The sequence below is a fragment of the Gossypium hirsutum genome, chromosome D12 (genome assembly GCF_007990345.1).
Source record: "Gossypium hirsutum isolate 1008001.06 chromosome D12, Gossypium_hirsutum_v2.1, whole genome shotgun sequence".
NCBI classification, from domain to species: Eukaryota; Viridiplantae; Streptophyta; class Magnoliopsida; order Malvales; family Malvaceae; genus Gossypium; species Gossypium hirsutum.
In genome coordinates, this window is record NC_053448.1 from 7,032,860 (window position 1) to 7,104,948 (window position 72,089).

At 30.5% G+C, this 72,089-nt stretch overlaps 2 protein-coding genes, 1 long non-coding RNA gene and 1 pseudogene across 3 annotated transcripts in view; 3 read left to right on the forward strand and 1 right to left on the reverse strand.

The window, feature by feature from the left end:
- Positions 1–14,988: 14,988 nt before the first annotated feature.
- LOC107945214 (eukaryotic translation initiation factor 3 subunit B) lies at positions 14,989–18,789 on the forward strand. Its single transcript, XM_016879105.2, has 11 exons — positions 14,989–15,249; positions 15,315–15,552; positions 15,644–15,790; positions 16,273–16,401; positions 16,512–16,640; positions 16,730–16,813; positions 16,897–17,021; positions 17,125–17,323; positions 17,411–17,943; positions 18,077–18,185; positions 18,299–18,789. Exons 1-11 carry the CDS (start codon positions 15,128–15,130, stop codon positions 18,629–18,631), a joined length of 2,148 nt encoding a protein of 715 aa, XP_016734594.1. The 5' UTR covers positions 14,989–15,127; the 3' UTR covers positions 18,632–18,789.
- Positions 18,790–27,467: 8,678 nt separating this feature from the next.
- LOC107928613 (protein kinase PINOID) lies at positions 27,468–30,482 on the reverse strand. The gene is made up of 2 exons (XM_041108346.1): positions 29,122–30,482; positions 27,468–28,450 (listed from the first exon to the last, which is right to left on the reverse strand). The coding sequence occupies exons 1-2, from the start codon at positions 29,652–29,654 to the stop codon at positions 27,670–27,672; spliced, it is 1,314 nt and encodes a 437-aa protein (XP_040964280.1). The 5' UTR covers positions 29,655–30,482; the 3' UTR covers positions 27,468–27,669.
- A 16,636-nt stretch (positions 30,483–47,118) lies between these two features.
- On the forward strand, positions 47,119–48,488 carry LOC107947427 (glucan endo-1,3-beta-glucosidase 13-like; annotated as a pseudogene).
- A 23,184-nt stretch (positions 48,489–71,672) lies between these two features.
- Positions 71,673–72,089, forward strand: part of LOC107945216 (uncharacterized) — a 2,976-nt gene continuing 2,559 nt past the window's right edge. Inside the window, exons 1-2 of the long non-coding RNA XR_001696456.2 lie at positions 71,673–71,851; positions 71,985–72,046. This is a non-coding gene — a long non-coding RNA (uncharacterized lncRNA). The remainder of the gene's footprint in view (positions 71,852–71,984; positions 72,047–72,089) is intronic.

A 72,089-nucleotide genomic window follows, 5' to 3' on the forward strand; every position in this document is an offset into this window, starting at 1 on the left:
AACCTTTTTCAAATTCAATCATACAACTCCTTAACATATCTTTAAGTACCATTATTATTCTTTTCGACTATCCATCGATCTAATGATGGAATGCTGTGCTAAAATTAGGTCGTGTACCTAAGACTACTTGTAAACTACCCCAATATCTTGAGTTCCACCTTAGATCTCGATCATATATGAGAGAAAGTGGCACACCATGTAATCAAACTATCTCACTAATACAAGTTTATCAAGTGAGTAGTTTGATGTAACAGGTAGAAATGTGTTTACTTAGTGAGTTGATCAAGAATCACCCAAATGACATCATGTTTCCTTTGTGTTCTTAGAAGACGATTCACAAAATCCATCATGATTCAATCTCATTTCCACTCAGGTATTGAAATAGATTATAATAGTCCTGATAGGACTTGGTGTTCTACTTACACTTGCTAACATGTCAAACACTTTGAAACATATTTAGCGATGTCGCTTTTCATTTTAAGTCTTGGTACATTATATTAGCCCATCGAGTTCATGGTATAAGATGCATTATGTGCTTCCTTTAAAATATCTCTCCTCAAATCATCAACGTTAGGAACATAAATTCTACCTTTATAGTATAAACTACCATATTCCTATACGTGATATTCAAGTTCCTTCCCTTTTCAATTTTACTTAATAATCGACATCAAATTCTCATTTAGCTCATGTGCATCTTGCATTTGTTTTAGTAAGTTCAATTAAGCTCAAATTTCTCTATAATAACACATTAAGTTAAACTCAAGTGAACATTTATTGTCTTAAAAGCTACTACGGTCTTCCGACTTAATGCATTTGCTATCATATATACTTTTCATGGATGGTAGTCAATGGAAGAATCATGATCTTTCAACAACTCCATTAATATGTTTTGTCTAAACTTCAGTTTATTCTGAGTAGGTGAGTATTTCAAACTTTTATGATTTGTCGATATGTAACACTTCTCCCCATATAAGTAGTGTTGCCAAAATTTTAAGGTAAACACTATCGTTGTTGTTAGAGTTGTGTGACCCGAATTCCATCACTTGTTAAAGAAATAAAATAAGGGGACCTGTGGCGAGCTACGGCCTCGGGCTCGCGGTAAGGACCATGCCGCACAAGTAGAATCCGTATAGAACTACACATTTTCTATTTGACATTGATTAGAATAGAATTTTTCAACATTTAAATAGATGTAGTTGAAACTACTCTTGTCTAATTCGGGTTTCAACATTAGTAAATTTCTCCTCATTTGCTCATAATTTTTCCCTAAAGGATTTTCCACGTAAAATCTGTGTGTTTTCTTTTTCTTTTTCTTATTGCTTCATGATCTGCCATTATCGACATATATTATAATAGTTGCAAGCTTGAAATCTTGTGTAGGATAATTCAACTAATGTGATTTCAATTGTTGGGATGTATAAGAAAAAACTTTTTCCTTTTTAATGGATCTAAGAGGCCAATGAACTCCATAGTGCAATTAGTAGCGAAGGCTACATGGAGGAAGAAATGGTGTATGGCTTTAAAGTTTGCTAACACAATAAGAAACAAGGCATAAAAGAAACCATCAAAGCAGGGATGCGATGATTCCTAATTCTAAAGTCAATGAAAAAGCTTAAAGAAAAAGGCATAAAGTTACACATTATCCCATTTAAGCATATTTCCAAAACTCATGACTACTTAAAGTTTTTATCAAACACCCATTTGACACATGTTAATCTTATATAAAAAACATAATGACTTATTTAGCCTCCAATTTAAAAAAAACTCATTTTAGCTCTCCATTTAATTTTTTCTCTTTTTAATCCTTAAACTTGTGTTGTTTGTTAAATTACCTCGAAATAAATGAAAAAGTTAATACATGTTAACTCTGCCAATGTGACGTACTGTGAATTGATATTTGAATGCCACATCAATAATTAATTAAAAATTAACAAATTAAAAAATTTTAAAGATAATAAAAATTATTAAAAAGATATATAAATATATATTTTTTAAATGTTTTTAATTTTTAAAAAGTGAGATCCAAAGCTTCATTAATATCTGAGCACTGAGCAGAGAGATTCTGTTTGTTTTTAATATATTTTATATATTAAAAAAGAAAAAGTATCTGTATAGGCAGACTGCAATACTTCTCCAATTGAAAACATGGGTTCAACTTAAGAGAGAAATTTATGAAATATTTAAAATAATATAAAATAATTAAAAACGGATGAATTGTAAATCATAGAAATAAAAAAAATTGATTATTATTAAAATCTTTAATAATATATATATATAATTTTTCAACTGCTTTAATATAAATTTCAATAAACTTGCGATGTGACATGTATATCAATTATTTGAATAGCATTTAAAAATAAAATAATAAAATTGAATATAAAAATTAAAAAATTATTCTAAGTTCAGTAAAATTATTCATAAAAAAAAACATAATATAAAAACTTTCCTTCTAGTGGATATCAATCCTAAATCAACTTGTAAATTATAAATTACCAAAAATAAAACAATATTATAAACTAAAATGCTACTAATAAAAATACTAATAATTAATTCTTTGTTTGTAAAATTACAAATACAATTTCTAAGTCATTACTGGTTTTAAACGGTTTAATCAATATCATTCATTCACTTTTTATTACTGTTATCAAATATATTTTTCTTACAATTTTGTTTTATATACATAAAAATAAAAAAAAATTACATTTAGTAATATCATCATAACGTGGAGTATGTCTCGCATTTCGATCAAATTTAGACACAATTAGAAAGCGACGTTGTGACAAGGAAAACAATTAGGGAGAAGTAGAAACAATGTTGCGATGACACAAAAGGAGATGTCACGACGTGTCATGCAATTTTCTCGGTTTTCTTCCCCTAGTTAAACTCCGAATATTTGTTTCAGTCGAGCTCTGATTAGTGTAGATTGTTTTAAATTATTTTACCTACGAATTTAGCCTATAAATAGGCACTTTTCTACCCTAGAAAGATTTAACCCATTACAGATTTAGGTATTAGCTTTTACAAGCTTTCAGATAATTTTGTGTTTACGTTTTGAGGGTTATTATTTCAAGCTTCAGGGTTTAGGTTTATCTCCATCTTTGTACTCTTCGTTTTTTTTCCGTTATAGTGAAATTATCTTTACATGTGGTTTTTTATCCTCTTCGAAGGGGTTTTTTCACGTAAAATATTTGTATTCGATCTTTTCAATTTCTTTATTTTTTGCCTAATCTTTGTACTTCATCAATTAATGTCTTGAAAATATTATAATTTTCAAAATATTTTTTGAAAATAAAAATTCAAGTTAAACAATAACTTTACATATATAAAATAGATTCCTTGAATATCAATTATCATTATGATTAATTAAAATTTTAAGTATAAATTTAAATATCTAAAAACATTTGAAATAAAGTCAAAATGAATTTCAGTAATTCGTATGCACTATATATCAAAACCCAACAATAAACAAATAAACAATTATTCAAATATGTAATATATATCGTCAAAATAATAAATTGAATAGTGTCGAATATGTAACTTTAAAAAAATTATTAATTCATTCCATGAACGGGATCATACAATTTGAGAAAAAAATTAACAAACATCTGTCATAAGCTGTGAAGGACAAACTCTATCAACACAACAAAAGTTTCGGCCTCAACATCAATAGAACATTATGACATGATGATAATTGACTCTATCACAACTCAAGCGTGACATATCAAGTCAATAATTAATATGATAAGGAAATCAACCCTAGATGATCTAAAGCGGTGGACAAAAATCAACAAAAGAACCAAGCATCCACCAAACAGGAGAAGACAACGACAAAACTATTCTTAAAATCACTTGCAAAAGCAAGATTATGTGCATAAGTAAGACTAAAAACGTGCTACAAGAGCAGACAAAAACTTTTAAAAGTGAAGACTTATTAAACAATGAAAAAAAAACAAAAAATATAAAAATATAAAAGGTAAGACAATACATGTCCAAACTGACTTATGAAATAATTTATTATTCTAAAATACTCTCAAAATAGAAATAGATTAATAGCTAAAGAGGAGCTACCCACTTTCCAAGAGAAATTGTTAGTGGTCAGTAGAGTTTTAGGGCCAGTTTTTCATTGCTTAAAAAAACACTTCTGAAATTTTTAGCTGAAATTTTTAGCTTTTCAGAAATGCTTTTGAAAAGCACTTCTGAAAAGAAGCTGAAAAGGAGAAGCTAAAAATTTTAGCTTTTCCTCTCCCAAAAGCACTTTTGGTGCTTAATTACTTTTTCATCCCTCTAATGATATGATATTTTTAATTTTTTTCTTGGTGCTTAATTACAATTGTGTTAAAATCATTAATTAAAAATAAAAAATATTTTTTAAAATACTAATTACAAATATTTAATGGTTATATTTAAATATTTAAAATATAGTTTATATATTCTAATTAAATTTTATAAATAATTAATGTTTATTGCTTAAAAATATTTAAAATTTATATTTCATATATTAAAATATTAACAACAAGTTATAATAATTTTTTTTATATTCTTACTAAAATATAATAATATTAACTAAATTAAATATTATTTAAATGCATATTTGTTACTTGATAATAACATGTCTAAAATGGAAATTTTATTTCTCAAAAGCACTTTTTGACAGCAATGCTAAACACTCAAATTTTAAACCAAACTTTTTAAAAGCACTTCTCAAAAGTATTTTTCCACAGCACTTTTCAAAAGCAAAGAAGAACTGGCCCTTAGTGATGATAGACACCATTATCTGTCTATCATAACTTGTGAAGACAACATATATATCAATAAAATATATCTACAAACGAAAATAGAGTGTTGACGGGAGGGAGAAAAAGGTAGGCGATAACCAGCTTAAAGGCTAGTAGCCTGGCACCGCTGTTGAGCAAAACAAAAAAGAAAAATCAAATTGCTTAGAGAAAAAAGAGGAGAAAAATTGATAGAGCTTCAAATGCTTTATAACTTTTAATTATCCACTTAATGACTGTATATATTTATATAATAAAAGCATATGTTGTCTTGGGGTTGTCTTATGTGCAAATTATTTTAGATAAAATTATAGTTATAGGTTTTTTATTGTGATAAATTTGGAATTTAACTCTAAAATTTTAATTTTATATAATTTAATCTCTTTATTTTTATAATATTATTGGTTAGTACACACATTTAATTATTTCAATTAAAATGTTTATATGAATTTTTCTTAAAACCACAAATTTTAACTCATCGGGTTGAATTTTTTTTTGTATTAAAATAATGTTTTAAGAGAAATTCATGTTAATTTTTAATTAAAATAGTTATTGATATTAATTATTTAGAAGAATAAATACTATTATAAAAAATTACAATAAAAATATTAAAACCATACCTTAAAATAATAAAATAAAGGACAGGTGTCGCTATCTCCTACCATGGGGATTGTTGTAGAATAAGACAAGAAGTTGGAAATTGAGTACGGTATAAGATTATGTCAGCCTCATATGAACCAAAAGTGTTGCGGATTGAGCACTGTGGATACAATAATTTATAGTCGAAAATGGTCAAAACGGTGGAAAAGATTAGCATGATGGCAAACTATGGTCCCAGGCTGTGGAGTGCGAGTCCAAAGATTCTGCCTACATTAACTTCATTTTATGTGCCTATCAAAAGTGGGGTGTTTTGACTTTCACTTATTGCTTTTCTAAATTATTGTATTGAATGCGTGTATTCCAAACTTACTTTCTGAACCTAATTCAACACCTATCCCTTGGACCATCTAATCACCACCAAATTTTGTTACATTTATTAGGAGAAAAGTATTATTTCTTTCTTCGCTTATGGTTAGTTTAATAATAGTTTTAAGAAATGCTTTTAAAAAGTATTTTGAAAAAGTGATTTTAATAAATATTTTTGAAAAGTTTAGATTAAGCGTTTAGTATTTTTGTCAAAAAGTATTTTTTAAAAATAAAATGTTTATTTTAGATATGGTGTTATAAAGTAATAAATAAATATTTAAATAATATTCAATTTAGTTAATATTATGTTATTTTAATAAGAATATAAAAAATAATTTATTATAATTTGTTGTTAATATTTTAATATATGAAAAATAAATTTTAAATATTTTTTAAGCAATTAATCAGAGAAGGGAAAGTATCATGAGTTAGAGGGGTAAAAATATAATTAAGCTGTCAAAAGTGCTTTTGGAATAGAAAAGTTAAAAAATTTAACTTTTCCATTTGGGAAAACTACTTTTAAAAAGCCAAAAATTTCCTTCAAAAGTTATTTATTTAGCATTCATTTTGTTTTAAATGTGTTTCTCATGTCAAAAGTGCTTCTAAAAAGCACTACTAAACCCAACCTAAAAAAATAAAGAAATTACTTCTTTTATGTTAGAAAAAAATACAAGAACACCTTTGTATTAAAATTTCATCTAATATGTACTATTATTAAGTAGTGATTTGATCTTTTTTATTTTGCTTTTATATAAGTCACATGGAAACAAATGATGAGTAAGATTGGGTAAAAATATCACGTTGGCCCTTATATCCTCTGATTGTTGCATGTAAATATTTTTTTCAAGTTCTTCATGCAAAAATGCAGTTTTTACATCTAACTGCTCAAGCTCCAAATCATGTATGGCCACAATAGCAAGCAAAGATCGAATCGAACTATGCTTCACAACTGGGGAGAACACATCTGTGAAATCCACTCCTAGAATTTGACTGTAACGCTTTGCAACAAGCATTACTTTACATCTGGGTTCTTCAACTTCTGGAGTCCCTTCTTTATTTTTAAACACCCATTTACAACGAACAACCTTTTTACGTTTAGGAAGTTTCACAAGATCTCATGTATTGTTTATGTTGAGTGATTACATCTCTTCTTACATAGCAAACATCCACTTTTCTGAGTCTTCACAGCTAACCGCATCAGAATAATTAGATGGCTCTTGGTTTGTATCTATATCTTCAGCTACATTTAAAGCATAAGCAACTAGATCAGCCTCGACATACTTATTTGGAGGTTTAATTTCTCTCCTAGTTCTGTTTTTAGCAATAGAGTATTGTGGTGAAGAAGCAACTCTATTTTGAATTTTTGTACTGGCTTAAGGAGTCGACTCTGTTGTAGATTCTGGATTAATCTGATGTTTTACCTACTTTTGATTTTCTTTATAGGAAAAGTCTTTAAAAGATAAGTTAGGTAGTATAGCAATTTCATCAAAAACAACATCTCTACTAATCACAACTTTTCTATTTTCAAGACACCATAACTTATACCCTTCTACACTGGCTTTATAACCAAGAAAAACACATTTAATAGATCTCATTCCAATTTTCCATTATCAACATGAGCATACGCAGGACACCCAAAGATCTTTAAATCAGAATAGTCAACAGAATTACTAGACTATACCTTTTGTGGAGTCTTTTTCTCAATGGTAACGAATGGAGATCGGTTGATTAAAAAATATGCAGTAGGGGCTGCTTCGGCCCAAAATGACTTTGGTAAGTTGGCATTTGACAACACATATCAAACCTTCTTCATGATCGTTCTGTTCATTCGTTCTGCAACGCCGTTTTATTGTAGAGTATGACGAACTGTCAAGTGTCTCACGATCCCTTCTGACTTACACAGTTTATTAAACTCATCAGAATATAACTCTAAACCATTGTCTATGCGGAGGTATTTTATTTATTATTTATTTATTTTTCAATCATAGTTTTCCAAGACTTAAATACGGAAAACATATCGCTTTTCTGCTTTAGGAAGAACGTCCAAACTTTTCTATTTTCAAGACACCATAACTTATACCCTTCTACACCGGCTTTATAACCAAGAAAAACACATTTAATAGATCTCGGTTCCAATTTTCCATTATCAACATGAGCATACGCAGGACACCCAAAGATCTTTAAATCAGAATAGTCAACAGAATTACTAGACTATACCTTTTGTGGAGTCTTTTTCTCAATGGCAACGGATGGAGATCGGTTGATTAAAAAATATGCAGTAGAGGCTGCTTCGGCCCAAAATGACTTTGGTAAGTTGGCATTTGACAACACACATCGAACCTTCTCCATGATCGTTCTGTTCATTCATTCTACAACGCCGTTTTATTGTAGAGTATGACGAACTGTCAAGTGTCTCACGATCCCTTCTGACTTACACAGATTATTAAACTCATCAGAATATAACTCTAAACCATTGTCTATGCGGAGGTATTTTATTTATTTTTTCGTTTATTTTTCAATCATAGTTTTCCAAGACTTAAATACGGAAAACACATCGCTTTTCTGCTTTAGGAAGAACGCCCAAAATTTTCTGGAAAAATCATCAATAAAAGTTATCATATAACTAGCTCCACCTCTGGAAGGCACTCTAGATGGCCCCCACATATCAGAATGAATATACTCCAATATTCCCTTCGTGTTATGCATTCCTTTGGTGAATTGATCTCTCTTTTGCTTCCAAAAAAACGCAGTGCTCATAGAACTTCAGTTTGCAAATTTCTTGCCCATCAAGAAGTCCTCTTTTGCTCAATTTTGCCATGTCATTCTCACTCATATGCCCTAGGCGCATATGCCAAAGTTTAGTAATATCATCATCTGACAAGGAAGAGAATGCGACAGTTGCATCACTAGTAACAGTAGAACTCTGCAAAACATATAACTTGGTAGTATTTCTTTACCCTTTCATCATAACGAGAGAACCTTTAGAAATTAAATTTCTCTTCAATTCTGGAACATGTCGTATGTCACTAAGTGTTCTAACAACTCCATTAAACATCTTAACTTTAATTGTTCCAACACCTGTAATTCTACGTGAAGCATTATTTCCCATCAAAACAACGTCTTCAGACATTGTTTTGTAAGTTGTAAACCAATTCCGATTGAGACTCATATGGAAGGTGTAGCCCGAATCAATGATCCACTCTTCGCTCACTTTAGAATTATTGACAGAAGCGGCTAGAAGTTCACCATCGTTGTAGTCTTCTACAACATAAACTTTATCAGAATTTTCTAGTTATTTTTTATTTTGATTCGTAGCCTCCCTTTTGATCTTATTCTATAGCTTATAACACTCAAATTTAATATGTCATTTCTTCTTACAGAAGTTATAAGTTTTACCTTTATTTGAAGACTTCGATCTACCCTTAGATTTACAGCAAAGATTCTGTTACTGTGTCCTTCCATGATCATCATCAGCATTTCGATCTTATCTTTCACGAACAAAGAGACCCTCTTCCTGAGAGTCAGTTTTAACCATAAGATGATTCATCTTATCATACAAGGTTAAAGAATCATAAACCTCATCAACTGTGAGAGACTCGCAGCTATATAAAATTGTATATCTAAAGATTGAATAAGAAGGGGGAAATGAACAAAGTAGAATCAAACATTGATCTTCCCTATCATATTGAACCTTCATGACTTTCAAGTTTGAGAGAGCTTCTTTAAACACTGTTAAGTGTTCGTGCACAGACATACCTTCCTCCAAACGATGAGCATAAAGACGTTGCTTCATATACAACTTGCTAGTTAGAGTTTTCGACATACATATTTGTTCCAACCTCTTCCATAATCCAACGATGGTCTTCTCCTTCATCACATCCTGTAAAATTTTGTTAGACAAATGTAGATGTAACTGTGTTAACGCCTTTTGATCCTTGCGCTTCTTCTCTTCCTCCGTCAATGTTGAAGGCATCTCATCTACCCCTAGCAGGGCTTCCTCTAAGTCCATCTATGCAAGAACTGTCTGTATCTTTATCTATCACAACGTGAATCTAGTGTTGCGATCCAACAACAGAATTTCATACTTCAAAGACGCTATTACCGTGATTGATATGAACAACCTGGAAGCTCAAATACCAAATAAATAGAACGTTGGTAATGACAATGTATCGCAAAGAAAAGAATAGAGAAAAATAAAGAACACACAGATTTTACGTGGAAACCCTTTCGGGGAAAAAACCACGGGCAGAGGAGAAGATAATTCACTATATCAAATTCGAATAATTACAAGAAGAGTAGACTATGTCTATTTATAGGCTTGTAAAACCATATTCTAATAGGAGTGTAGTAAGATTGAAACACCTTATTCTAATCAATATCAAATAGATGAAGTTTAATAAGGTTTAAAAACCCATATTTTAAAAAAAGTATAGTTCTATAGGGATTTTACTTTTATTTTATTTTTACCACTGTATTTTATATAAATAAGAATTTGGGCCACTTAATTTTAACACTCTGCATAGATGGATTACTAGAAATAATCCACACTGCGAACATTATGGTGTAATGATCCATTAAAGATCTTTGATGGAATAAAATAGTGTTTGATCTAGAGTTGTGGCAAGAGAAGTTGGGATACATTCACTATCAATGCCTGTAAAGACTATTTTGATATGATACAGTTCAAGGCTTGCCAAAGCTAGAATGAACGATCCCTAACGTATGTGGGAATTACTTTAAAGGGGAGTAGCATAGAGAGCCACATAAACTGTGAGCACAACTTATAATCACAACTCTTCACACATATCTTTTTGACCCAATGCAAACTGAAAGTATTAGAGGTAACATGTATATGTTGGTATGTATGAATGACTTCTCTCGTTACACTTAGGTGAGATTCTTAAAGGAGAAATAAGATGCCTTTAAAGTTTTTAATAAACTTTGTAAAAGGCTCATGATCAAGAAAGAGAAAACCATTGGAGGTATTGTTGGGATTAGGATTGATCATTGCAAGGATTTTGAAAATCAAAAGTTTGCTGAGTTTTGTGATGATGAAGACATTGATCATAAATCCTTTGTTGCCAAAACTCCTCAGCAAAATAGAGTGGTAGAAAGGAAAAACAAATTCATAATTGATTACTCAAGTAATATTGAAAAGTAAGGGAATAACTTACATGTTTTGGGTAGAAGGAGTTCATACCATTGCCTATGTCATCAACAAAGTCCACTTGAGGCCAAAGACCTGCTCAACTCCATATGAACTATAGTGTGGTAAGAAACCTAATGTTAATTATTTCCATCTATTTGGCAATGTGTACTATATTCTTAGAGACAGGGAATGCCAATGGAAGTTCGATGAAAAGAGCAATGAAGGGGTCTTCCTTGGGTTCTCAAGCAAAAGCAAGGCTTATAGGGTCTAGAATAAGCATATCAATATCTCACAAAAGCAAACAAAATTAAACGAAACCAAAGAAAAATGACAACGAAACTTACATAGAAACCCTTCAATTGAAAAACCATTTTAAAAATAATTTAGTTTTAATATTATTGATAAAGTGATATTTCAATTTTATTTTTTTAAATTATTTTTCAACGTTTTAGATTTAAAAAATATTATATGTTTGAAACAGTAAGCAATCATTCATGTAAAATTTTGGAAAAACTTCAAAATTGTTTTAAAATAATGAAATAATAGAAAAAAAGAAGAAGATCAATTTCAAAGTTTATAATAAATGTGGAGACAAAGTGACTTAGTAGGCAAATAATCAAGTTATGATTTCAAATTTCTAAAGCATTTAAAACAGGACTAAACTTATGAATTTAAAAACAAAAACCCTTGAAAGTTATCTTAAGAAACATGTAGGGTCAAATGTTGAAATTAATTATGCTGAAATTTCGAATTTCAAATAAATATAAAATAGGAAGGACCTAGGTTGTAATTAAATAAGTTAGAAGGCCTTACGAAAATAATAAGAAAACACGAAGGGACTTATCTTGCAATTTCTCCATTAACTCCAACTACAAAAGCCAATCGGAAGAGATTTTTTTTATTTTTTATTTAAAAAAAAGATCATTTTACCTCTGTTTCTCTTTATTTTAGTGGAAAATTTTATGTCGGAAAAATCATATATTTTCTTTTATCGATTTCCAAGATCAAATAGCTCAAATTTCGCCAGAATATCAAAAAGAATTTTCAAATTTTATTTTATTTTATAAAAATATTAAAAACTTTATTTTTAAATCTAAGCTTGATATGGTGGAATAAAGTTGTTTCCTAGTGATTAGGGCCAATATGGTTGATCATTGAAAATTTTACCCATAACTAATCTCTGCTTTAAAAGGGTGTAGAAGAAATTTTTTATTAAAAGGAAATGAAACGATTTCCGTCACTGATCAGAACCACAATAAAAAGTTGAAACGTTAAAAATGAAAGAAATTGAAATAATATTATTTAAAATAATTTTATACAAAAAAATTGTAAACATTTATATAATTTTTATTGAATTTTTAAATATTAAATTATTAAAAATGTTATGATAATTATATATAAAATTATTTTATTTTATATTTTAAAAATATAAATATATCTTCTTAAAAAATTTAAAAATAATATAGGTGGACTTACCATGGTTTGGGTTAGTCATTTGTAAACACAGACAATTTGGATAAAATTGTAAGTTCATATTTTGTGACACCTTATACCCGACCCACTTGTTAGATCCGAATATAAAATGTCACATTTTGTGGCCGAAACAACTCACTTTTCCATTTTTTTTGAAAATGAAATATAGTGGTAAAATTATTTTATAAAAACTTCGGCAGCATTTTTGTCTATTTTACATAAAACCTCCTGTAAAATTTAGATTTTCACAAAATATTCATATTTAAATTATCTCCCAAATCAATTCCTAGCACTACGATTTCTCAAAACATATCAATAAACTAGATTTCTATGTTTTACTATTTTATCAAAACATTAGTTATAAAATACTAGCTAAGAAAACATAATGAAAATATTTAAATTCAGTTTACGATATAATATTATATATTTATAAGCCTAGGTACATGCCATTTACATCAACTATAAAGTAAACTCTTCACCAATATTGTTTGAGCTGAACTTCGGTTATTTGGATATTGCTGGAGCCATCTAACGAATCTAACTACCTACGCACTAAAAAATAAACAAACCGTACGCTGAGCAATTTTTATGCTCAGTGGTGCTAATATCATATAAATCATTACATAGGTATTGGACACAAATTAATTGATAAAAATAAACTAAAACATGATTATAAATATCATTAATAACATCACAATAAAAGAAAATTCTAATATTAATAAACTTTAATATTTTGATATTGACAAATTGAATAAAGAAAATAAATTTTTTAATTAAATTCAAAATCGCGTAATTAATTTAATTTGCACGATATGGAAATTCAAACAAATTCAAGTTTTGTTTTTACTTTTCTTTCAATTTAGACCCTATACTAAAGTTTAAACTCATAACCAGATACACGAATTCGCCACCTCGAGTTGTTCGGCAACGATGACTATCAGAGTAGTCCACGACCCTTTGGGAATTTGGGAGATCTAAATTCTCTGACATAAAGACTCTATGACATGCCAACTATATCTGATTTAGTCTAACTTAGTGAAACGGGGTAAAAACCAAATTTCATGATCCATTTCAATTCTATTTTCATATAATTCTCATTTCAATTCTGTTTCATATTTAAATCACATATCGCCTAATGTAAAATAGGTTTCCAATTTGAAGCATATTAAATATTTTCTTACTCAATCATCTAAAACCATAATACTCAAATCTAAATCATAACCATGAATTCGCTAATTTAGTCTTATGAAAAACACAATAATCATCTCGAAACATAATTTTATAAATATCAATTAAATTATTCAAGCTCATCCAAAATCATAAAAATAAAATAAATATAACTAGTCATATTAAATTAAATATTCTAAAGCTTTATGTAATGAAAATAAGATATTAGCACAAACCTAAGTTTTAATCCCTTTACTCCTTTTCTTCGCCTTTCTCCTTCAAGATGTTCGCTTCGTTATTAGCTACAATAGGAGCAATTCAATACAAAACAACATCATTTGTCCATTCTAAAATTAAAACTAAAAAAAAAACTTAAATATGCATGATTATTCATATTGACAACTTAAGTTTTCTAGTCCGAAATTCGCATATATTCCGACTTGATTATCCGTTTAAATTCCATCTACACCAGAGTACTCACTGCTTCACAAGCTATCATTTAGCACTAATATTACACAAAGTGGTCAATGTTCTGTACTTCCCCTTTAACATGGCCAAATTTACCAAATAAACTTTTCATCCATTTTTGTTTCTTTTTTCACACTTCTAACAAGCTAGAACTCATCTTCTAATAATTTCCTATCCAAAAATATATCTATTTCACTTAAGTTTTCTAAGCTTTCATCAATGTCCTTTAATGGCAACTTCTAAAATATTTGATAAAATAAAAAATATTGGTATATATATGTAAAGCAAACTTCAAAGATTCAAAATCTAAAAAAGTTTTGAAGAAAAACTATACCTTCCACTTGAAGGAAAATGATGGAAGAATATTTTTTTCTTTCTTTCCCCCTTATTTTGAAGTGAAAAAGAAAGAAAGATGAGAAAGATAAATTTTCTCTTTTTTTGTTATGTATTATAATTATAATATTAATTAATAAAATATTATTACTTATTAAAATATTATTATTTAATTAAAAAATCATTTAAAAGCTATCATGAAACTATTGATTTTTTTTAAGTAATGAAAAAAATTGTCATTAAGTCTTTTCCATCAAAAGAAAAATAGAATAATTGTACTTTAGTCTCTATAATTTTTTAACTTATTCAATTTAGTCCTTAAACTCAATATTGAATTTTTAACTTAACCCTATACTCCTACTAATAATCTTCTGTGTTTTCATGTCTGACGGTTTTCTCTAAAAACGATCACAATTTCTTATACTCCTATTTATTTATAGATCACTTATTCAATGACTTCTACAATAAATATTCTTTTTCTCTTTTTTTTAAGTGGAGATGTACGTGTTTTTACTAGACTGGACTTGTATAAAAATAAAATATGTTAATATCGTACTTAATTTGTGTTATTCAAGAACACCTCTAGTATGAGTCCAAGAGTAATTGGGCCGACAACAATGTAATTTTGGTTTTTCATTTGCTCGTCTGTTAGCCCAAACCCCTCATCTGAAAACCCTAGAGAGAATGGGAAAACCAACCCCTATTTGTACTTAAATCACCCAAAAATATTGTTTATTTTTTGGTTACATAAAGCTATCAAAAAACACTATCTCCTCCATCCGATCCGAAATAGTTCACTATGGCGGCGGAGGTAATGCTAATTAACGAGATAGAGGCGAAGGCTGCTAGCATGGCCATCGATTTGAATATCGATTTCAATTCCATTCAACTTCCTCGTGGTGAAGATTGTGGCATCGTCAGGTACTATACTCGATCTTCTTTCTATTTAAAAAAAAAATACAAATCTGATTTTCACTTCTGGATAGTGATGATGAGGATGTTTACCATGACGATCAATTGGAATTCGATTCCGGGTTTGGAAACGTTATTGTAGTGGATAATCTCCCAGTTGTTCCTAGTGAAAAGTTTGAGAAACTCGAGGGTGTCATTCGGAAAATCTATAGTCAGATTGGAGTCATTAAGGAGGATGGCCTTTGGATGCCTGTTGATCCTGAGACTAAGAAAACCCTAGGTTATTGTTTTATAGAGTACAATACTCCACAGGTTCGGCTTTTATGGCTTTTGGGTTTTGGTAATTATGTTCTCTTACCTTTCAATTTTTTATTTGCTTTTCTTTGATTCCTTATGGATGTAGGAAGCTGAGCTTGCTAAGGAGAAGACCAATGGGTACAAGTTGGATAGAGCACATATTTTTGCTGTTAATATGTTCGATGATTTTGATAAGTACATGAGAGTTCCGGATGAATGGGCTCCTCCTGAGATTAAACCCTACACGCCTGGGGTAATATTTTCAATTCAATGTTTTGGTTGTAAATGCATTTGGTTTACGTTTTCCTTGCAATTGCCATACACACCCATATTTAGTAGGAATGTTGATTAGCTTTGTTCTAACATATACTGACTTGGTTGAAACATTGATAGTAAGCTGCTGATAATTTGTCTCATCTTGGAGTTTGTAGCTATGGGGTCTTACTAAATAAAAACATCTAGAATTTGTAAAAGATGGTTTGATTTAATTTGGGCCAGGATCAGTGCTGAATATTTGAAATTCTTCTATACTGGCATACTTGCTTTAAGGTTTTAGACAAAAGTTAACTATTGCAGTTTCTTCTTTTGTGGCATTATGTTGAATTTATTGCTATAAGAGTTGTTTCTGCAAGTACTATTTAACCATCTTATGTGCCTGTTAATCTCAAGTCTTTAAACTCCTAACACACCTGTGTTCTCTCTGAGCTCCTGTTTATTACTTTGATGATGTTACAGGAAAATCTTCAAAAGTGGCTTACTGATGAAAAGGCACGAGATCAATTTGTAATTCGTGCTGGTACTGACACTGAAGTTCTGTGGAATGATGCAAGGCAGTCTAAAACCGAGCTCGTTTACAAACGCAGTGTAAGTAGTTTACCCCTTGTATCAAATACTGCAGCTTGGTTATCTGTTTTTCATTTCCAACAGCCATTTTTTAATGGATATAATTGATTATAAAATGTTTTTGCATACAGTACTGGACCGAAAGTTTTGTGCAGTGGTCTCCCCTGGGGACATACTTGGCAACAGTTCACAGGCAAGGAGCAGCAGTTTGGGGAGGTGCAAATACGTTTAATCGTCTAATGCGTTATGCCCATCCTCAGGTCAGAAATAGGCTTTGTTTAACATTTTCTCCGAAGTTTTTTTTTCACCTTTTCCTCGTTTTTAACCTGCAATGATACTGATAATACAGGTTAAGCTTATTGATTTTTCTCCTGGTGAAAAATTTTTGGTAACCTACAGCAGCCATGAACCAAGCAATCCTCATGATGCAAATGTGAGGCTTTCAGACTCATCTCTTGTTACTTAAATCCTGTTCTCTATTCCAATGCAGATTCTGATATAACATTTTGCATTCAGAGGGTTGTGATAAACATTTTTGATGTGAGAACTGGAAAAGTGATGAGAGATTTTAAGGGAAGTGCTGATGAATTTACAATTGGAGGAGCTGGTGGTGTTGCTGGAGTTTCTTGGCCTGTTTTCAGGTGATTCTTGTCTTTTGTTTTAATTTTATCTTCAACCATCTCCTCTCTTCTCATTTTTGGTGAGCATACTTGTGTGTAAAGAATTAGAATTGTCATGTTCCAGATGGGGAGGCGGAAAAGAGGACAAGTATTTTGCCAAACTTGGGAAAAATATGATATCTGTTTATGAAACAGAGACTTTTAGCCTTATTGACAAAAAATCTTTGAAGGTTGAAAACGTTGTGGACTTCAGTTGGTCACCAACTGATCCCATTCTTGCACTTTTTGTTCCTGAACTTGGAGGTGGAAACCAGCCTGCTAGGGTAATTGCTTGTTCTTTTGAAAGGCTCCATTATTTTATGAGTTTAGACTTGATGTCAACTAATATGCAACTTGCATGTATTTCTCAGGTGAGTCTGGTTCAAATTCCCAGTAAAGTGGAATTGAGGCAAAAGAATCTTTTCAGCGTCAGCGACTGCAAAATGTACTGGCAAAGCAACGGTGAATATCTTGCTGTAAAAGCTGACCGATACACGAAAACAAAAAAAAGTACTTATACCGGTTTTGAGCTCTTTCGCATCAAGGAAAGGGACATACCAATTGAGGTTTTGGAGCTTGATAATAAAAATGATAAGATAATTGCTTTTGCTTGGGAGCCCAAGGGGCACAGGTTTGCTGTTATACATGGGGATAATCCAAGGCCTGATATTAGCTTTTACTCGATGAAATCATCGCACAATTTGGGCCGAGTTTCAAAGCTCACTACTCTGAAAGGCAAGCAGGCAAATGCGTTATTCTGGTCACCTGGTGGCCGTTTTATTGTACTTGCTGGATTGAAGGGGTTCAATGGTCAGTTGGAATTCTTTAATGTCGATGAGCTTGAAACAATGGCAACTGCTGAACAATTTATGGCCACAGATATTGAATGGGATCCCACTGGAAGGTAAGCCAATAAAAATTGATGACATTTAACTGAACTGAGATGCTTTACTGTTTATCTTCTTTTTTTTTTTAAATAAAAAATTTATTATGCTTAAAATTTTATTCTAACAATTGCTGGCTCTATTATTGTAAAGATATGTTGCAACCGCAGTAACATCTGTTCATGAAATGGAAAATGGTTTCAATATATGGTCCTTTCATGGTAAGCTACTCTACCGGATACTGAAGGATCATTTCTTCCAGGTAATTGAATTATTGTACATAATAATATAAAAGCATAAATGGTCGGTTGCAGTTAGATAGTTTATTCTGGCATTGCGGAATCATGATTGTGGTTGTTTTGTGGAAAATGACAGTTCTTGTGGCGCCCAAGGCCCCCATCCTTCTTGAGCGCTGAGAAGGAGGAAGAGATATCAAAATACTTGAAGAAGTACAGTAAGAAGTATGATGCAGAGGACCAGGATGTTTCGATGCTATTGAGCGAACAGGATAGGGAGAAGAGAAGGATGTTGAAGGAAGAATGGGAGAAGTGGATAAGCGAATGGAGGCGGGCAAGTGAGGAAGAGAAGTTGGAGAGGCAGAGGTTGAGGGATGGAGAAGCAAGTGACGAGGAAGAGGAATACGAAGCTAAAGAAGTTGAAGTTGAGGAAATCTTGGACTTCTCCGAAGAAGTCCTTTTTGAAGAGTGAGTTGGTTAGGACACGATTTTTCAGTATGTAGGAGTGGAGTAGATGATGTTTCGGCTATTTTTATTTTAGAATTTTTGATCATCGCGCTAACACTTTGTGTTTATTTATAAATGATTGTGTGAGGCAATGCCAAAATTAGTCCCTGCATATTTTTCTAACTTGTTTTGACTGTGATACCCATGATTTAGGGATTTTAGTGAAAATTTTCAACTAATATAATAAATAAATTTTTAATAAGATTCTAAATGATGATATATTATTTAGTTTCTAATAGAATTTTAGTTAATTACTGCTATTTAGCTTCTGCTAATTTTTTTTCACTTTAATTTTTAATAAAACTTTTTTAAGCATAAATGTACATTGACAATTTTTAGTTAAGTTAAATTACTATATAATGATTTTAATATACTATTATTCTTTCTAAAAAAATTCAGAATATTAAAATCAATTTGACGGTAATAATTTGTCAAATACTGAAATAATTGAAGTAACCTTTCCCAAAGAAATTATGAGAAATATATTCTCATGCATTTACGTCTTGGGTTGTGAATAGATGCTTATTTTATCATTGTGTTCCTTTTATCTCTTATTTTACTACATTTTTTCCCTCTACTTCTATACTACATTATCACCTCAATTTACTCAATAATCATTCTTTTCTTTTAAGTGGATATATACTTAAACTATGCAACATCTCTGTTGAAAAAGCAACTCTAAATTAAAATACATGCTTCTTGTAAGTACATAAAACTGGTGTATAATTTCATTATTTTTGGATGATTAATTAAAGGTTCCTATTCATAATTTCTTTTATGTCTCATCAATGTAATTGAAATACATGCTTAACAATTGGCCTTTTTTTATGTCTTACATTCATTTAACATGCACAATGGTAATTGAAATATTATATACTGTCATAACATTGCCTACATAAGGGTACGGGGGCCTAGTAAGCAATGCTAAACACGGAGGGCTTAAATTTACGTAGAATCGCCACTAACTAATTAGGGCCTGGCTAGTTAGCCATCTATCGTCTAAAAGTTCAGAATTAATACTACGAAAAATTCTAAAAGTCTAGACTCGATCTCATCACCAAATTTCGGGTTCGGAAGTACAGTTACATGTGGGGAAGGTTATAACACCCCCACAACGCCTATCCAGGGATATTCCTACCACTACACCAAATCAGGGTTTTAGCGGTATTTTTAGTGGCGTTTGGATAAAAAACGCCGTTAAAAATTGAGCATTAGCGGCGATTTCAGGGAAGCGCCGCTAAAAATGAGCATTAGCGGCATTTGTGGGAAAAACGCCGCAAATGTTAGGACGTTGACAATAGCGGCGTTTTTTGCGGCACTTGTGAAAGACCTAAAAAACGCCGTTAAAAACCTGTTTCGGTGTAGTGTACGAGGTCTTAGGAGCTAGGTTTTTTTTTAAAACATATTAATGTCTTAATCTAGGCTAAAATCTTATGAAAATCTTAAATAAAAACTCTAAAGAAAATGCCTTTGGTTTACTTGTAACTCGATTAAGATGTGTTCACAAAACTTATCTAATTTGAAACTTAAATTAAAGATTTTTACTTTTAACGGGAACCCTAAAGGATACCTAAATAATTCTAGTAAAATACCTTCAATTCCTAAATTAATTCTATTTTAGAATTCTAAAACAAACCTAGAAATTACTAATGAATCAAGAGAAATATTAAAATCCATCTATAACTTATTCGATCCTTTATTATTATTATTTTTAAGATTTAATTAATAATGTTGAACCTATCAAGATCTTACGAAAGTATCCTATGTCGGGTTTATGATTTATCTTACTTTAAAATTCTTGATCTAAGGTTTAAATTCGTCAAAATCTTAAAATAATATGTTTTAAATAACATTTATTAGCTTTCTTAAAAAGTTTCCAAAATAAAACACTTAGAAAGACCTACTCATGATTTACAATTTACCTATAAAAATATTTAGTTTTAATCTTGAATAAAGTTCTAAAGAATTTTTCCATATTAATTTAAGATTCTAAAGAGGAATCCTATACTATATTTAAAATTAATTTAAAACCCTAAAAGTAATATCTTACATGTTATTTATAATTTTTCTAAGGTAAATGATAGGTAAGATCTTAAGGACTGACCTAAATCCAAATGCAAAAACTTTATAGTTTCATTAAAATGCAACACCTACTTAACTAACTTCATGTGAACAATTATAGGATGAAAAAATGACCTAAAGTTCCCTATTTTAAAACGAATAGTAATAAAATAGGAAAATTAATTAAATTGACTAAAGTTAATGAAAAATTAAAACTCTTTCAAAATAGCAACAAAAAAAGAAAGATTAAATAAATGAAATAAATAAGACCTTAACATGATGATAATAATAATAACAATAATACACCTTATTCATAATACAATCAAAGAATCAAAGTAACATAAATAAATAATATTAAAATGTATGTAAGGGGAATGTGTAAAAAAAACATAAATATAAATTGACATGAAAATAAATAAGAATAAATAAAAATTATACAAGTGTGAATAAATATAAAATATTAAAATAAAGTGCATAATTGACATTAAATATATAAGGTGTAAATGCAAATGAAAGGGAAGATATAAGTGTAAATAATTTATTAAAAATGGAAATAAAATGACATAGCTTGATTTTGGGACTAAAAGATAAAAAATGTGGAAGGCTGAGGACTGATGTAGCAATTAGTTGCTTTTATTTTTTATATTTCAAATTAAATCGAATGTTTGAAAAAAATAAAATGGTTACGGGTGTAAATATGCCAGAAAGTGAGGGCGGTGCTACAAAAAAGGGGTATTTTTTGTAAATTTAAAAAGTAAGGGGGTGAGAATAAATTACCCATTTTTAGCACCTATAAATGAAAAAAAAATTCATTCTTTTATTTTAACCTCATTTGTTTTTCAAAAAAAAAAACATCTTCCTCTTTCTCTTCCTCATTCTATGTTGGCCATGGCTCCACCATCGAAGAGTTCAACGGCTCTCCGGCCTCCGGTGGTAAAGCCGCCGCGTATGATGGTCGAATTTTATTTTTATTTACAAAATCAAAGTTTTCTTTAAAAAAATTACTACTTTTCTTAAAAATCTAAACTTTATTTTCAAAATAGTTGAAAAAAAATCAAAACTTTTTTTTAAAAAATTTAAACTTTTCCTTTAAAATGACTAAAAAACATATTTTTATTTTAGAAATCTAAACTTTCTCTTAAAAAAAACACTATTTTTCTTAAATTCAAAGCTTTTATTTTGAAATAGTTGAAAAAAATCAAAATTTTATTTTAAAATTTTAAACTTCTTTAAAATGACTAAAAAAACATATTTTTATTTTTTAAAATCTAAACTTTCTCTCTTTTTTTTTTAAAAAATGAAAACTTTTCCCAAGATCAAACCCCCTTTTTTTTAAAAAAAGAAACCTTTATTTTAGAAAGGAAGACGGAAAAAATCGGATTTTTGGGGGTTCTTAGGGGTGGAGGATCGACGGTCTGGTAACGTCCCCTTTATCAGAGCCCAAAACCCGATCCCTTAGAACATGTTTATGACCAAAAAAAAAGATAGAAAAAAAAAAGAAATAGAATGCTTGTTGTTGTTGTTTTACCCTTTTTTTAAAGAACAAAAATATGAAAAACCTAAAAAATGATAATGGTATTTAATAATAATAATAGTAGTGATGATAATAATAATAATTTGGGCCATTGACTGGCCTAAAAAGGAAAGGAAAAAAAAGGTCTCAAATTTACCAAAATTAAGTGGGTTTCAAACAGCTCAAGAGAGAACAAAAATTTAAATGGGCCTCAAATTGGGCTCAGACAAAATGAAAATTTACATATACCATTAAAGTAAATAATCAAATATATACTAATAGAATGCGAGTAACCTTGTAGCTTTTATATCATTATATAATGAATCCATTATATTTGTAATCTTTTAGCTTTTGCCTTGGTATGAAGGAAAGAAAATTAAAAAGATAAAAAATTGAAGTGAAAATTAGAAGGATGGAATCTTTCCATAGGTGTACTTGGATAGAACAGATGGAAAAATAGAAAGAAAAATCAATGTTATTTTCTTCCATTACTTGGTAGAGTTAAAATGTGAAAGAAAAGAAAATAAAGCAATTGAAACATATATAATTCCTCTCATTATTTCAATTTGAAAGAATTAGTTTTTATGCATTAGGATGGAAAATGATCATCACTCATATTTTTTTTTCTTTCCACTTTTCTTCCTAACCAAGCACGCTCCAAATTTATTTTCTTTCCATTTTTAAATTTCCCCCCTCATCCCTCTACTTTTGCACCGAAACACGCACTCAATGAATAACAAAAAGATATTTACTAAAAAAAATGCAAGTTATTTGATTGTAGCTAGTCTAGGATAAACCCAAAATATGCTATATTGGTTAGTTGAGAAATTGAATATATCAATCCCATCAGAATGTAAGTCCATACATATTCTATTATTTAATTTACTTTTCATACTTAATAATTGATTCATTTTATACCCTAATTGTTATCATTATTTTATATTATCAATTACCATGTCAAACCTTGAAAAACTTGAATTTGTGGTCCTTGACATATTAAGCAAGAATTATTTATCATAAGTGTTAAAAAACCGAAATTTACCTAGACGTTAAAAGTCTCGGGAATACAGTTATGCATGGGAATGAGACATTTAAATAGGATAATGCCCAATCTATGATTTTCCTTTGTCATAATTTTCATGAAAGATTGAAAACAAAATATTTGACTGTAAAAAGTCAACTTGAATTGTGGAATAGCCTAAAAGAGAGATATGACCATTAGAACCAAAAGCTTGTTATAATTGAATGAACTTAAGGTTGCAAGATTTATAAAATAGTAATTGAATATAATTTCACAATATTTAAGATAAATTCTCAATTAAAAATATGTGTAAAAAAAAATAACCGATAAGAACTTATTGGAGAAAACTTTCTCAACTTTTCATGCATTTAATGTGCTCCTGCAACGACAAATCTTGAAAAAAAATTTAAAATACTTTGAATTAATCTCATTCCTTTTGGTGGATAAAGATGCATTAATGAAAAATCATGAAAGTCATCCTGCTAGTTCAACTTCATTCCCAGTAGTGAATGCAACCATACATAATAATAGAAATGAAAGAAATATAATCACGGTTGTGGTTGTGGTCATGGATATGGTCATGGACGCTATAATTACTGTTATCATGATGGTACTAATTATTATAACCACCAAATGAAAAATAAAAAGGAAAAGATGATGGTCCAAGCAATCTTTCAAAAAATATTGAAATTTTGTGCCATTGATGCGGTATGAGTGTGCATTAATGGTCACGTACCTGTTGTACGCCTGAACATCTTAATATGAGTGCTTATCACCTATCTTGGCTATTGGAGCTAGATTGACTCAAAAATTTGAGACATAAATGTGATTGTTTGGATAGACAACACATCGAATAAGTACCAAGTTGAATTTATCCTAAATTCGTTTATGACTTAATTCACTTATGACGTTCATGGAGTAGTTTACCTAAGTTTGGAGTAAATGAATAATCATTCATGTATGACTCATGTTCTTTTATATATTAAAAACCTCTGCTCTTAAGATAGTTGGCAAAAAATTATTATGTTGGGTACATGACTTATACATGTCATGGTTTCACTCACAATAGTGGAATCATAGCTCGTTTACCTCTCATCGGCAGTGTTTATGAAAATGGAACATTGTCATGAGTTATTTGTTTGAGACAAATGATTTAATCATTGTTGTTATAGATAATGATAATGTTTGTTGTAGAAGATACAATGGTGATAATGAGATAAAATGGATCAGATTAGGTGAATGGATTTTAACATAAATGGATCATGAATATCTTTTAAGGGTAACACATATATGATAATGTCATTGGATAAAAACTTGATTTAAGTAGCCTTACTAATGGTATATAACGAGGAGTTCAATCATGATATTTTTAATGGATTGACTCCACGACCAAAAAAAATTGTCATTAGTAGATGAAGAGTCGGAACTTGATTACAATTTATTTTAGCCCTAATTATATACGTTCAATTGGTCCCTTAGCCAGCTCACTATATAACATTAAATGAATTGCTTAATAAGAAGCTTTGAATGAATGAACTAGATGATGAATGAAAATTAAATTGCATGAATTACTAAAACAGGTAAGAGGTGACTTGGGATTAATTTAATTTCTTTGAATGATTATTTAAATGAATAAATTAAATAATTGAAAATTTGATAATTAGTTTAATTCATTCGAAGAATTGAACGGAATTATAATTTTTTTGAATATAAAGATTCAAAATAAATGAAATTTATTTGTTTAGTGTAATTTCCATCAAACTTGGAGGGTAAGTGGGATATTTTCAAACCCAAACCAATGATGTTTTGAATGCTTTTCCGAAAAATCATTAACAAATATATTAATTAAAGAGGTTTTGATTGAATTAGCAAAATCAAGACATTAAAATTTATAATGTTTTAGATTTAAATATATATTTTAAATTTTACATGAAATATAAATTAATAAAAAATTCATGATAATGATGCTTGTTATTTTATAAAATATATTTTTTTCAATAATTTTCTAACTAAATTGAAGTTCGGTAACTAAATTATATTAATTGAATCGGTAAAATTAATTCAATCCATCCGTTAAATAATGATATAAATAACATTAATTTAAACATCATATCATATTTTTATGTAATATAACTGGGAAAAGATACTGTTTTATAAAAATAATAAAAAATTTAGATTAATTTTTTCGATATTTAAAAAAATATTTAGATTTTAGAGAATATTGCTAATTTACCCGTATAACATGTCTATCCATCTATTATAACTTAATTTTCAACCGTGACATTTAATGATGAAAAAATACAAATTGTTGATAATAATAGGAGAGAGAGAGGGAGAGAACGAGCAGATAAAAATTAAAAAGAAATAAAGAATGTGGCAGGGCTAAGTGTAGGGTAGGAGAAACTGCAATTTCAGTGGACGAAGACTATAAGCTACGTAAGCCTAATGTTCCACCAGGACCCAGGCCATAGCATGCATAGTCTCATTAGGCACAAGTTACGTTGCACTGCATTCTAATCACTCCTCGTCACCACTTTCCTTTCATCTCCATTTCTTTATTATTCCTAAATTGATGATTGGAGGAGCTTTCCCTTTTAGTCTACTCCTATAAATATATGAATAGGTAAATGTCGTTTGCCATTATGTTGCCAATTCCTACTGCATTCTAGCATTGTAAATGAATTAGGTGAGAGAGATGAGGCAGCGGCTACCTATGCCGTTTTTGCCAATAGCTACTAACGCTGGACACACTGACTCATTAAGGAGAGGAGAGAGAAATGAATGAAGCATTTGAAGATTCATGCAAACCCCACATTTTGTATTGCGTTACCATTGGACACTTCACTTGTGTGAATGGAAATTGCACAGTGAAGTTCCAACCAAATTTCCCATGTCTATATTTAAACATCTACTATACAACGACAGTGTTGAAAAAGAGCTTCATTGTTTAAACTAAAACACCCCACAATAACCACGAACTTGTTAAGCTACAATACCTCACCAACTCCCTTTAAAATCAAGCAAACAAACCAAGGGTCGGCAAAGTAAGGCTAGGTGGCCCTGAGGATCAGGAATGGGACAAAGTGATTAAAGCCACGTCGCAGGCACGAGGAAACCGACACGTGGGAGAAGGTTATTGGGTTTGGTGGCATTTTGTTGGGGACAAAGGGGGAGACAACACTTTTAAATTAAAGAAAGGCAACCGTGGGAGATCACATGGACGGCCCCCATGTCATGTGTTGTCAAACCGCTCACTCCTCTCCCCAATTATTATACACAAACTCTACTGAATTTTCATAAATAACGGTAACTTATGTGTTTATCAACTCATTCATATATCAAAATAATTTGACTATTGGTTAAGTGGAGAAGTAAAAATGAGGGAGGGGGGTTGATAGTTCAAGATTATATATATTTTAAAAGTCTTTTCTCATTTTTAACACTACCAAAAAATAGAGGAAAGGAAATGAAATTTTTGTTTTCTTCAATAAATTACAAGAAGAGGGCAAAAAATCTACCAACAACACAATTAGCGTGATTTAAACTCGAGCCACACTTCCAACAATAGACACCTTGATCATTAAGCTAATACATGATACGTTTCTCTAATTTTCTCTCCTCTTACCATTCTAATTTTTTATCTCATTTATTTTTCCTATCAAGCGTACTCAAAAATGATTTTCTACTTTTCTACTCAACCAAGAATTATAAACTTAATAAACTAATGATTGAGTGTTGTTCATTTTCCACAAAAAGTATGGGAAATTCTGAACCCATCCCTCTTATTACTTGAAACTCAATAAAGGTAATATTTTGTTTTAGTTTCATCAAGTTAAATTATTTATTGCTACTCATAACCTTTTTTTGTTTGTGTTTGGCCAACATTTCGCTCTATGCCCCAAAATAATTACACATTTGTATAAAATATAAAATTAAAATATATCATAAATTTAAGAACAAATACAAAAACTTATCACATATAGATAAGCAATTTTCTAATATTTCTATACTATTTAGATAAAAAAAATCAACCCATAAATCATACTATTAATTTATTGATTTCTTTTCCACTTGGTGTTTGAATATCTTCCATTAATTAGCTATATAATATCAACCACTAAATGCAAAGTTTTTATATCTTTAATAATTTATAAAATTTTAAATTAATAATAAAATTATATATTTTAACTTCTAAAAATAATTAAATTTAATTTTTAAAAATTATAAAATAATATAAAATAATAAAATTATGTTTTTACTATCATACAAATATCCAATCTAATTCCCAACCTAAAAATTTCTTACTTAAATAGCACCATTAAAAAACAAAAGACTGCTCGAATATACATATCTGTCTCTCCACTGGCCAGTCGTAAAATCTGGCATAACCGACAGAACACGTGGCCTCTCAGAAGTAATCAAACGCGTTGGATTGTTCCTCGATCTCAGGATGGTGAAAGGACGTCGTGGTGGGTGGCCGCCGAAATCCCGGAATCTCCGGCGGCGTAAGCGACCTTATGAGGGCCAAATTGAGTCCTTTAAAGAAAGGATGGGTTTTGACGTCGGCAGCGCCGCGTTTGGATCCCAACCGAGTGTTGGGTTCCTTGTTTAACAACCCGGAGATGAGGTCTCGAGCGTGGTGCTCGAGAAGAGAAGCAGGCGAGTGGGTTGGGAAAGTGAGTGGCCTTTTCACGATGTTGCGCAGCGTAACCTCGTTCGATGGAGCCGCAAAAGGTGTACCTCCGTATATCATCTCGTAAATGAAGATACCTAGAGACCACCAGTCCACGGCGTTACCGTGGGACCCACCGGCAGCCACCTCGGGAGATATGTACTCGTGGGTCCCTACAAATGAGCGTGACCGGGCGGTGACGGGCTCCGCCACGAAGAACAGATTGTTGGGTGCGAGCGTCTGTATCTTCTTTGACCGGAAGAAGCGGTGGAATAGGCAGGAGAGAGGGGTTGGAGGTGGACGAGAAGAGCGGTGGTTTTGGGGAGGCGTGGGATCCGGGGACGATGACGGTGATTCAACTGCTGCGATGGCATCTGAGCAAAGTGAAAGGTCGAAATCCGATAGCATGATGTGACCGTCTGATCTTACTAAAACATTTTCCGGTTTTAGGTCTCTGTAAATAATACCCAGCATGTGTAGGTACTCTAGAGCTACCAGAACCTCAGCTGCATAAAACCTGGAATAAGCAACTAATCATCAGTTTATTTAGTTCATTTTTAATGTCAGAATTGATGGAATCTGGAAACAGTGTAGTTAAATGTCTTATCGTCTGCAAATTCTCAGCAACCAGAGTAACAGAAGCATTCATCTCAAGAGTTTGCTTGCATGGCAAGGAATTTTATCAAGACAATAAATGGAAAGGCACAATCGAATAAGGGAAATTCAGGCTAAAGTCTGATGTATGTAATTGCGTGAACAATCTCAGCTGTCGAGCAAGAATAAGGAAAAATAAATAAAATGCTTCCTAACACTCCCGAATTCTCGTACACTGATGAAAATTCAAATGAAAACCGAGTAAAATAGAACAAAACTCAAATAATGAAACTTTATTTTCTAATGATATTTTGGGGAAAAAATGTATATCTTATTGCTTTATAAAATAATATTTGTTTATTTGTAAAATTTATAGCAACCAAGAAATATTGGAAAAAGAAGAGAGACAAGGTTGCTTATTGAAAGAGACTTTGCAGAGTTGAGGCAGACAAGGATAAGAACAAGACAGGCTAAGTGTTTTGAAAACAGCAGAAGAAAACAAAAGACACAGATTAAAGCATGCAAGAAGGATGAGCGTAAAATCATTGTAATGAATGTGAAGGTAGTGAGCTAAGAAAACAAAAAATGATGTACCTTGCGGAGCTCAAAGAGAAGCGTTTTTGAGGGTGTTTATGTCTAAGAGAATGCAAGTCACCGCCGGAACAGTACTCCATAACTATGCAAGAGAAATGAGAAGCTTCGAACTCGGCGTACAAAGTAGGCAAAAATGGATGATCCAGCATCTTCAAGATCTTATTCTCCATTTCAGCACGTTGCACTTTATTCTTCATGGCCAACGCTTCTTTATCCACCACCTTCATCGCATAACAGCATTTTTCATCTGCGTTGGCAAGCTGGCAGAGGTAGACGGTTCCGATGTCGCCGGAACCGATGCGGCGGATGAGCTGGAAATCACGGGACGTGAGGCCGGTTTTACGGGCGAAGGTGGCGGAACGGATAGCGGAGTAAGCCAAGTCGGAAGATCGGTGGGGTTTGAGATAAAGGTTTTCCGGGGAAGACCGGAGCTCAAAGGAGAGACGGCTGAAGCTGCTACGGCTTTCACTTGTCATTGAACACTCACTCGATGAACTTAACTCACTTTCTGACTTCCGTTCGCACTCCAACATTTTATGTTTCTCTCTACTTGTAAGACAGGGAAAATCAACATAAAACTCTTTGATGATCTAAGAAGAAGAAGATGATGATGATGATGAAGAAGTCAAAAAAGAAAAAAGTGGGAATCACTTCAGATGACCGAAATTAAAGACGGTGGATAAAAGCAATCAACTTTGAACATTTTGGGTTTTAAGAAGATGATTTGATGATGAGTGGAATCAGATACCCGTAAAGGAGATGAAGGAGAGTCAAATAGTGAAGTAGAAAGAGAGCAGTAAGTTTGAAGGGGAAAAGGGAGTCAAAAACTATGGGCAAGCAAAAAGAGAAGAAATGAATGATTAGCAGAGAGGGGGCATTGAATGGGATTCAGTGAAATGCTTTGAATGCATATTTTGAAGCACATCAGAGGGGCTTTTATGATGAAGGACGGGGACCTGATATTTAGGGTTTCTAAGCAAACCCCCAAAAACCACCATGTACGTAAGCAAAGCCAAATTTCTGAGACGCATAATAAATAAAAGCAAAATGAAAACAGCCTTTTGTTTGGTTTCTTGTACTAGGAGCTTGGTTTGATGAGTGAGGCCTGAGGGGGCGGTGGGGGATATTTAATGTTTATTACGCTGCTGCTGGTGAGGTGATTATGGTGGCATGCAGTAAATCGCGGTTAATGGCTTGGCCTTTTAGCTTTTACCCATGGATTTTGGTGTTTGCCTATACTATTATTACGACTTTTGGCTTACGTTGACGTTGGGTTATCCGCCACGTGCGCCTGCTTCATATCACTTAACACTATAATAATGTGTTATTAATTAATCATTTCTTTCTAATTTCCATTTTTCAAGGTAAAATAAGCCTTAAGCTCTACTTCAAAAACACTACTACGTGATTATTTCCCTCTTTACGTGGTAAATTAATTAAACGATTACAAATTACTTTGGATTATCAATGTATAAGAGTATGAGATTTCATTTCCCTCTCTTAATTATCAAAAAAAAAAAATATGGGCGCTTGGTAGTTTATTGACAAAATATAGGTAAAAATACCATCAATGTTTTTATATATATTACATTTTACCTTTTTTACTAAAAAATAGATAAATCAATCTATATACATTAAATTAAAGAGTAAATTGATATTTCTATTAAAAATTTCATCTATATCTATTGCTAAAAACTGTCGTGGTTGACCAAATAATCCGACAGATATGTCGTGTGTGCTTCATGTTGACATACATAGACCAATTTTTAACAACAGAAATGGATGAATATTTCGATAGAAAGATCAGTTTGCTCTTTGATCTAATGTATAGAGATTAATCTGTCCATTTTTTGAATAGAGAGAATAAAATACAATGTGACTTCTAATATAGAGACCTTCGTAATACTATTACCGTAAATCATGAGAAGATGAAACGTGAAATGCAGTTGTAAATCTAACCAAACCTAATCTAATCATGTATATGTATATGTATATGTATATGTATATGAATTATGATAGTAGGTCCCAAGTAGTTTTGCTAACTTATTTAGAACCAGAAGAATTTAGCAGACAAAAACCCCAATCATAGAACTGCATTGCTGACAACTTATGTTTCCTTTTTCACTTTAACTACAATCTTTTCTAATTATTATTTTTTAATCTTTTATATATTTATATGCATGTTCCTCATCATGCAATGTTTTTACTCTGGATCATGGTATATAAAATACTATCTTGAAAAAGAAAATATATATAATTAATCTGAAAGTAAAGGCAATGCTTGCTGTCCACAACTGGCTTCTGCTAATATCTCTAACCAAATAAAAAAAAATTAATTTTGGTTTTAAATTAAAAGAGGAAAGCAATATATAACAGTAACAGAACCATGAGACTGCAAATAGTGTTATTAAAATCCACATGGCCAAATAAAAGAGAGCATGCATGACATGTCCACCAGTTTGGGAGCAATCTCCTGGGCCCTGAGGTTGCAACAGTTAGGGCCCTAACACTTAAAAGAGAGACGAGGTCCAAACACTTTCCTCATAAATGCCTAACATTTGATGACCAACTTGAATTTAATAGGGGGAGGGATTTGAGATTGAAAAACCTACAAAATTTGCTACTAAAATAGATTAAGAGGCACAACTTTTGAGTTCGATTCATGTTTATTGTTCGAGTTTTACTTTATAATTAATAAAAAGAAAAGATTAAGAGGCAAAAGTAGGACGAAATTGGCAGCAATCACGTCATGTTGACAATAATAAACAGAAAGAATGCAATAATTTATATAGTATTGAGGAAGTGTGGGGTATAGAGGATGATCTATAATTAAGGTTTGATTTGAGAGTGAAGGTCCCCCAAAGGCTCTTGAAAATCGAGAAATCAACCCACCTGAGATCCCATCCAAATCTAAATCTATCTATAGGGTAAAAAATCTCTACTTAGTTTTTCCTAAAATTAATAATGAGGTTGTCAACAACCATAATTAGCCTACAAATTAATAAAATACATAACTTGTCCACAATAATTGAACGACACTTCCTAATAATCATAATCTTAAATCTCAAAGTTATAACTGAGATTTGGCATGAAATTATGTTGTGTCCACTTGACTGCATTACAGATTCTATTATTGGTATTAGTTTTATGGGGTGGGGGATCTATATTCAAATTACAACTATGTTTGTCCCCTATCTTTTTTCCCTTCTTACTGCACCAATATGCTATAAAATCTTAAAAAGGGGAATCCTTTTTCTAGGGAATAAGACAACCCACAACCTCACATTTAAACTCTCCGCGTTTTTATTTTCATCATTCAACTTTTAGAATATTTTCATTTTAGTCACTTAATTGTTAAATCTTTAATGACGGTTAATTGTACAATCCAAATCATATTCACATTTCACTTTAGTCGCCCAAAAGATGTCCATTTTTTTAAGGATTAATTGGAGTTAAAAACATTAAAGATTAAAAATGAAAAAGCTGTAGAAACTAAAATAATGTTTTAAAAATGGTCAAATTATACTTATTTACGCCATTGCCAAAAATTCTAAATTATTTTTTTTAATATTGAAATTTTAAATTTCAAAACATCATAATCAAATTAAATAGGTTATTGAACAATTTCTTATCCCTTGATAGTGTCAACCGATTTGTTACAATAATATTAAAATTAATTAATTTAGTCTCCTTTTAAATATTAAATTTTTATTTTATGTTTCCAAATTAAAATCAAATCAAATAAATCATCTTAAATAATTGTACATGAAACCTGTTTTTTATATGATCTCGAGTCTTTCGTACTAAACTAAAAGCAAAGAAAAATCCTTACAATTAATTTAATTAATTAATTTTATCTTCCATGCCAAATAAAACTCAAAGATGTTTCATTACTTCTTTACCCAAACGAAGAACAATCAATTAATTTAATTAATTACAATTATTTTTCTTTTCTTTTAGTTTAGTATGAAAGATTCAAGATTATATAATCAGAATAAATTTAAATTTCGCAAACAATTATTAAATATGAGTCACCGACTTAATTTCATTAAGAATAACATGGAAACATAACCTAAAATTTTAAAATTTAGAAGGAGATTAATTTAATTAATTTTAATATTATAGTAACAAAACAATTAATATTATCAATGGATAAGAAAATTTCAAAAATTTATTTAATTAATTTTTATGTTTTGAAATTTTAATTTTTAATATTGAAAAAAATTAGAATTTTCAGCAATGTGATAAACAAGTACAATTTGACAATTTTTTTAATGCGTTATTTTAGTTTCTACCGCTTTTTTATTTTATTTTATTCCTTTTCTTTTTACCCTAACCAATACTTTAAAAAGGGATATTTTTTAGGTGAGCAAAATAAAAGCGATCTAGAAGTTGGTTGACCAAAATGAAATTGTGAATATGGTGTTGCGTTTAATCACCGTTAGAGATTTACCGGTGGGATGACTAAAATGAAAGCCCCCTAAAAGTTGAGTGACGAAATTGTAAGAATTTCATTTTAGGTGACTAAAATAAAAGTTTCCTAAAAATTGAGTGACCAATTAAGTAGTTTACCCTATTATATATTTTAATTGATGCCCTCTTTCTTCCTTAATTAAACTTATCATACTTGGTGTTGCCTGATTTGCTGGTCTTGTATTTTCATGACACTATCATTATCATGCTTGGTTTGGATATATTTTAATTTGCCTTTTTTTACTCCAACAAAATAATTATTTAGTATATAACTTTTTAATTTAAATTTACTTATAAAATATTTAAAAAAACATTAACACAGAATACATAATTTTTAATTTTAATATGTTTCAAACACTGGTTCAAGGCTTTCGAGATTGATAGGTAGGTCAAACTTTGGACAAATACAATTTCTATATCTAAACATGATCCGGTTGGTATGATTCATAGGCAAACTTTATTATATTTATAATCTTTTTTTGGTAAAGAAATATAGATAAGATAAATCGATCCCATTACAAACGAGCTGATTATCTATCCAAATATGTTCAATAATTTTTGTCAGAGTCTCTTTAAACATTTTAAGACCATAACAGAGATTTCTCATTAATCCAGCCAAAGTATGTGCTCCAATATTGGCTTTCTCTTGAAACCTTCTGTATGTTTACCCGCCAATCTCTCTTACAAAGCTTCTGAATTCTTATAACCAAATCCCTATTCGATTGTCCACGAGTCTTATCCAAAATTGTCGTAATAGCTTGAGCACAATCGGTTTCAACGATAACATTATCTCATTTAACATTCCAAGCTAGAGAGAGGGCATCATAAATCGCCCGAAGTTCAGCTTGCTCGACATTGCATTTGCCAATATTTCTCTTCACTCCCCCAAGCCATCTACCAACATCGTCTCTTACAACTACGACAGCCGAAGCCAGCCCTGAATTCAAGGATCTCACCCTGCCCGTGTTTAGCTTAATGTACCCCAAAGGTGGTGGTTTCCATTCTCGACATTGTCTCTGTCTTGTATTATTACCAATAAAGGGCATAGAACTATGTTTAATAGATTTCGCCCGACACCACGAAGATTGAAGAATGTGACATACATCGAAGTCTTCTCCTAAGAATATCCACAGATTCCAACAAATAATATTGAATAGAGATCGCCACTCAACTTCCGTAAAATCTAAAGCAAAATTATTCCTTAAATTCATCATGAGCCATTAACGAGACGGAAAAAAACTGCAATAACACCCTCTCTGAGAAAATCTACTTCCACACTACACAAGCCTTGCCACAATCTCTCAACACATGAATGATAGATTCTTCAACATTACCCCAAAATATACAAGAAGGGTCATCAACCATACCTCGTCTACATCGTTCAACATTAATCAGTAAGCGTTCTTCAAGCACCAACCAAAGGATTTGTCTAACACGTTGCGGGCCAGCAAAGAACTATGCTTAAACACATTAATTTATAGGTAATAATATTAAATACAATAATAATAGAGGATCGAATCTTAATTTAATTGATATCATTACCGTTATAGACAAATTTGAGAGTTATCAAAAATTTTATTTACTCTTGAAGGTCCGGGATATGCGAGGTCGGGCTTTTTAGTATATTATACATCAAGATACAGGTAGTGTATATTTAGATGAAAGGATATAACACAGGGAGGTAATAATAAAATATTATAGCTGCGTGCTTCCTTATTTTATTTATTTATTTACAATTATTTGGATTTACATATTACAAATCATGTGATTTTGTAGTGAGATTTTTTAGGAGATATATAAATACCATTATATTATTTGATAATTCGACATTAGGGAAATATTTTAACTGCACAATTCTTTTAATTTAATTCCTTCATTTTTGTTTTGTTTTTAATTTTTCTTACTTACGTAAATATGAGATTTATCCGATCTATTAGAAATCATTATCAAAGAGTCGTATCATAGTAAAGCACAATGATGATATTTGTAAAATTAGAATTCTAAATGATAAAGAAGAGGATGGGCCATCTAAAATTTGATCTTTTATGCATCATTGATGTGATGGGTCTCTTGTGGCTCTTGACGGTAGTTTTTTTATTATCGGAGTTGGTTAGGTTAGTCTAATAATGGTAGACTAGGATGCAATTTTAGTGGTTTGTTTTAGAATTCTTCTAGTGTTCTGTTGTTTTGGGATTATAATACAAATATGACACGCTGTTGTATTATTATTAGAAAACGAAAATTTAATATAATCCAAATCAAAATAATTGTGGATAGAGATGAAATATGAACTAAAATGGTTTCGGAATTTAGATAATCTCAACCCCGTTAATGATTCTTGTATAAAAATTAACATTTATTAATTTTGTTAGTGCGACATACATGTGTTTTAAAAATTTATAAAAATTATTAAAATAGATTAAACTTTATTTTTTAAGAATATATAAAAATATATTTTTTTAAATTTTAAAAAATTAATTAATTATTAACATGGCGTGCATGCAGACATGGATGGTAGGTTAATAAAGTTAACCAAATAATGCAATCAGCAAAGACAAGAACAATCCACATTTGTATGAATTGCCATGTTTAAATCATTCATTCCTTTTATTTCTCAATATGCGGATACTCTGATGAGTAGTCCATATCAAAAGGCCCCCTGTTCTACATTATGAAGGGGATGATGCCCTCATGTTTTCTGAGACTTAAAAACAAGGTTAAATTATGATACTACTCCCTCTAATTCTCTAGAATTTGAGGTTTAATCCATGTGATTTTAAACCTAAAAGTTCAATCTTATTTCTTTTTATTTAAATCATTATTTTCATTGGTAGTTTTTGTTAAAATTTGTCATCTTAATATGTTTATTTCCGTTAATCATATAACATGTCATGACTTAACCAATATATCAAATTGATAAATTTTAGTTAAAAAATACTTACGATTTTAATAACTGACGATTATTTTTTAAAGTCTCAATTTTGGTTAAAAGGTAAGAGTAGTTGAATTGTGTTGGAATATTAGTTTTACCTTTAATTCTATTTTTAAGATTCATTTTGTTTTTAGTTAGGGTGTTGTTGTCGATAATAGTGATTAATGTCTTTATCATAGGTGTTCTCTAAAGAAATAAACGGCTAGTGCTCCATTCACACGAGCAAAAATTAAACCCTCAAATGAGATATTTAAAGGATTGACTACATTTTTTAAAACAAAAAAGAAAGTCCTACATCTTTTCGTAATATAAGTTTAAATTTGTTGAATGTCTCTATACTCTTTTAGAATTTAAATTTAAATTTTATATTTTAATTTTGAGACATTAAGTTCTTATATTTTTTTATTTGAAAATATTGGTCCCTCCGTCAATTTTGCTATTAAAATTGATGTTGTAGCTATTATAAAAAGATAAAATAACTCTTTTAACCCTCAACATTTATAAATTTTTTTCCGTCAATTTAGTTCTTACTCTTTAAAACTACATAAATAATTACAAAAATAATTTAAAAATTAAAAGTTTTTCATATTTTCAATAACAATATTCAAAAAATATATGTTATTTATTTCATGAATGGTAATAACATCTCCTTAAATTTTGAGTTATTGGTTCGATCCATATTAAATTAAGTTTGAACAAGTTATTATTATTATTTTAAATTGATTTAATTATAAGTATATAAAATATGTTTTAAGAAAGAATGATATAAACGATTGAAATAAAAAAGAAAAAGAAAAGTAATATAAATGAAGGAGAAAAGCAATGGGAATTGGAATAAATGAAAGACAGAAAATGGAAGGAGCACATGGGCTTTAAAAGATAAAGCCTTATTAGGCTAAGCCAACCAGAAACAGAGAGCCGGCAAAAGGAAAGTTGTTGGTCGGGCGCCACCCCCGCCTTGATAGGAACCTCTCGCATCTTTGATTGGGCTTTCCAAATTTCTAAATTCCCTTCAATAAATAAACATCATTTACTTCTGTAATGCAGGAACAACGGTGGAGGGACTGCCAATGCCTCCTACTCCCCTCCTTAATTTTCTTTTAAATTTTACTAAATTCACTTTTACTTCTTTGTTTATGGGAGGACTTGATCCCTCTAAAATTTAAATTAAAAATATATTTATTTAAATTTAATTATAGAAGTAAATAAATAATAATATAATGTTATATATTTTTAATATTTTATTATTTTTTGTTAAGTGTTTCTGTGTATCTTTTAGGTGAGTAGAGTTGTCTATTTGTATGATATGATTATTGTTTGTGAAAGAAACATCGTTAGTAGGGTTCATGCATATTCCACTTTAGGTTTGACGTATATAGACGCTCTTCCTACGAACACTTCATATCATGTGGGCTCAATATACAAACCTTACAAAATTCAACCCGAATCTATTTAAATTGTGGGTCAATAATATTAAATATCATGGAAGTTTTTAGAGAATGAAATGCGTTATTCGGATATTCTAGGCCAAGTTGAGAATTTAAAAAAAAAAAAAAAAAGACCGCAGCTTAGTTAGGCACAACTCATCCATACCTTTATTTGGGTATTTATCCAAAAATATGGTAAGTTATGCTCGATTTCCAAAGGTTTTCTTTTCCTTTTTATAAAATTTGTAAATTGGTGGGATAATTTTGGTAATATTTTTATTTTGATTAAAATATACTTTAAATTTCTACATTTTCCGTATATTTGTAGGGATGGATTCAGGGGATGCAAGGGGTGATCGTCCTTGTATTTTAGATTTGGTGTTCACATTGTACAACATTCACCCCCTGACTAAATTATAATTCATACAATTCGCCCATTAAATCATAAGGTTATACTTTATATTAACAAAGTATTTTTAAGTTTTTAATTATATAATAATAATCAAATATTAATGTATGATGGGCCATGAAAGACTAAACTTAGAGGACCAATATGGATTTTAAAGTCAAATTTCAGAATTAATTGATTTGACCTATACCGTACATATTAGGGTAGTGACTTCCTTGGATTTTGATTTGTATGTCTTACTAAAGAATTATCTTCCTATAGTAAGGCTTCGCAACATAATGGAAGATGATTTTCTTTTAACTTATTTGGTGGCATACATCGAAAAAGAGATAACTCGAGAATTTTTAACAAATTCTATCATTGATGAGTTTGATCTTATAAAAAGCGAAGGGTGCAATTTAGAATACATAGTATTGAAAAATAAGAATAAGGCCAAGTTCTTAAATTTAATTTTTGGAATTATAATGATGTTTATGAAATTTTTAGCATAGTATTAGTTATTCTTTTTTGCATATTGGAAAGAAATAATTAATTTTATATAGTGTGATTTTTTTCTTTTAATTTTTTTACAGTTAAATCGTTCATATTTTTAAAAAAACATTAAATTGATTTATTTGATAAGAAATATATATATATATATATATATGAAGAGTTGACTCTTTTTTTGTTACAAAAAAGGTCGTCACTATCAACTATGATAGGAACCAAAGGTATATTGAACGCCACACCAAATGTGATAAGTTCGGTAAACAAAGAAAAGATGGACGCCACAAGCTATGCTTGATAAGTCAAATCAATTCCGTAAGAACAAAGAGAATTGGATAGCTCACAATTCAAATATAACATCTATATTCAGCAAAAGTCCCATTAAACCCCCACTATGTGCTTCATGAACCAGCAAATTTCTAGTTGATCCTTGGGGTATGCACAACTTATTTTCTCGAAATAGGAATCCATCTTGCTGATAGTACCTGTCATACGCACCTTGCACACATAACTTGTAAACTTCTCCAAAATCAGAATCATCAGCATATAATTCCTTTAAATAAGCAAAACCAAGTAACTTAACATCCAAATAATTTAAAAGAGCATACCTTCGCGATAAAGCATCTGCAACGATATTTTCCTTACCTTGCTTATACCCTTTAGAGTAAAATCATGGATCCGTCCCTATATATTTGAAACTTAGTTCTCCTACTTTTATTTCAATGAATTTAGTCCCTCTATTTTTTAAATTTAAAAATTTAAATCCAATTGTTAACACAATTAAAATTCTTTTGTCAAATTTAGATTCATTAAAATACCAATTTTTTAGTTATGTGGTTATAAAGTGAATGTATTTTCTCACTAAGTACAAAAATGACTTAAGAATTAATTTAATGTTTTATAATTGTTATTTAATTAATTATAATTAAATAAGTGATTAATTAATTGAAGTTCGAAATAAGAATTAAATTAATTAGTCATTATGGATTTGTTGAATAAAACAATTAAATATATATCCTCTTATATTCTAATATAATAAAGTTGTAATGGCTTTAATGGAATTAGAATTGGGTTGAGAAAGTAATTTAATTGAAAAATTAATTTAAATAAAATTAAGTAAATTAAATAAATAATATATTGGGTAATAGAAAATAAATATTGGATTGGATTAAAGTTTAGGAAACACATATAATTAGACTCAATATAAAAAAAACCCAACTAGGCCTTATACCATGTAAAGGGTGACAAATCCTAGCATTTTACTAGAGGTGTCGCCTCTCCTTATACTATAGTTCTACTATAGTATTGAATTTTCTATTAAAATATTGTTTAATTAGACATTATTTAAATAGATCTCTTGTGTTGTTTTTATAAATAGAAACTACTGGTTAAACAATTTAAAAATTTTAATAGACATAGTTATTCTGCTATAAAGTAGTGGCAAATTATTTCATAGAATAAATTCTATTTTTTGAGAAAAATGCGTAGTTATCTATTACAGGGAGAAATTAACATTCCTACCAAAAGTTAATTACAAGTTTCATTTTGTGATTTAGTTTGTGTTGCTCGAGCTTATACTTGAAACAATTATGATTTGAAGACGGCAAAGTAGAGCGTTTAGTTGAAAGCTAGGATCAACTTAACCACTTCATATAAAGGACAAACACTATTATAGATATATCATCAAATTTGCGACAAGTGACAATCTCTCCTTTTATATATATATATATTTTAGTTTTTAATTCTCTATTAAATTTATTTATTTTTTTAACAAAATCATATTATAGATATATCATCAAATTTTTAAATAAAAATAATTCAAAGTAATTTAACCTTAAAAAAACTCTCCATTTTTTTTAAAGGTAAAAGCTCTTAAAAAATTTAAACTATTATTATTATCTCAAATAATTGATCAATATACTTTAATGTTTAAATGAAAAACCAAATATTTTTTACAACTAGGTCTTGACTATAAATTTTTTGAATAATGACTATTATCATACAAATTTTGAAAGATCATTTTTACAACAATTATACAAGATTTTAAAGTTAGAAATATTGTTTATAAAATTTTCTCATAAAAACTAAATAAAAATATATTATTAAAATTTAAATAAATTACACAAGTTTAAAACAATTTTTAATTTTTTTAATTATTATTAAGATTCTTTATAAATGCACTCTCCACTTTGTTAAAACCCTAAACTAAAATTTAGGGGTATTCAATTGGTTAACCGATCAGTTAACCGACTTGAACTACCATTAACCGAATTAACCGACCCTTTTAAACCTTTAACCGTTAACCGAACCGAATTAAAAAAAATTAACCGAACCGAACTTTTTCAGTTAATTCGGTTGGTTAATCGACTTAACAGACCAATTAATTTATATTTCAAAAAATTAAACGAACCGACTGAATACTTATATATTATAATATTATTTATTAAAATTGGTTAATTTGGTTAACCGACCGATTTCGAACCGAATTAATCGTTAACCGAACTTCCAAAAAATTATTAACCGACCCCCGACCGAATTAATTCGGTTAACCGACCGATTAACCAAATTCAATCGTGTAACAGCCTTGTAATATCCCGAAAATCTTTACAGTAAGATATTATTTTTGATATAATAAAATAAGAAAATAAAGCGTCAAAAAGGGGAAATTTTGGAGTTATGTCAACATTGGGTCGTATATTATGACATATTAGTTCAAGAAAGGATTAAATCGTAAAAGTGAGAAAAGTTTTGTTGCCCAAGAGTAAATACTCAAAAATTAAGGGGTTAAAGTATAAATATAAAAAGTTGAAGGACCAATGGTGTAAATATTTTAAGGGTGGAATGATCTAGAAACTAAGAAAAATGGATGGATTAGGACCAAATTGAAAAAGGTGAAGAAGTTTGAGGGACTAAATCACAATTTTACCAAATTAAGTGATGACTCAAGGTGGAATTTCAAAAGATCATGAGGGGCAAAATGGTCAATTAAAAGAGAGAGAAATCTAGAAGATAATGATGATGTTGGAGATATTTTAGATTAAATAAATAAATAAATATTAGTTTATTAATATTTTGATTTGATTTTTAAATGATATGTTATTATTTTATTATTTTAATATTTAGTATATATATATGTGGAAAGAAAGATGAGAAGGATCCAACCCACCATCTTTTCCATGCAATTCATGTTAGAAGAGAAGAGAAGAAAGAAAGTTTTACTTTCTTTACAATTTAGTCCTTCCACCAAAAATTCATCATTTTTATCTAGAAATCAAAAGAATTTCCATATCCATCACGAGAGAAAGATAACAAGGAGACTATGGGGAGCTAGAATATCAAGTTGGATTCAAGAAATAGAAGCTGGAGGAGAGAGAAAATCAAGTTAAAGATTGAAATCAATATGACAAGGTAAGTACATCAAGATTTTAATATATTTCTAAGTTTGATATTATTGAAAAAGCATGGAAATGATGTTAATGTAAAGTTTTTGTATATATGGTCCTATGTTCTTGATATGTTAGTGAAGAGAAAATAAGAGAAAGTGATGAGAAATAGTGTAGAGAAAGAAAATAAGGGTGTTATAAACATGGTAATAAACATCTTGCACTAAAATGGTTTTGGACAGTAACAGTGGGCTCACTTTGAAAAATCACCATAAATTATGAAAATCGAATTAGAGTATGAATAAAATATGGAATTAAATATTATTGAGTCTAGTTTCTCATAAAAGAAACGTTGTAAGTAATGGAATTGTAAATTATGAGATATAATAAATTTTGTGAGACAAGGTCAGAATGAATCCGGGTTCCCTGTTCTGACTTGGAAAATTCATTAAAAATTGTACAAAAATAGTTATGGGTTACAATTTATATGTTTAAAATCCTTAATGATTCTATTTTCAATAGAAACAAATAGGGACATCATACAAATTCTGAACAAAGAGATAATTAATTTTTAGTGAAGAAGGGTCGGAATTGTCAGACAGCAGAACAAATGTGACTTTAAAGAATAAACTGTACTTATTGGCTGAACCAAAAATTCTGAAAATTTTATGGTAAGAAGGTATGTGAGTCTAGTTTCAGGTAAAATTAGCGTATCCTAATTTGGAGTTCTGTAGCTTAAGATAAAAATAATTTAGTGCATATGACTCAAATAGACAACTTTGAATAAATTTACAAGTAAATTGTGAAATCATAGATAATGTTACTTATAAGCATGTATTATAAACTAAGGATGTGGAATGGAGAGGAGGAGGAGGAAAATATATATATATATATATATATATATATGAATATTCAGTTAGCATGGATAACTTGCACGTTTTAGACTCAGGGACTAAATTGAATAAAAGTAAAACTTTAAGGGTAAATTTGTAAAAATGTCAAAAAGTGACCAAATTGCATGAAATGAATTGTTTTATTATTTAAATTAGTAAATGGAATGAAATATTAATTTAGATCAAGATTGGGTGAAAATTTGAGAAAAATAGAAAACTTCCAAAATATCCCTGAATTTTGGTATTTCTGCAATTTAGTCTGGTAAGCTCGAATGAGCTATATTCTATAATAATTTTAGTTGAAGTGAATGCTATTTGGTAATGAAAATTATATATATGTGTGTATTATTATTGGAATTAAATTATTATTGGTAATATGTATAATTATTTGATACATTTAGCTGATTATCGGAAGCTAAATTGAGTTGGAAGCTTGTTGAGATATTTCACAGTATCCATTGGTTCTATCGGTAATTTTGGATGATTTGATTCTGGTTATAATGGCATGTATAAGTTAAATTGGTTAACGTTAGCTCATTAATGTATTGATTTTGATTGGTTATAAATATGAATGCTAGATAAAAATGAAATGTCTGAAAATTAATTAGTAAACTCCGGTAATACCTCGTACCCTATTTTGGTGTCGAATACGGGTAAGGGGTGTTACAAGCCTGAATTTTCAATGGTAACAGAAACGGTGATTCGAAGTCACCAATTAGGAGGAGTAAGCTTGTAAATTTTATTATTTAGTATTTACGAGTTAAATGTGATTTTAGAAAGATTTGTGAAATAGTGATTTGAGTTTAGAATGAATTATTAGGTTAATTGGTTTTAAAAAGGGGGTATCAAGACCTCGATTTTATAAACCAAGCCGTAAATATTTTTATAAATATTTACGGAGTGTCATTAAGGTAGTATTAAAGTTTCGTTAGAAAATTTTATCGTTTCGATAGTTAATTAATTAAAAAATACTAAATTGAAAAAGGTACAAAACTTGCTAAAGTGATTAAATAGCTTAACTAATAAATAAGGGAGGACTTAAGGCATAAATATGCCTAAAGTAAATGGCTGATGCGGCATAACATAGGAAATTAATTAAATAAAACCATTTAATGGCAAAATTGTAAATTTTGCCAAATAAAAATGAAATAAAATTGGAATTAAAGATTTTCTAGACATTTCCTAATAAAATTTGGCCAAGAACAGCTATGGGAGAAAGGGTTTAAGCTGGTTCTTCAATTTTTGCTTCATGTGAGTCAAATCCTTACCCATTTCTTGAATTTTTTTTATGTTTTTGAGATTGTTACAATTAGATCCAAAATTTACCTTAGTTTTTGATTTTATGAGTAATTTTGAAAGTTACCATTGATGAGTGCTGGATTTTTATGATGAATTAACATGGATTTGAAGACTTAATTTTGTTATATGATGATTTTATCAAGTAATTTCAATAGAAATTGATTTTAGGACCAAATTGTGAGAAAGATTAAATCTTAGGGTTTGGTATTAAATTCTGTTTATTAAAGGCTGTGTAATAGCTTATAATATTTAGGTAAAGTGTTGATTGAGAAAAATTAGCTCATTTGATGAGTTAATTATTGAGGGACTAAATCGTAAAAATTGTAAAAGTTGGGGTAATTGTGTAATTTTGAAATTTGAAGGGTATAAACTGTAAAGTGAATTATAATTGAATTAAATGCTAATGAATGAAAAATTTTATATTATAGATCAAGAACCCGAAGAAAATCGTGAAAAAGGAAAATTAGCTGAATAGTCCCCGAATTACAACAACTTCTACAAATTGGTCCAGGTAAGTTCATATGGTTGAACGTTCATGATTAATTGTTAATTTATGAATCATATAATGCATTATTTCGAGTTTTTGTTTTTGAAATATGATTATTGTAAATATATGAAAATTGAATTGAAAAGTTCAAATTAAGTGAAACGCAAGATTTAGTACGATCGTTTTATGACATAGGATGAATTGATGGATAAGACCATGGTTGGACCATGACAGTGTTTATATGTAAGACCATAGCTGGGCTGTGGTATTCTGATGATAAGACCATAACTGGGTTATGGCACCTTGAATGTAAGACCATGGTTGGACCATGGCAGTAAATGTATACGTGTAAGACCATAGCTGGGCTATGGCATCCTGATAATAAGACCATAACTGGGTTATGGCATTATGAGTGTAAGACCATGGCAGGGCCATGGCAATTGTGTAATACCATAGTTGGACTATGACATCAAGAAACGATGTACTCAAATTCGTAAGACGTTCTCTAATTTAGCAAGGATTGGTAAGTGTTACAGGGATTAATGTGAAAGAAATTAAATAGTTATTGACATTGAGCTCAATTATGTGAATTCATCAATAAAAATTGTGATTGGCAGGAAATGTTGTGAAATGCTTAATTTAAATAAATTATTTAGTATGTTCGGTAAGATTTATACTTAAGGCCTACGAACTTACTAAGCTTCAATAAGCTTACTCGTGTTGTTTAATATTTTTTTTGTAGATTAACGTAGGTCGGAGGATCGGATCATCACATCAACCTCACCCTATTATTTCCAGTAGTTTTTGTAATGTAAATTTTTGTTTATATGGCATGTATAGGGTTGGTTTGGTGATGAAATAGTTTGAATTATGGTTGTGAATATTAAATATTCGTATGCATGTAATTAGTAGTAGATTTTGATAAATCAATGAAATGAGTTAAACACGTTGGTATAATTAAAAGAAAAATTTGTGATGTTATGTTAAAATGGGTGAGCAAAGTGGCCTTAAAATGACGTATTTTTGTCCAGACGTGCAGAGACACAAGCATGTGTCCCCTGATTCTAAGGAAAATTTTTTGAAATTTTGGGGAAAAATTTCCTGAGTACTTGATTTAGTCCCGAACCACTTTTAATATCTATTTTGGACCTCGAGGGCCCGTATTAGGGACTACACACATGAAATTGATTGACTTTTGTTTGATTGAGAAATGAATATGAAATGTATGATTGCTTAAGTTAAAAGTTCGGTAATACTCCGTAACCCTATTCCAATAACGGATAAAGGTTAAAAGTGTTACAAATTGATTAATCAAATTAATTCAAATTTACCCAAAATTTACACACCCCTACTAAAATCTCATGGGTTTTGAGTCTGACTTTGTGCACTGAAATGGGAATCAATTTTAGGCTTTGACTCTGAATAAAATTTCAATTTGGGGTTGGGGCGTGAATAAAAAATAGGCTTTGAACTTTGTGCTTTCTGGACCCTCTCTTTTTCACTATTTCAATTTTAGAATTTCACTTCTCTGCACCCAAAAACATATTAATGACATTCCCTTTATATAACATTTTGCACTTTTTCCTAATTTAGCATTTAAATTTTTTTATTTAATTCAGTATTTGAATTTGATAATTTTTCTTAATTTGATACTTAAACTAGTAAAATGTTATACAAATTATCCCAAAACACTAACGTTGTTAAAAAAATTCGTGTTATGCTACAAAAATGTCATTAGTATTAGAAGAAATTTGTGTTTAAAAAATTATGCATTAAGCTATACTTAACAAATTAATATTGAATAAAAAAAACAAGAGCTCTAAAAACCCAAATTAAAATAAATTCATAATTTTAAATTAAAAAATAAAATAAAATAAAATAAATAAAACTAAAAGTAATTGAATATTTAAAATACAAAAAAGAAATAACATGCCATTTGCCACATGTTAACAATACATTAATTATTTTTACTATCTTATAAAAAAATAATATTGCTAATATATTGAAATAATTTATAAAATATTTGACAAATTTAGGTGTTAAATTGGATAAAATTAGATTAGATATCAAATTAAATAAAAAATTCAAGTTGAAATAGTAGCCAAAACACATTAATTTGAAAATGGAATAGAAAAACCGAGATATACAATAAGGAAAAGAAAGAGGGAAATAATATAAAATCAGTGGTATAATGGTGTGTCCCAACTAGTGTACTTGGGTGGCTTAACAGTTAACACTGATGCATTTCTTGATACATACATCAATCACTCTTTTTTCTCCTTGAATAAAGAGAAAAAGAGGATAATTTCCTTTCAAGAAACTCCTGATTCCTCTCAACTTCCCTTCTTTCTTCCCATCTGCTGCATTTATAACACATTTCATCACTCTTGTTAATGTAATTAAGTGGTGTAGGAAGAGTTGATGTCTCTTAAGACACATTACGAGTGTTAAGGACGTGAGCCTTTTTTGTCACACTCAGTCATTAGTGGTGTAGTGTGGTGGAGTGAAAGAGGTTTTAGAAGAGGAGGTTAGCTAAAGAAGAAAGCACCTACACCATGACAAAGGTAGCTTTGGTTTTCAAGTGCTCCCTCTTATTAATGACCTGCTGTTTTCTAGGTATGCTTCTTTCAATGGTTTGCTTTGCTTCTCTCCTCTTTATTTCTTGGCTTGGTATTGGGTCACAGAGTTCATTTCTCTTTCTCCTCCTCATTGGCCTCTCGGATCTCATTCTTGTTTATATACCTTTCTTAAACTTAACAATGGTAGTGCCAACAATGGAAACATCAGTGCAAGACAAGGCAGATGCAGCGATTCCAGTGACAACCCTTTCACCTCCAGAAGGAAACACAACTTTCCTTGATGGTACCACATGGTGTGTGGCACTGGCAGGTGTCTCCCAGATTGACTAGCAGAATGCATTAGACTGGGCATGTGGACTGGGAATGTCTGATTGTGGTGCAATCCAGGAGGGAGGAAAATGTTATGAGCCTGACACACTCCTTTCTCATGCTTCTTATGCCTTCAATAATTACTACCAACAGAATGGCAACTCCGATATCGCTTGCAATTTCGGAGGAACCGCCACTTTAACAAAAAATAACCCCAGTAAAAATCTTTTTCATTGTGTAGTTTGTGTAAAGAAACGATTCATTTCATCATCAACATACAATAACTTTGCTCATCTTACATATGCAGGCTATGGAAAGTGTCTGTATGCAGCACCAGGGTATGGTCATTGTATTCTCTTCTGTTTGACACTTGGCAGGGTTGATTAATGTTGATATGTTTGCTTTTATTTAATAATGTCTTTCAGGTCTGATAGGTCAGCAACACCTCCTTTGTCCAAGTATAAATCAAGCTTTTTATGGTGGGAAATTGTGGGGATTTTACTGCTTTTGTACAAGGGAAGCTGATGCAAGGTTTAGTTTTACCCTGAATTTGTGATTTTTATGCTTGGGAATGTAATGTCAGATGGAATTAAAGCATATGGCAACGTATTACTATTATAAATGTTATCCGATTCCTATCTTTGTAATTGGTTTAGGCATCTAATATTTTATATCACTTTATTTTATTTATATTAACTACACTTTCACTTTTCTTATTTGTGTTTTTTTGTGTGTGTAATATATAAAAGAGAAAAGCCCTTCAACTACTGGAGCCTATACATATATTCCAGCCAGGGTATTAGTTGAGAAATTGTGATTAAGCTTAAGGATGGTGCGAATAAAATGATACTAAGATTAGATAAAATAATAAAGAGAAGTGAAAGAGGAGGTGGGAGTGGGGCAGAGGCTGATACGTTTTGTCTTTTGTCAGAAACAGCAGTTGCCTGGGGCAGTGTTCTTAGCAGTTTAGCTGACAATGGCATGAAATGAAATGATGAGGAATCTCAATTATGTCCATTCACCTTCAACTGCTAAAAGTAAAACCATTGCTTGGCTTTTCTTCAGGCTTGAGGAAGCCCTTTGACTTCAAAATCTAACCATTTCAGTATCGCGGATACCAACAGTTGTGAGAATCCAGAAAACTTTGATCCAACCATTTTTATACGTCTTGAGGTTATATATTTTGTTCAAACCAAATCAAAAATTTATCGGACTCATTTTGAGAAGTTCAAATCGACAATTGGGAAAGCCAATGTATGTGGTAGGTAGGGGAGTCCCAAATCACTATCTCGGATGGGGGAGGGCAGACGGGGACGGAGTGAGATGATTTTTATTTTATTTAATATTAATATTAATATTAATATTAATATTAATATTAAATTTAAATTTATTATTATATTTTTTGAAAATATTTATGTGTTTGTATATATTTCTTTAAATTTTTTAGAATCAGGATAAAATTAAAATTATATGTAAATTTAGAGGGTTATTTTTTTTAAAATTATGATTAAATTGATTTAATATGTAAAAAATGAAAGCTAAATTTATTATTATATCAATTTTAATTATCACATCAATTTACCGTTTGTGATTTTAACAGGAATGGTCAAAATGGCTAAATTATATAACTTAGGTACTTAAATTACAATTTCTTTTATTTTGTGTGCCTAAATTAAAAATATTTTATAATTAAACTTTTTCCGTATGAACTTTTTTTTCATGATTTGGGATATGATTGAGATGACATCAATACCTAATAATATCAGTCATAAAAATTCCAATACTTCTATCAATAATTTTAGCTAACTTGATAGTTTGCTCTTCCTCCCAGCCCTTTAACCCCCTGCTTCCCCTATTACCTTAGTTTTTTTACACATTTAAACCTTAAACCTTTCAATCACTCACAAAATTTACTATATTCTATTTTATTATATAAGTGTTTTCCTTCCTATTGTTACTTTATTAGTGTTATAAAAGAAATTCTTGAATACGTCATATGTATGTTTTTTTTACCATTCAAGCAAATTACACTATGTTTGGTTGGGTGTATTGGCTATGCCAATACACCCCTAATCGGTGGGCCCCACCTAATACCTCTTTGATCCGTCGTTTGGTTCAATGTCTTTCTAATACGCGTGTAATACAATACAGATCTAATCGGTGAAAACCACCGATTTGTAATACAGCCCTTTTGCTTAGATTAGGTGCTGCATCGTTGTTCCCTCCCTGTTTTACCCTCCCGATTGGCTTCCCCATTCCGTCGCCTCTTCCTTTGTTCTACCTTCGCCTCCCGATTGGCTTCCCCATTCCTTCGCCTCTTCCTCTGTCTCTCAACCTTTTCTTTTCTTTTTCTTTACAACCAGTCACTCTTTCGATTTCCCTTCTCAACCACCGATTTGCCTCTTTCGATTGCTCTCAATTGGTGGGTTTCCAGGTTACTGCTACTGAAAGGTAAAGGTTTCTAACTCTCTTTTGCTCTCAATTATCCTGTAATTGTTCTAACTACCTTCTTCTCTCTGTACTGAGTTGTAATGGTTGTCTTGTGTGTCTTATTCATTGCACTTTCAGGGCCTGATCTCTGTTTCTTCTTTCTCAGTTGATGTGCAACTTTACATAAACAAGCCTGAGCCCCCCATTGTTTTACCCTTTTTCTTTCTATGTTAGGGCACAAGACATTTGCATGCAATCTGATGCAAAATTCATTTTCGCCTAAACTTCCTAGCATGTTTCAATCTGTGTTTGTCATTAACTGTGATTATGTAATTTGGAACTTAGGTTGAGCATCTCCATAAATGGCGTCTCCCCTTTGTTCTCTTTTCCTCTTGTTTATGTTTTCTGACCTTCTAGTTAGCCACCTAAGTAAGATACTTCCATATTAAAATTTCATGTAAAAACGGTTGAGTTTATTCATGTTTTATTCTTTGTAGTCTCACTCTCTACATTAGTTTGTGCAGTTGTTGGTTTACTCCATCTATTTTGACTGGTTAATGTTTCTTTGAATCTTCTAAGCTGAGGTGATTAACTTAAAATTCCATATTTCAATCAGCTATTCTTTTTCTCAACTTTTAGGTGTTAAAGGAATTTACTCTTCAAAAACAATTGAGGGTGCTACTCATTTTTTGCATCACTATTCAAGCTACTTGGGTGCAAGGTATGAATTATAGGTCTGATTTTAATTAATTAATTAATTAATTTTTTAATATTGTAGAATGCAACTTGTAGAAAACTGTAAAACTAAGTTAGGTTGGCAAGAATGATTAATGTATCATTATTCTTTTTCATTCTAATTGATGTTGTCTTTGACATGCATATTAGTTGGGAATAAAAAATGAGTATTAGTTGTTCGTTCGAATCTTATTGGTGAGCTTTGCTACTTAAACCTAACTGAGACTTTTTCCTTTATGCTGGACATCGTTGCCAATACTCAAAGATAATGAATGAAATGTAAAGACGCCTAATGTTATGCAATGATTTTATCTTTTAGGACATATCTTAGATACGTGGTAGTTGAAGAAACTATTTTTCTTTGAACTATTTCTCCACTCCTTTTTCAAACCATATCTATTTTAAGGTGTAAGAAAATTTGGTATAAAAAAGATTGCAGTGATGTAAGGGACTGTCATTCCTTTAGAGGCAATGGTGATAATGGTAGGCTTTGCTGAAATATGCCCAAAATTGACTCAACCTCATAACATGGTAGGCTTTGCTGCAACAAAAGAGTCATAGTTTAGAACAATATTTTCCAATGGAACATGCTAGTTGTGCAGATTTATGCATAGATACCTGTTGGTAATCATCCTTTATCTGAATCAGTTTAATCTAGCAAATTTTGATAGGTAGAGGGATTACTGATCACATCGGCAATTACAGTTAGAATTACATTATATTCAACTAAGCAAAGACACCACTTGTTTTATAAGATTACTAGCATCTCCTTAGAAGAATCATCGAGCACCTGCAGCCCCTCTTTCTTGTTCAAGACCATTTTAGTTATATGGTCAACAGTTGGTTATCCTCTCTTGAAATGTTTTTGATTTGTATTGATTTGTTAGTGAGTAGAAGATGAAACTGGAAATTGTTGCAATTTGTTTTGATATTGTTATTGATTGTCTGCTGGAAATTGTTGTTGATTTGTTAGTCAGTACAATGTGAAACTGGAACTTGATTTGTTAGTCATTGATGGCAAAAAAAATGAATAAATAAGGATACATTTCAATGACAAAAATAAGAGCATAAGCATAGAGAAGCTATCATGAACTCAAAACAGCATTACTCTTCAACCTTACAACAGTTCAGGGTAGAAAAACATTGTCAACTTGACACAAATAAAATCAACTCAGTGAACAAATTCCATAAACAAATTTATAATTATCTCTCGTTTGGTGTGCTTTGGAGGTTACAATGATATACCCTTTTAATGGAAATCTACTTCTAACTTGATTCTGCTGTTAGCGGTCGCTTAAGCTTTTAAAAATGAAGATTAAAGTAGCCCTTTTGTTTTTCCCGGAAGAGATCATAATTTGCATTCCAGTTATGTAATTGGAATTTATATTTATCTTATGCTGTAACTTCTGATTATGGAATCATTTATCAAAAATGTTGATTGAATGAGGTTGTTAAATATCTAAAAGCGAAAATTGTTATCGGCGCCTTGGTGGGATAATAAGATGTGGCATTAGTTTCTGACATTGTAATGGTTTTGAATGTCAATAAATGTTTTCATTTTAGATTGATATATCCGATTTTCTAGGTGTACATTTCTGTTATTGTTTTTTTGGTTCTTTATTTTTACATTTGTTGGGATACTGGGGGCTTAGGGCCTGGTTCTCTGCAAAATCTAGGAATTCTCTTTTTTGTTACAGAAATTACTCAATCTGAAAATTTTCTAACTTCATAAAATTTGAACTAGCTTCTATTTTTCGACTATTTTTCATTACAAACTTTCAGTGAAGAATTCCTCCATGACATTGAACTAACAAACTGCCTCGTTTGGTGTGCTTCATTTATTTGAAATTCCATAAACAAATTTATAATTATCTCTCAAATTAAGTAAATTAGTCAAAGTAATTTAATTTATGTCAAGTTAAAAGGTAAGCAATTAAGAGTAATTAAATGCTATATGAATACCTTTTGGTTAACTGTACATATTTTTTTATTGATGTAAATAGATTTAACTCTAAAAATTTAATTATCTTTTAACTGTTGATGTATATTTACTACTTAAAAATGTGTAATATAATGTAACATTAATGGGCAATATTTATGAGCTAAATATCTTTCAATTTAAAAGGCATAAACTTTGGCATTAATGTGCTACAAAAATTGTCTTCTTTCTTTGAAGGTATAAATTTTCTTCTTTTAACGACACAAAACTAATCATAAGGCAGAGCATTAAACGGGCTTTGAGAAGTATTTTAATTAAACAATCATAATCCGCATTAATGTATTTGATTAAAAGATAATTAAAACGAAATGAATATTTGAGTGTTATGTAAATATTTGATGGTCATGCCAGACTTAAAGACTTACTTCATAAACTAATAAATTATTTTTGAATAAAAATATAAAATATAAATAAATATGTATGATTGATACAATAGTACTAATTTCGTAAAGTACTATTTAGCGAAAGCATGTTTATAAATAAAATTGGTTCTACTTTCTTTGATAGCAGTGGCACTAATAATGGTTCAGTTTGTTTTCAAGTGTCGATGTTTTATTGATTGTGTCTTATAATTTTAATATGTTGCAGTAACGGCCCGTCTGCCTTTAATTGCACAACGTGAGAGGCGTAAAAGAATTGGTATTGCATTGACACTATGGTTGGAAATCTGTAGAATTGCGATTTGGTTCTTATTTAGAATGGGTGCCAGCCTTAGCCTACAGACTTATAGACCAAGGATTAGGTCTTATACCTTAGATTTTTATGCAAAACGGGATTATGTGAAAAGGCTTGTATATGCTAGTGATGAGACTTGTATTGAACAAGTTAGGATGAATAGAACTGCCTTTTTTAAACTATGTGAGATGTTAGAATCGATAGGGGGATTGAAGTCATCAAGAAACATGCTTGTTGATGAGCAAGTAGCAATGTTTTTACATATCATATCCCATCACCTGAAAAATCGAGTTATCAAGCATCACTTTAGAAGGTCCGGGGAAACTGTTAGCAGAGCATTTCATAGTGTTTTAAATGCTGTCATACGCTTACAAGATGTCTTATTTAAAAAGCCGGAGCCAATTACAGCCGATTCTTCTGACACAAGGTGGAAATGGTTTAAGGTATTAGACTGAGTTTTATATATAGCTTGTACGACATTTAGTTGACTTAGAATTAAATTAGTATTCTAACTCAAGGTTTTATATCATGTGATATAGAATTGCTTAGGTGCTCTTGATGGAACCCACATCAAGATTAAGGTGCCAACAGTTGATAAACCTAGATATCGAATCCGAAAAGGTGACATAGCAACAAATATGCTAGGTGTTTGTACACCTGAGATGCAATTTGTTTATGTTCTTCCTGGTTGGGAAGGTTCAGTTGCCGATGGACGGGTGCTTCGAGATGCCATTAGTAGAAGATATGGACTAAAAGTTCCTCGTGGTACAGTGTATAGTTAGAGGAATTTGAATTATTCATTGAGATCAAACTTTGTTTGCTGAATTAATCATTTTAAAAAAAAATTATTTTATAGGTTGTTATTATCTAGTTGATGCTGGATACACAAATTGTGAGGGATTTCTTGCACCATTTAGAGGACAGCGATATCATTTGAACGAGTGGCGTCAGGGTTATCAGCCAAGTTCTCCGCAAGAGTTTTTTAATATGAAACATGCCTCAGCACGTAATGTCATTGAAAGATGCTTTGGCTTATTAAAACTTAGATGGGGAATACTTAGGAGTCCATCGTTTTATCCTGTAAGGGTGCACAATAGAATTATTATTGCATGTTGTTTGCTCCATAATTTTATTCGAACCCATATGAGTATTGATCCCATTGAAGCGGAGGTGGGAGAAGGATTACCTACTAATGTGGTGGATGACGATGAACCGAATATCACAAATATTCATCCATCGGATGCTTGGGCAACTTGGAGGATGGAACTAGCCAACCAAATGTTCGATGAATGGCAAACATCTAAAAATTAGTTAGGTTTAGGGACAAATTGAGTTTGAATTGATTTGTTGATGTTATTTTATGTATCTAGTTTATGAAACTTTGGTGGTCTTTGATTAAAATTCTGTATTGTACTAAACTTTGTTGAATTATAATTTAATTATCTTTTCATTCAGCATGTGTTATAAATTTAAATTTAGTATTGAACTACCGATATAATATTATAAATTGTTCACCTTTTGATTCATGATATTCAAAATAGTAAATAATGTTAATTTGTTTTTTTTTCTTAAGAACAATATGTCAGGTGTTCCACCAACGGGTGCTTCTTCTCAAGCTTCTCGAGGAAGTAAGAGAAAATGGGTTCCAGAAGAGGATGCAGCCTTGGTTTCTTGCATGGTGGATTTGCACAATGTAGGAACATTTAATGCTGATACCGGATTCAAAGCCGGTTATTTGAACGAGCTAGAGAAAATGCTAGAAAAGGCTTTACCAGGAGCAATGTTGAAGGCGAGACCAAATATTGAATCTCGGATTAGGTGCTTAAAAAGGGAATGGTCAGTCGTCTACGACATGCTTAATGGTCAAAACAACAGCGGTTTTGGTTGGGACGAGCATAGGCAGCTCGTTGTTGCTGAAGATGCAGTTTGGGAATCCTATGTTAAGGTAAAATGTATTTCAAGTATTTATTTGCTTTTTTACAAAACTTATAACTAATATGATTTCCTCGTTTTTTTCAAAGTCACAAAGGAGCCTCTCAGTTCAGACATCGTTCTTTCCCTTACTACAACCAGCTTACTGCCATATACAAGCAAGAGATCGGGCGACTGGGAAAGACGCTCAAACAGCTGCTGATGTTCTTGAAGAAATACATGCTGAGGATGATCGTACTACAGATATGAATGAAGAGAGAAACACATTCTATGACTGCGAAGCTGACGTCTCTTTAGACGACATGGATGTTTCCGGTATGGATCCGCGAGGAGATAGAGATCAAGGGGGTTCCTCATCTTCAAACAAGAGAAAAAAGAAATATGATGCTCGTGATAATGTGTATGCTTCATTTGAGGAGGCTGCCACCTTGTTGGGGGAAAAAATCCAGGCCGTTGGCGATAGAATCAGTATGAGTATTACCTCCGAGGTGGTAGTTCAGCAGAAGTCTGAAGAAAAGATGGAAGAGAAAGCTTCAAATTTATATTCAGCCTTATGGTCAATTGAAGGTTTAACCGACGATCAGCGGTATGATGCTTTGAGTAAAATTCCCGATCATCCAACTCAAATGATCGTTTTCTTCAGTTTACCTTCTGTTGCCCGATTGGAATGGGTCAGAAGATTTCTTTCTCACCATTAAATATCAATGTTCAAACTTTTTGATGTTGTAAAACTTTTGAACATATTGATTATGATGTACAATTTCATTTTCATCTAACTTTTTCTTAGTATAAGTTAATTATGTTTATGCAGAATATAATTTTCAAGTTATATATTTAATAATAATTATGTTAATTTATATTTTACAGTATCATATATTATGATTTGAGTAAATTAATATAAGAATATTATTTATTAAGAATTTTATTAAATTATATAGTTTAATTAAAATATATTTAATAATAATTATGTTAATTTATATTTTACAGTATCATATATTATGATTTGAGTAAATTAATATAAGAATATTAATTATTAAGAATTTTATTAAATTATATAGTTTAATTAAAATATATTTAATAATAATTATGTTAATTTATATTTTACAGTATCATATATTATGATTTGAGTAAATTAATATAAGAATATTAATTATTAAGAATTTTAATAAAATAAATATTTTAATTAAAATATATTTAATAATAATTATGTTTAAATATGATTAAATTATTTATTATTGATAATAATAATCTTATTATAATTTAAATAACAATAACAATAATCATTTACCAAAACAAATTTATGCTAAGGGTATTCTAGTCATTTTAGTTTTTTCCATTATGCTATTACACCTCTATTCCATTCAACCAAACACAAGATTACTATTACGCCTCTATTCCATTACATTCAACCAAACAGTTGATTTGCTATTACACCTCTAATCCAATACACCTCTAATCCAATACATCTCTAATCCAATACACCTCTAATCCAATACAGCGAACCAAACGCACTGTTAGTGTTTGTTTTTGTCGGATGCTTGATGGCTATTCAATAAAAACTTCTATTTTATTTTTACCTTATTTTGCTTATTTTTGCTTTGCTTTTATGGGCTTTTATACATTTCTGGGTTTGCATTTTTAGTTTTTTATGCATATTTTTAGTAATTTTATTTGAATAACGTTGCATAAGGTTTTCTTGAAGGTTTGAGACTTTTGAGCAAATGAGGACTCTATATCTTAGGGCATTCGGTTGGATGCATTTTTAGTACAATTCACTGTATTGGTGTTTGGTTGGAATGCGAGTGTCCTAAACTTCATTAAGATTACCAAGGGCTAAACATTTAAAATTTACAATAAAAATAGTGAAGTAGTTCAATAATCGTAAAACAAATCTTAATTGATATGTGACTTGAAAGTCTAGTGTTCTTATCATTGTAAAGTGATTATCTAGTGCTTATGTGATTCCGTGAGAAGATAAGTGAAGTGTGCTATATGTGTATGATTCTTGTCACTATTGATTTACTTTGCATAATATGTGTATGGAAGCGACTCACTTGAATGTGTTGTGTATGCATTAACAACGTTATATATCTTTCTTTCTTGTGACTTGACTACTTTCTCACTTGGAAAAGGTAAGCTTAATTCAAATTTTCATTTGATCTTACTAAGTTGTATGCTTACATGCAATTGTTTTTATGCGTAGATTTTGCATGGAGATATTGAAGTTTGGCTCATCCTTTTGGGACATCACACCATAGTGAGGCTAGAAAGTATTAAACTAGTTTGTATATGATTGTAATGGTAACATAAATAACGGTTTACAATATAAAATAACAAAAAAGATCGAACATAAATACCTCCAGCCATTGCCTGAATAAAATGCCAAAATCCAAATGTTGTAACACCACTGTCGAGTACGTCAAATCACCGACGAGCACATTGAATTTAGTTGTACGAAAAATTGAAAACCGCCAAAGGCTTCTAAGCTCTCAAAAACCTCACTAGATGGCATTTTTTGTTTTTGATTTTTCAGTGCTTAGGGACCTTATGCTAGTTGGTATTTATAGTGGTGGTTCCTCATAAAAAAACCACCAACTACACATCCACTATCTCACATACAAAGATGTGAAAGTTGAGGGAAACAAAAGTGGGAATAACCCTACGAACCAAAACGTGGAGCAATTCCAACATTCTCCCATTAGGTTCGTATTACCTATGAATACTTAAAGTCAAAACATAATGCACAAATCATGGCAATATTTTCTCTTAGAATCTGAACAGTATCTTCCATGTATCACAATATATCACGTCTCAACGCTTTAGCCCAAATTTCTTAATGAATAGACCCAATGTTTATTCCAAGTCTAAACTTTAGTGACATTTCTTGAAACAATCAAATTAAGTGTGCGCAAAATATGAGAAACATCAAACTTAACAGAGTTTCTTTATAGTTGTTTTCATAACGAAATTTACAATGCGGGAACAAGTCCCATATTGACTACATAATCCTTAATGTGGTGGCATGCCTTTAGTCAAAGGATCAACTAACATCTGCTCAGTGTTAATGTGTTCAATAACTATTTTTTTTCTTGAACACGTTCCCTTATGACTAGATACTTAATGTTGATATGTTTACTTCAACTTCCACTTTCGTTGTTCTTAGCCATAAATAAAATAGTTGAATTGTCACAATATATCATTAACAACATAGAAATTGAATCCACAAGTCTAAGCCCCAAAATGGAACTCTTCAACCATACTTCATGTGAGGTAGCCTCAAAACATGAAATGAACTCAGCCTCTATAGTGGAAGTAGTAGTAAAGGTTTGGTTGATGCTTCTCCAAGATATAGCTCCGCCACCAAACATAGATACGTAAGCTGATGTTTATTTACGTGAATCAACTCAGCCGGAAAAGTTTGAATCGGAGTAGCCAATCACTTCCAAATTGTTTGATCATTTGTATGTAAGCATGTAGTCCTTTTTCCCCTTAAGATATCTCAAAAATTTATTTACAACTCTCTAGTGGTCAATACCTGGATTACTTTGATATCTTTCCAACATTCCAACTACAAATGCAATGTCAGGTCTTGTGCAGATTTGAGCATACATCAAGCTTCTAACAAAAGAAGCATAATAAATGTTTTTCATTTTCTCTTTCTCAAACTCGTTCTTCGGGCACTGGTTCAAACTGAACTTATCACCCTTCACAATAGGAGCAACACTCGGTGAATAACCTTTCATCCAAAACCTTTTTAAAATTTTGTTGATATAGGTTTCTTGAGATAGACCTAAGATACCGTGATGTTTATCACGATGAATCTTAATGCCAATGGCATAGGACGCATCACTCATATCTTTCATATCAAAATTTTTAGAAAGAAATTATTTCATTTCATGTAGCATACCTCTATCATTTGTTGAAAGTAAAATGTCATCCACATATAGAATAAGGAAACATATTTTACTCTCACTGACCTTCTGGTATATGCATTGATCCATGAAATTCTCAACAAAACCAAACAAAGAGATAATTTCATGGAATTTTAAATAACACTGTCGGAGGTTTGTTTCAATCCATATTTGGACTTCTTTAGCTTGCATACCAAATGTTCACCATCATTAGAGGAAAATCCTTTAGGTTGTTTCATGTATACCTCTTCCTCTAGGTCAACGTTGAGAAAGGCAATTTTCACATCCACTTATTGCAACTCAAGGTTAAAATGAGCTACTAATGCTAACACAATGTGCAAGGAATCTTTCTTAGATATAGGACTAAAAGTCTCAGTATAATTAATCCCTTCTCGCTGAGTGAATCCTTTCGCAATGAGTCTAGTTTTATATCTTTCTATGTTGCCCATTAAGTCTCTTTTTGTTTTCAAGACCCATTTACTTCCAATGTTTTTTACGCCTTCAAGAACTGACACAAGATCCCAAACATCTTTACTTTTCATGGAATTCATTTATTTTTTCATAGCATTGTACCACAATTTTGACTTTTTGCAACTCATGGCTAGTGAAAATGACTCAGGATCATTCTCAGTTCCAACATTATAGTCAGACTCTTGTAGATACACAATATAGTCACTAGAAATTGTTAATTTCCTTTCTCTAGTAGATCTCCTCAATGTTGAATTAAGATATTCTTTTGGATCATGTTGTTCAATTAATCGTTCAATAATTTCAGGATTTTCTTGAACAACTTGATCTATTGAAGTGTTTTCAGTAGCTTGTGGATTTTCATTGGTTGGTTGTTCAACACCCAGTTGAGCTTGAGGGGTGTTTTGTATGATAACCAATCTCTCACTTGTAGTGGAAGGTTGACCCATGGGAATCGTGTTCAGAGACGGATCGTTTTCATTGATTAAGTCATTCTCAAGAAATTTTACATTTCTTAATTCCACAATTCTACTGCTATAAGATGGACAATAGAATCTGTATATTTTGGGCCTTTCGACATATCCAATAAAATACCCACTAATGGTCCTTAGGTCCAGTTTCTTTTCTTGTGGATTATAAACTCTTACTTCAGACGGGTATCCCTATAGGCGTATATGTCGCAAACTTGGTTTTCAACCTTTGAAAAACTCAAAAGGTGTCTTTGGGATAACCTTGGTTGGAAATCAGTTTAATATATACATAGCCGTTTTGAGAGCTTCAACCCATAAAGACTTACGTAGTTAGAGCTACTAAGCATACTTTGCACCATGTCTATTAAAGTTCGGTTTCTTCTTTCCACAACATCATTCTAATCAGGTGAGCTTGGCATGGTGTATTGGCCAACTATACCGTTATCTTGAAGAAACTTCGCAAATGGACCAAGTGCTTGTCCATCCTCAGTGTATCTACCATAATATTCACCACCTCTATTGGTTCTCACAATCCTTATTTGCTTACCTTATTGTTTCTTTAGTTTAGCCTTGAAAACTTTAAAGGCTTCTACTGCTTTGCTCTTGTGATGAAGCATGTAGTGATACATGTACTGTGAGTTATCATCTATGAGAGAGATCAAGTATTTCTGACCTTGCACATCCATATCTGGGCAATATATATCAGAGTGGATGATTTCCAACATGGTTGAACTCCTCTTGGAAGCTTTCTTTACTTGCTAGTCTGCTTGCTCTTAATTCAGTTTATACAAGTATTGAAATCAGTAAAATCTAAAGTACTGGTTACCCCATCCTTTACTAATATCTTAATCCTTTCAATGGAGACGTGTCCTAATTTCTGGTGCCATAAAATAAAGGAATCTTCATTTATAACACAATATTTAGTATTGGTTAGAATGTGCATAAAATTATGAGTGACATAATTTTTCAAATTAAGAGAATAAAGACCATAATATAAAACACCATTTTGAACAATTTTAGACTTATAAAATAAACTAAAACTAGTGTTTGTGAAACTAAAACAATAACCAAAGGGTGCAAGTCTTGAAATAGGAACTAAATTTTTAGAAAAGCTGGGAATATAAAAAGTCTTTTATAAAATTAAAACAAAACCACTCTTAAGTACTAATTTTCATGTTTCAATTGCTTTCCACATGCGACTCCATCTTATTTCCTGAATAGATATGTTGTTCAACTCTTAGCGGTTCCCTCAGATTTCTTAATCCCTGTAAGGAATTTGAGATATGGATTGTAGAACCAGAATTAATCCATCATGTGTTAGAACTAAAATTAATCATATTTGACTCAAAGCAAACAAGTCAGATTGATTTACATTTCTTTTCAATCCGATGCTTAAACTTGACACAATTCTTCTTTAAGTTTCATTCTTTTTATAGAAAAAAACCTGGAATCTTTCTTTATGTCAATTTGGGGTTGCATTTTGGCCTTCCCCTTTTGCTTGGCTTGGATCGTATTCTTTCCTTAGGTAACTATCAGTGCACTCTCTTCCATCTCTAGTATTAATCTAGCCCTTTCCTAATCACACATGGTCAAAAGCTCATAGATAGACCACTTATCATTATGTGTGTTATAAGAGATCTTAAATAGCCCATACTAAGGTGGAAGGGTGTTCAATATAAGGTGACCAAGAAAGATTCAAGCATTTCAACCTCAAGTGCTTTCAGTCAAGCTGCTAAATCTCTCATCTTATTGATATGATCACGTACACCTTTCACGATAGTGAGCTTCATTGTTCTGAACTTTATGATTAGGGTGTTGGCTAATGACTTTTGAGAAATTTTAAACTATTTTTCAATAGCCGTTAATAATTCTTATACATTCTCATAATGCTCAATTGAGCCATGAACATCAGCAAGAACTTTACTATTTATGAATATGATACTTAAGCGATTAGATATCTCTCATTTTTTATATAGAGGAAGATCAACCTGAGTCTTGATTTCAGTAATATGTGGCTAAGATTTCCTTATGGCATAGTCAATACCCAAGCACCCTAATTGGAGAAAAGTACTCTCATTCTAGAACTTGAAGTTCTAACTAGTTATTTCAGGGGTATCTACTCTATTATCAGACATATTCACAGGTTGTAAAAATGCAAAATGAATGAACATACATCTTAACAAAAAATTGAGTCAAACATAAATAATAATTTACCAATACAAATTACGTAAATAATGAATCTAATGTCGTAAAAATTGCTTGTGGGCTAAATTTTTAATTCAATCAGATCCATTTTATGATAGAATTATTTACTATCCTTTTGATAAAAATTATTAAATTAATTTTCGTAATTCCTGTGAGTACTATAAAAAGTGATCTAATAATTTTATCTTAATAAATTATGCAATGGGATTTAATACATATGCTTTTCTTATGTGTTTTTTAACTTTAATAATTTTATTTAACTAAAGATGTTGTGGCTAGTCTTTAACTAAATAAAATTATGAAAATCACTTAGCTAGATATTAATCTTTAAACTGTATACAAGATTTTTGCTAAGTCATTATGCAACATCTAATGTCTATAAACCTTATGAGATCCTTACTACAATAAATAATTTTATTTAATTAAAGTTGTTGTGGCTAATTCTCTAATTAAATAAAATTATTTGGACCCTAAACATATGTTCTAAAGTTTTGTTACTAAATACCTTATGCAATAAGTCTAAAATTTTTATGCACCTAAAAAAATGTATGTAACTAATAACAACGAATTCCTAAATTTTTCCACTAAAATATTTATAACCTTAATTAGTTTTAGAAATTTCACTTTAATAAAATCCAATAATTTTGGAAAAAAGTTTGCAATAAAGATTTCAAAAAATGTTTAAAAATAATAATTAAAATAAATTTACAATATAAAGCAGCGGAAAAGATCAAATGTAAATATCTCTAGCCATTGCCTGAAAAAAATGTCAAAATCTAAATGTTGTAACACCATTGTTGAGTACGTTAAATCACCGGCGAGCACGTTGAATTTAGTTGTACAAAAAATTGAAAATCGCCAAAGTTTTCTAAGCATTCGAAAACCTTACTAGATGGTATTTTTTTTTGTTTTTGATTTTTCGGTGCTTAGGGACAATATGCTAGTAGATATTTATAGTGATGGTTCCCCATAAAAAAACCACCAACTACATATCCACTATCTCACATACAAAGATGTGGAAGTTGAGAGCAACAAAAGTGGAACAGTTCCAACATGAAACTCTAATGGCATTTAATAGGGAGTTCATATTGTTTGTAAGTAAATAAGTTTCACTGCTATTTTAAAGTCCTATATTGAAGTGCAATTTATTAGCATGGTCCTTTGAGCATGTGATACTAACTATAAATTCCAATTTTTTTAGTTAAATAGGAATGCAATATCAATATAAATAAATTTTAAAATAATGGCATAAAATTTATCCAAGTAAATTAAAAAAAATAAAAATCTATACAATCATTTGTTGCATGTAAACATGTCTGTGGGCCGAGTTGCTTATCCCTCTTGATAGGCCCAATCTAACTTGGATTTAAATTAAATAATTTTTATATATATTTATTTATATTTAATTATAAAATATATAAATTTAATATAAAATTATATATATTTTTTATTATTTTAAACATTGAAATGGGCTATTTGGGAGGTTAGGCTGAACTAGGCTTGGACCTGTGCCTAGAAATTTTTTAAATCTGGCATTGACTTGACCTGTAGACATTTTTAGTTGCATGGAGGATTCCATTAAGGTTTAGTAGGCTAAACCTAATTTCAGCCTCTCTACGATCTTCATCTCGAGACAATGAGTTAGGATCTACTTTAGATGAGCTATGACCACTCGAGAGGACTATATGTGGTGTGGATGAGCTCCTCATACTCATCAACATCTATGAAAAGTTGGGTTAAATACTTGACATATTCAATGCAAGCATCAGTATCAAGGAGTAAGTTGGATTAAAGGCTCAATAGGTTTGACACACGCTCGACAATGTTTGTGGATGACTCGATTCTACATATCGTTGCTTAAATTGTGGATATTGTCATTGCTAAATAAGATACAATTGATAACTCTTGAAATGAGTTATATTTCATGCCTTTAAACCTAGCTAATTGCTTGTACTTTAGTACATCTTGTTACATTTTAGGACATTTTAGTTAGCATTTTTAATATTGCATTAGGACTTGGATTGTGTTGTAATTAGGGGCTTTTAATCACTTGTGGTGGAGTTTTTTGTGTGTTAGTGTGGTAGGAACAAGTTTTGGAACAAGGAAATAAATGAGTGAAGTTTTCTCAGGGCAAAGAGCAAATATTTTTTAGCACGGATGTCGTGGCAATGCTGAGAAGACCAAGTCAATAATTTTCACTCAATATCAAATTCAAATTTGTACCAAATAAATCCCCCCTGAAAGAGAAGAAGATAATCACGTGTTGTTAGCCGACCCTAGCCTAATCTATCTATAAAAGCCAATAAAGTGGACCTCACAAAGGGCGAACAAAAAAAAAGTAGGAGATATCCTTAAGCGTGAATAAGGGTTCGGCTACGCAAAGGAAAGGAAGTCGAAGGCAGTCCTTCTTAGCCATCATAGGATGTTGTGCTATGGAGTGTAGAATGGGCAAGTGAAAGCTGTTTTCCAAAGTTCTTCCATTACTTCCATTAGTGTTCCTTTGAAAGATTGAATTGAAGTAGTTGAACACAATGGTGGATAATATTTTGGTTTGGAATTTTATTTCCCAGCCCATAAGCTAAATCTCATAGGGTTGGGAGTACTTTCGATGAAACTTTAAACTATTTTTATGGATGCAATATATATCTAATTTACTTTACTGTTTTATTTGATTGTTTTAATTTCTTAATTAAAATACAAATGATCTTTAGACATAGAAGACTGTTCGCATACTTATAACCTGATTCTAATTCCGAAAGGGTTGGATTGATTGGATTAAAATTAAATGAAATGAACAAGTATTCAATAAACACTTGTAGTTGACTCTAGACATAGAGTCACGATCATATAGAAGGAACCTATGCAAGATATCTAAAAAGCCTATAGACACGAGCAAGGTAACTTGAGGTTTTGCTATCGCGAGAGATAAACCATTTTAGAACTCTTCTGTGCAGTAACGTAGATACGATTTTGCCAAGGCATTGTTGATAATAAAGGTTGATTCTAGGTAATCCTGACATTCTGAATCAACATCTCTCTATCTTTATTTGTTGTCGTAGTATTTTTGCCACAACATATTTAGTTGTTTATTTCTTTGTTTACATTATATTCGGATAATCACTCTTGTTATTACCATTACATTTCTGCTCTCACTTTTTCCATAGCATTTTCAATTATTCATCAATTCCATCTATCGCATACATCATCATTCTTTTGAATTATCACTGCATACTTACCTTAGTTTACCATAGCATCTTATTCGTTAGTCTTGCCATAAAATTAACCATATTACATTAACTTGACCAATTTCGTTCCTCAATTCGATCCTCATGGGAACGATACTCACTCATCACTATATTACTTGAACTGACGTGTATACTTGCACATCATTTTACGCGCGACAACAATATATCATTGCTCTTATACTAATCAAAGTAATGTACTTATGGTGTAAAATTTTTGTTTAAAATCTAGTCACTCCTAATGACATGTTGAAGATGAGCGGCCCAATGGTCTTTTTGTTAGTGATGAACAATAATGATTATTCTCCCATCACAAATCAATCATATAGAGCTCATCGAGGTCTTTGAGTCTAGTTTAATATCTTGGACAAACTTGAACAACTATAAAACTCTATTAGTTTGATGTCACTTAATAATGTGGAAACATATAAGGATATGCATTTTTGCACTCAACAGTATCCTAACAATATTAATCGCATCATTTTGATATAAGATCCACATGAACTACAAACAATTAAAATAAACACAATGAAATTCGTTTGTTATAATAATTATATTAATTAAGGACAAATATAACAATAATTTACCTAATCAAGTGTTGAACATTTTGTTATTGCAACCAAATAAGATCGTTCGAATAATTTGTATAGTCCAAATTATAATCCATCTGTTAAAATATTAAATTGAAGTATTATTATTAAATATTTATAATGTAATATATTCTATAACATAATATATTAAGTTTGCTTATATTTTTTAACCTTCTTGTAAAAGGAAGAACGTAAGAAGTGAAACGGAGGGGTGGTAACCATTGCAATTGATACCACCCCATTTTTTATAAAATTATAATACAACCATTTATTTTTTGGATCTCCCATTGAAACGACTTACATAGTTTTCTGTATAAAAAATGCCAAAACCATTGTCTCTTAGCTTTATCTTCTAACCCTATTGAAATTGACTAATAGTGGGAAGGAGCATACTTATCAAGTATTAACACTCATTCCATTAATTAGAGAATTTAAGGTCTAACATGTTGAGTACTTTGAACTTCAATTTCATTTTTTAAGAGAATTTTGAATTGACTATGCAACCTTCTAAATTTCACTTGCTTCCCATCAAAATGTATCTTGTACGTGGAGAATGCATCTAATATCCAATGAGTACTTCTAGCAGTGAGAATGAACTATCTCCCATCACTACGTCATTATCGATGGAAGGTTAGTAAGTAGTGTTGCATCTTCCAACGTTATCGCACATTCTTCGCATAAAAAATTAAAAGTATGGGTCTTGAGCATTGTCGTTCAACTAGAGTGGAAATAAACTTCGACACACACTTAAACTTGCATGTTTGATTAAGAATAAAATTAATCATTCATAAGTCATTGGTAATTCACTCATCCGACTCATTTAAAGTTAGATTTTGATGGCATCAAAACACCTACTCTTTATCCCGTTTAAAATTTAAAATTTCATGTGTAGGTGTTTTTTTTTTTTGATAATTTTGTTAGAAGATAAGTAGGGTAGTTTAGAGTTCAAGAGATAAGTTGTAATATAAATTTATGCGAAAAATAAAGAAATGTGAGAAGATATTTACAAGGTTTAATGTAAAGGTTTCGTTAGGGGCATTTATGTGTTGAGTTCCATTTAAATAAAATAAAAACTTAATGATCAATTTGGCTTTCGAACTATGTTTGGTTTTCCACTTTGGTATTTAAAATTTTTTTGTCCTAAAGTCGTACTTAAACTATTATTACATTACTCAGTTCAACTTTTTTTTCTGTAGTGATTTTAAAAAAATCGGTTACCACGTGGTGACAATCAAATTGTACCATGTGGCACCTTTCAACCAATTAAAATGTATCACATGACATTTAAGTTTATTTAAAATAAGAACATTAACCCAACATTGCTCGACCATTGCCCGATGCTGACCATCGTTATCCTTCCATGTGGCACTATTAGAACATGCCACGTCACCCTTCTTTTTTGTTTTTAATATTATATATAATATATTGTTTAAAAATGTAAAAAGAATCATATATATATATTAATATTACAAGGTACTTGAACTAAAATTGCAACAAGTGGCACCATTATATTTTTTTCTATTTATTTACTAAATTTTTAGTTATCCATTAAATAATTTTTTTGTAATAAAATCATATCTACATCATCAATTTTTAAATAAAAATATTATTTTTGTTAAAATATACCCGACCAATGTTATTTCAACTTCAAATTATTTTGCATTTTTAGTATATCTTTACTCTAAGAAATTATACGTCATATATATAAGTCCGTATGTTTACCAAATAAATTATTAATTAGAAAATCCAGTAAAAAATATAATATATTTTAAATTTATTTATAATATTAATCATAAAATTAATATAAATGTATACAATGATTTGAATAATTTGTAATGTATACGAAATGGAAAGTTTTGGAACTTAAATGGTTTTCTTTGATGTTCAAGAGTTGGGAGGGTTTTCTCTAGATATGAACGGTTAAGAGTTACGTGAGACGATAAGAGGTCGTGGTTAGAGTTGTGAGGCTATCGAACCATCAACAAAGAAAGTTTAGCTAAAGAAAGTTCAAAATCTTGGGGGCTTTCTTTCGATTGTTTCGAGGTTTATCCTCAAATATTATATCGGGAAATTGAAAGGGAAAAAGGAAAATGAGTCTACCAGTAATATCTATTGTAACAACCCGATTTTCAGTGGGGCCAGAAAATGCGGTTTCAAAATCCCATTTTCATAAATCGAGTCCGTAAATATTTTAAGTTGAAATATTCTCTGGCGTAAATAGTAAATATTCCCTGCAAGAAAAGATAAGTGAACAAGAAATATTCTTTGGCTTAAACAGTAAATATTCCCTAGCAAGAACAGTAAGATTCTCTGGCGCATGAATACTAAATATTCTCTGTAGTTTGTATTTTTGTAGTTTTAAATCTTGACAAAATTTAAATCCTTCTTTTTGGGTGAAACTAATTAGTTTACCATATGTAAGTTTTTCATATGGAATAATACCTTTGTCATTTTCTCTTATTTGATTTCTAACTTTTTCTCCTAGTAAAGTAGGAAGTCCTGCTAAAACTTTTCTTTCCAAAATGGTTGTTGGTTATCAGATCTTTGCATAACTCTAATCATAAAGACATCTTTACACCATTTAAAATTGGTTAATTTTTTGCATTTTAAATTTGATAATCATTCTAAATTTCTATCTTTAAGATGAGAAGGATCTCCTATAAAGTGTTTAGAGATTGAGAAAATTAAACGTTCTACTGCATCTTGGATTTCTCTTCCTTGTTCATCCAAAATAATTCTTCCTTGATCATTTTTTTATTGCTTTTAAGATTTCTTCATGTTGGGTTTTGTTGAGTGCATGGTCCCACCATCCTTTTAATTGACGAGTAAATCCAACAACTAAAAGAGTGGCTATAGTATGATCACTGATTAATCCATTTTGGTTTTGGGTTTTATAAACATTTGAAACTATTATCATTTGTTGTAATAAACTAAGAATATTGTATTCAGACATTCCATCTATATTCCATTCATAAATTGTATTAGCATTGTATTTACTCTGGAAAACGGGTTTTTCTTCTATATTAAGATCAGGTGCATTGGTTTTTGGATAATGTAATATTTTTGGTTCTTTCCAAGCCATCTTGTTAATTTGTTGTTCATCTGATTGGTCAGAGTCAGATTGAGAGGATTGGTGCACTACACCAAAATAGACTTTTAGCTGCGTTTTTAATGGAGTTTGGATAAAAAACGCCGTTAAAAATCAATCATTAGCGGCGCTTTTTTTAAAGCGCTGCTAAAGATCGAGTATTAGCGCGCTTTCTGAAAAACGCCGCTAAAAATGAGCATTAGCCGCGTTTTCTAATAAGCGCCGCAAAAAACCTAAGCCCAACGACATCGTTTTCTGAGTTTTCAGGGCTTTAGTAGCGTTTTTTTTAAAAAGCGCCGCTAATGCTTGTGTCTTTAGCGGCGTTTTTAAAAAAGCGCCGCTAATGCTCTATTTTATGGCGTTTTTGAAAAAGCGCTGCAAAATTTTTTTATCTGTCTATTTATTATTTAATTGATTTATTTATATTAATTAAAATTCAAATTATTTTTAATTGAATATTCAAAATCTTCATAAAAAATAATGACACGTAGAAATAATTTGAAATAAAAAACATTGAAAAATATTTGTTAAAAATAGAAAAATTAAAATACTATTATTTAAAATAATTTTAAAGTTTTTTGGGTGCATTACTGAGTGTTTTTTAATTTACATATTAAATAATTTCTTATATAATCGTAAAAGAGATAATATTAATTTTAAAATATTGAATTAATTATCACTATAGTTTAAGGTTTTTGGTTTAGGGTATATGGTTTAAAGTTTAAGGTTTAGGAGTTACTATTTTAAGGTTTATGGATTATGGGTTTAGGGGTTATGATTTATGGTTTATGGTTTAAAGGCTGGGGTTTAAAGTTTAGAGGTTATGTGTTAAGGGTTTAGGGTTTTAAGGTTTAGATAAACTAGTGTACTCTAATTTATATATAAATTAATGTCTTATATAATTGTAAAATAGATAATATTAATTTGGTTCTTCAAAATCGTTTCGGTGTATTTAAAACCATTAAAGCTGCATTATATTTGTTGAGTGAATAATAAAACAATAATACTGAGTTTTTAAATATTTTCAAAGAATTTGACATTAAATAGTTTCACAACGTTTTAATAAGTATAGGGTTAATATTCGTTCTTATTCTGCTCCAGGGATATCCCTTTTTTTAATAAGATTTTTACAATATTTTTAAAAAAAAATTCATTTTAAACTATGCCAGTTAAGGCTTGACGTCTAATTTAATTATTAAATTAATTATTTTAGTAATGGAAGGACCATATTGATATAACCTCGTTAGTTTAAGGATGTAATTAGAATATTTTAAAGACTTGGGAACCAATTTAAAATGAAAATTATAGTTTAGGGATGTATGGTGTAATTAACTCTATTGAAAATTAATTTTAACTAAAACCTAACTTGAAGAGATCATAGGTTACGTTTTGTCGGACCTATGTATTCTATTAACATGCATTATATTTGTTCAAGCCTAGCTTAACTTGAAATACGAGTCTTAATTTTTACCTAAATTTGTCTTTATTTTATATAGCTAACTCAAATCCATTTTAGACCACTCGTATTATTATTAATTTAATATATATTAATTATATATATTTTTCATTTATTAAAATTTTAAACATAGACAAATTAATACATATTTTAAAACTTTTCCATCTTCTAGCTCGTTTTACCCGAATTACCCATTTCATTGTTTAAAAACAATAAAAAATTATTTTATATTTAAATTTAATTAGATCTAGCAAAATATACGATATTTGTTTTCTAACTTAATAACTTGGTTTTTTTTATAAAAATCTAATTTATAAAAATAGTAATAATAAATGTTTTATAAAATCACTTAATTAATAATTTTTAATAGACAAAATAAGAGATTTTTAGCAGAGCAAAAAACGACGCCGGTTTATTCAAAATAAAATGATTTTTTGCAGCGTTTTTTAAGCAATAGCAATGTTTTTATAATAAACGCAGCAAAGAATAATTTTACTTTAAAAAATTCCCGCCATTTTATTTTACTTTAAAAATAAAAGATTTTGAGCAGAGCAAAACGACATCGTTTAGTTCAAAATGGAATGATTTTTTACGGCGTTTTTATAAAAAATGCCGCAAAAAATAAGCAATAGCGGCGTTTTTATTAAAAACGTCATAAAAAATATTTCATTTTAAAAAAATCGTGCCTTTTTATGCCAAAATTTCCCGGCTGAAACCCCTAATTTTTTCTTTCGCCTCTTCTTCCCTTTTCAAACTCATTTCTTTCGCCTCTTTTTTCTTTTTCTCGGATCTTCTTTCTTCCTCTCAGCAAAGATCTTTGATTCTTTCCGTCTCTTTTTCGTTTGCTATCTGGTAATTCCATCTTCTCTTTTTGTAATTTAATTTGTTCTATGCTGATTCATATATCGTTACTGTTACTTGTCTCGTTTTCTTTCTTTTATTTTCTGTTTTTGAATGATTATCTGCTTCGTTGCTGAGAAAATAGAGGCTGGAAACAGGCTCGTCAAACCCCCGTCGTCAGTCGCTGAGCTCAACCCTTTTCTAGACGTAATCCCTAATCCATCCTTTTACTATTTTTCCTTAACTTCGT

Excerpts from the sequence above, each read along its gene's own strand:
- LOC107945214 (XM_016879105.2), top strand. The coding sequence starts at position 15,128 with ATGGCGGCGGAGGTAATGCTAATTAACGAGATAGAGGCGAAGGCTGCT. Across the intron at positions 15,250-15,314 it reads GAAGATTGTGGCATCGTCAG|TGATGATGAGGATGTTTACC; the intron begins GTACTATACTCG and ends ACTTCTGGATAG. Across the intron at positions 16,641-16,729 it reads TGCGTTATGCCCATCCTCAG|GTTAAGCTTATTGATTTTTC; the intron begins GTCAGAAATAGG and ends CTGATAATACAG.
- LOC107928613 (XM_041108346.1), bottom strand. The coding sequence starts at position 29,654 with ATGTTGGAGTGCGAACGGAAGTCAGAAAGTGAGTTAAGTTCATCGAGT. Across the intron at positions 28,451-29,121 it reads TTCTCTTTGAGCTCCGCAAG|GTTTTATGCAGCTGAGGTTC; the intron begins GTACATCATTTT and ends TGCTTATTCCAG.